This window comes from Zea mays, chromosome 7 (genome assembly GCF_902167145.1).
Source record: "Zea mays cultivar B73 chromosome 7, Zm-B73-REFERENCE-NAM-5.0, whole genome shotgun sequence".
NCBI lineage: Eukaryota > Viridiplantae > Streptophyta > Magnoliopsida > Poales > Poaceae > Zea > Zea mays.
In genome coordinates, this window is record NC_050102.1 from 113,908,826 (window position 1) to 113,980,914 (window position 72,089).

The window sequence follows — 72,089 nt, forward strand, 5'->3', positions numbered from 1 at the left end:
CAACAGCGCTCCCACTTTCCTTCTTGTAAACACAAGCTTCTTCTTCATTCTGATGAAAACCAAGCCCTTTGATCACTTCATCAAAACGAATGTTCCAACTCCGAGATGCTTGCTTCAACCCATAAATGGATTTCTGAAGTTTGCATATCTTTCCAGCATTGATCGGATCGACAAAACCCTCGGGCTGTATCATATACACGTCCTCATCTAGGTTTCCATTAAGGAAAGCTGTTTTGACATCCATCTGCCAAATCTCATAATCGAAATATGCGGCAATAGCTAGAATGATCCGAATAGATTTAAGCATCGCTACTGGCGAGAATGTCTCGTCATAGTCAACTCCTTGAACTTGTCGAAAACCCTTTGCAACAAGTCGAGCCTTATAGATGTGAACATTTCCATCCATGTCTTTCTTCTTCTTATAGATCCATTTGCATTCTATAGGTCTAACACCATCAGGCGGGTCAACCAAGTTCCAAACTTGATTTTCTCCCATGGAATCTATCTCGGATCTCATGGCGACATGCCATTTCTCGGAATCTGGGTCCATCATCGCTTCTGAATATGTTGCAGGTTCGTCGTTGTCTAACAACAACACTTCCCCATTGCCCAACAATAGCACTTCTCCTCGTGCCTCGCGAAGCCTTGCTGACCTTCGTGGTTGTGGTGGTGATTCTCTTGCCATAGACGTCTCAACTTGTTCTGCTACATTAGCATCACTTGTTGAATCTTGTCCCACTGGCTCATCCTGAACTTCTTCAAGATACACCTTTTGTTTACTTTTCTCTCTTTTGAGAAACTCTTTCTCTAAGAACACACCGTTCCGGGCGACAAACACTTTGCCCTCTGACCGGTGGTAAAAGTAATATCCTAAAGTTTCCTTTGGATATCCCACGAACATGCACTTGTCCGATTTTGGAGTGAGTTTATCCGACTGTAGTCGCTTGACGTAAACCTCACAACCCCAAATCTTCAGAAAAGACAAGCTGGGAGTCTTCCCAGTCCACATCTCATATGGTGTCTTAACTACGGACTTAGACGGTACCCTATTTAGTGTGAAAGCTGCTGTTTCTAGAGCGTATCCCCAAAACGACAAAGGTAGGTCCGACTGGCTCATCATTGATCGAACCATATCCAATAAAGTCCGATTACGTCGCTCAGACACGCCATTCCTCTGAGGCGTTCCAGGCGGCGTAAGCTGTGGAACAATTCCACAACTCTTTAGATGATTGCTAAACTCATGACTCAAATATTCACCACCACGATCTGATCGCAGTGCTTTAATTTTCTTGCCACGCTGATTTTCTACTTCATTCTGAAACTCTTTGAACTTTTCTAAGGATTCAGACTTGTGTTTCATTAAGTAGACATACCCATATCTACTAAAATCATCAGTGAAGGTTATGAAGTATTGGAATCCTCCCCTAGCTGTCGTACTCATTGGTCCGCACACATCAGTATGTATGAGTTCCAATAAATCTAACGTCCTCTCCGGTAAACCCGTGAAGGGCGCCTTGGTCATCTTACCAAGTAAGCAAGCTTCACATGTCTCGTATGATTCAAAATCAAACGAAGTTAAAAGCCCATCAGAATGAAGCTTCTTCATGCGATTCTCACTTATATGACCCAAACGACAGTGCCACATGTAGGTAGGACTTAAATCATTAGGCCGAGGCCTTTTAGCACTAATATTACAGATAGGTGCATCATCAAGATTTAAAATGAATAACCCATTCATAATGGATGCAAAAGCCACAAACATGCCATTCTTAGAGATCACACAACCATTGTTTTCACTCGCAAATGAATAACCATCCTTCATCAAACATGAAGGAGACATAATGTTTCGACTCATACTAGGAACTAGATAACAATTATTTAACTCCAAAATAAATCCTGATGGGAGGTGTAGTTGCATCGTCCCGACGGTCAACGCAGCAACTCTTGCATTATTGCCTACCCGGAAATCAACTTCTCCTCTTTTCACGCTTCTACTTCTTATCATTCCCTGCATCGAATTGCAAATATGGGCAACCGATCCGGTATCAAATACCCAAGAATTAATATAAGAATCAGCAAGAAAAATTTCTGTAATGTGAATAGCAAGTGTACCTGCTGCGGCTGTACCCTTACCGCCGCGATCCTTAATAGAGGCCAAGTACTGCTTGCAATTCCTTTTCCAGTGACCAAGTTCTTTGCAATAAAAGCACTCTGCATCTGCAGCTGGTCCAGCCTTGGGCTTTTGATTTGGCTTGGATACTGTATCCTTTGCCTTGCCCTTCTTCTTTTGAGACTTACCCTTCTTCTTAAAGTTGGGTTTGTTTTGGACCGCCATCACATGGCCGCTGCTGCTAGCGCTTTTCTTTATGTCCCCCTCTGCTGTTTTCAGCATGCCACATAGTTCATTGAGGCCCCTCTCCGCCCCATGCATATGGTAGTTCGTGATGAAGTTTCCATAGCTGGGCGGAAGAGATGCCAAAATGAAGTCAGTGGCCAACTCTTGGCTTATTGGGAAGCCTAGCTTCTCCAACCTCTGACTGTAACCAACCATTTTGATTACGTGTGGCCCAACTGCTGCGCCTTCTGCTAGCTTGCATTCCAGAAAGGCTTTGGACACATTGAACCTTTCAGTCCTAGCCTGAGTCTGGAACATATCCTTGAGCGCCACGATCATATCGTACACCTCATGGTTTGTCTCAAACTGCATCTGGAGCTCAGGCTCCATGCAAGCAAGCATTAGGCAACTTACTTCAAGATTAGCATCCATTGCTTTCTTGTAAGCAGTTTTAGCTGCGGCAGTTGCATTTTCACCAGGATCCTCTGGCAGTGGGGTGTCTAGAACGTCTTCCTTTTTTTCAGCCCTGAGAACAATTCTCAGGTTACGGATCCAATCCGTATAGTTTGTTCCATTTAACTTATCCTTTTCAAGAATTGATCGCAAAGTAAATGTTGGTGTGCTAGGTGCCATCTACAACAAAATAATGCAAAATACTAAGACAAAAAATATCCATGACAGAGTAAATCATATTAAACATTTAATAGTCTACTCCCACTAAAATCAATATCCCTCGATTGATACTTAGTGATTCAGAACCCACAACTAACAAGTCTACTAGTGAGCTTTAGCATCACCGCTAGAAGACAAGGTAGATCGGTAAGCAACTCCTTGCTAATCATATCATATATATGACTCCTGTTGTTGGGTGACATCTCTATGTCTCGGCTCCCAACCTTATGCCTCAAAGTCCTTAACCATTAAGCTGACTTTGTTTAAGTTAACCAACCCTTTCTGCAGTTCGTATCCGATACAAACCTATCTAGTCAAGGAAAACTGGTGGCACCCTAATTTCATAGACCCACCACCAATTGTACAAGACTTATGATAGTGCAAGGTTTGGAGAGGCATTAAAGCTTAAACATTTATGAGGGACCGTCCTACTTATAACATCGCACGCAAGGAATTATATGCAATATAAACAAGTAGAACAATAAGAATGGCATTCACACAACAGTTGTGATTCGGTATGGCTTGCTGTCACATGGTGATCCCCATCTCCAATAATCTGTCCATCACGATGATCTCCATCTCCATGATATAGGTATGCCATCCTCCAGGTGATGAGTCCTTCAAGACCTATCTAACGTATGCTGGTAAACAAATTACATATACGCTTTGGATCATCACATGTTGACACGCAGGTCATTACAATAAATTTGGACAATACATGTGGCTCCAGCCGTATTGCCCTGGTCACGACACGCAGGTCATGAATAATTTATTAACATGCATCATATACACAATAGCCATACCGATCACAAGATGTCCTGCAAAAACAGGTTAGACAAACACGTTTCTATACGTTCGCCACTACAGCAGATAGCCACGGCGGTCCCGCTGGCCGGTCAGCGGGCGGGGGGTCGAGGGGGGAGCCGCCCCCCGCGGGTCTCAGGGCAGCGCCCTGAAAACCTCACAGGATTCCATGCATCGTATGTATGGAAATTCCACTGGAAATCTCATGCGGTTGATCAAATCAACCCAAATCTGAGACTTTCGACCCGAAGAAGATTACACTCATGACGTTGATCTGTTACATCAATCTGCTAGTTGTGTACGCAGTTAGCCCCGATGGTGATTCCAGCCGGTAGGGGCAAGTCGCGCACATAACAGAGAAGGACGAACTGATCTCTCCAGTCATATCCGATGTAATCGACTTCAACCCTTTATAACCAATTGATCTAATCAAACCGTGCATCAAGTAGATCCATCACATGAACCTAGATCCAGACCTAAAACTTACGCAGAACCTGCCTTTGATACCACTGTAGGATTACGGGGAGGCTACGCTAGCGCAAAACAAAAATTTTCATCCCCATAATACCAAGAACTACTGCGGTTATAGGTCATGGAATTACCACTAGACGCGCAGAGCAGCGGAAGACGTCTCGATGTAGACGAACGCGTCGAGCAGTGCCGTGTAGTCGCCGGCGTCCTTCACGTCCTCGCACGGTTCGCCCAAGTGCTCCAGATGTAGCACCTCCGAGGTATCCACACGTACAGGGAGGAAGCGCCGCGTACCGAACTGCTAGGTTCGCGACGGCGGCTTGGCGAGGGCGAGAGGTGGGCGGCGGCTGTTAGTTCGCTGGTGGCGAATTAGGTTTTCCTTAACCGCGCCCCCGCCCCTCATTATATAGGCGTTATGGTGGGCTTCTGACGCTGAGGCCCATCATTAACCCTAAAGCCCAGTCTAATTTCGGATCTAATCCGAATTAGGCTTCCTTCTCCTTAAGTGTGTGACCCTATAGGTTCACGTACAAATAGACATAGCCCGAGTACTCTTACTTGGCCCAATAATTGACAGCGGCCTCTAGCAAGACATGTCAACTCCTATGTGTACGTAAAGATCATATCAGACGAACCATTGCGACATTAAGTACATGCTGTTCCCTTTGTCTCACGATATTTGGTCTGGCTCTAAGCTGACCTCTCTTTCTCGATACTGTGAATTGGAATCCTTTCAATGGTTAACTCTTAACCCTAGCACGGCCATGCATTTCTTGATCCAATCACTCGAGGGGCCCAGAGATATCTCTCTCACAAAGAGAGGGACAAATTCCATCTTGACTGACCATGCCTCATAGCATGCTTCCTGACAAACCCAAAACTACCTTTATAACTACCCAGCTACGGGATAGCGTTTGATAGTCCCTAAGTAAGTCAATTCACATCTTGAGAACATGCGACAATCTCAGGTCTAAGGATACAGTATTCATGTTGCAAGAAGAGAACTATATTACAATATCTCACGTTGGGTCGGTCCAGCCTCATGTCATACATGCGCCCACATTATTAATTTAACATCTCCATGTTCATGACTTGTGAAATGTAGTCATCAACTAATACATGTGCTAGTCATCGACTCTGACTAGGGACATCATTTAGAATAACCATATAAGTAAAGAATCTCACAAACAATTCACATAATTGCTAATCAATACAAGGTGCCTTCCATGGATATTCAATTAAGCAATATATATATCATGGATACAAAGAAATATGCTCATCTCTATGATTATCTCTAGGGCATATTTCTAACAGGCCGGACCTCTATCGACCATAATCTGGTAAGTAGATGCATTGAAGACCCTGATTGAGTGCCGTTTAGCCGAACCTCTATCAGTTTGGAGTCAGTCGGCCAGGTTTCATTCGACAAGAGCCTCAATCAAAGCAAGCTCCACCAAACAAACTTCGAACGGATACGATCACCATAATAAATCAATGAAGAACTCGAAAGCAGTCTGTGAAGACCTTTGAGCTGATTAGTGCTCAAATCAATTCAAAGCTCGGGGGCTACACCCATTGGGTGCACCATGAGGGCCAGAAGAAAATGTTGAACTCAAAAGCAGTCTGTGAAGGCCTTTGAGTTGATTAGTGCTCAAATCAATTCAAAGCTCGGAGGCTACACCCATTGACCTACGGTGCACCCAATGGATAAAGTAACGAGACAAAACGACCTTCGAGAAGCTTAGAAGAAACAAAGAACGTTGTTCTTGTCTGGAGTCTCGAACCAACTACTCTCAAAAGTTGGCTTGAGCCTCATGGGCTTGTGGGGGATAGATATCCCCTGGGTCCTCATGGACACGAAAGCATGTCATGAGCCGCTCGATAGGCCTTCTATTGGGTCATCCTATGGGATGGGGCAGCGAGATGTAGCCTGGTTAAGGGAGCCCGTTCTAAGCCAGCGAAGACCGACGTCTGAGTTAAGCGCCACGGGAGCACAGGTATATCGGGCTGTGCAATTATGAAATGCCCGACAGGCTAAACCCTCGGCGATGACTCGGACGGATAGGCTCAAAGAATTCTGGATATGCAGGGACACAATCACATTAGAGATAAGTCGAGATGTAAGGTTGTCTATCGTGGCTCTGAACGAGAGTTTTGTCCTCAAGGATGTTGCTTTGGTTTCAAACTTGCATTTTAATATGCTTTCTGTTTTGCAACTACTTGAGGATGACTATTGAAAGGGAATTAGGCTTACACCTAGTCCCTAATAAATTTTGGTGGTTGAATTGCCCAACACAAATAATTGGACTAACTAGTTTGCCCAAGTGTATAGATTATACAGGTGTAAAAGGTTCACACTCAGCCAATAAAAAGACCAAGTTTTGGATTCAACAAAGGAGCAAAGGAGCAACCGAAGGCACCCCTGGTCTGGCGCACCGGACTGTCCGGTGTGCCACCGGACATGTCCGGTGCACCAGGGGGACTCAGACTCAAACTCGCCACCTTCGGGAATTTCCAGAGGCGACTCGGCTATAATTCACCGGACTGTCCGGTGTACACCGGACAGTGTCCGGTGCGCCAAGGGTGGTCGGCCTCAGGAACTCGCCTGCTTCGGGAAACTCCAACGGCTAGTCCACTATAATTCACCGGACTGTCCGGTGTGCACCGGACTGTCCGGTGCGACTCCGGAGCAACGGCTATCTCCGCGCCAACGGCTCTCTGCCGCGCATTTAATGCGCGCTCTGCACGCGCAGATGGCAGGCGTGCCCATGCTGGCACACCGGACAGCAAACAGTACCTGTCCGGTGTGCACCGGACACCCAGGCGGGCCCACAAGTCAGAAGCTCCAACGGTCAGAATCCAACGGCAGTGATGACGTGGCAGGGGGCACCGGACTGTCCGGTGTGCACCGGACTGTCCGGTGCGCCATCGAGCAGACAGCCTCCCAACGGCCACTTTTGGTGGTTGAGGCTATAAATACCCCAACCACCCCACCATTCATTGCATCCAAGTTTTTTTCCACTTCTCAACTACTACAAGAGCTCTAGCATTCAATTCTAGACACACCAAAGAGATCAAATCCTCTCCAATTCCACACAAAGCCCTAGCGACTAGTGAGAGTGATTTGCCGTGTTCATTTGAGCTCTTGCGTTTGGATTGCTTCTTTTCTTTCTCACTTGTTCTTGTGATCAATACTCCATTGTAATCAAGGCAAGAGGCACCAATTGTGTGGTGGCCCTTGCGGGGAAGTTTTGTTCCCAGCTTTGATTTGAGAAGAGAAGCTCACTCGGTCCGAGGGACCGTTTGAGAGAGGGAAGGGTTGAAAGAGACCCGGCCTTTGTGGCCTCCTCAACGGGGAGTAGGTTTGAGAGAACCGAACCTCGGTAAAACAAATCCGTGTGTCACACCTCATTATTTGCTCGCGATTTGTTTTGCACTCTCTCTCGCGGACTCGTTTATATTTCTAACGCTAACCCGGCTTGTAGTTGTGTTTATATTTGTAAATTTCAGTTTCGCCCTATTCACCCCCCCTCTAGGCGATTATCAATTGGTATCAGAACCAGGTTCTTCATTAGAGCCTAACCGCTCGAAGTGATGTCGGGAGATCACGCCAAGAAGGAGATGGAGACCGGCGAAAAGCCCACTACAAGCCACGGGAGCACTTCATCGGAAGAGTCCCGCACCAAGAGAAAGGAGAATAAGAAGGACTCCTCCAAACGGAAGGAGAAAAAGTCTTCCTCTTCTCACCACAAAGAGAAGAAGGAAAAATCTTCTTCCCACAAGCCGCATCGGAAAGGTGACAAGCACAAGAGGATGAGGAAAGTGGTCTACTACGAGACCGACACTTCATCAACATCGACCTCCGACTCCGATGCGCCCTCCGTAACTTCTAAGCGCCAAGAGCGCAAGAAGTTTAGTAAGATCCCCCTACACTACCCTCGTACATCTAGACATACTCCATTACTTTCCGTTCCATTAGGCAAACTGCCAACCTTTAATGGCGAAGATTATGCAATGTGGAGTGATTTAATGAAATTCCATCTAACCTCACTCCACAAAAGTATATGGAATGTTGTTGAGTTTGGAGCACAGGTACCATCCGTAGGGGATGAAGACTACGATACGGACGAAGTGGCCCAAATCGAGCACTTCAACTCCCAAGCCACAACCATACTCCTCGCTTCTCTAAGCAAGGAGGAATACAACAAAGTGCAAGGGTTGAAGAATGCAAAGGAGATTTGGGACCTACTCAAGACGGCGCACGAGGGTGATGAACTCACCAAGATCACCAAGCGGGAAACGATCGAGGGGGAGCTCGGTCGTTTTCGTCTTCGCCAAGGGGAAGAGCCACAAGACATGTACAACCGGCTCAAAACCTTGGTGAACCAAGTGCGCAACCTCGGGAGCGTAAAGTGGGACGACCACGAGGTGGTTAAGGTTATTCTAAGATCTCTTATTTTCCTTAACCCCACTCAAGTTCAATTAATTCGTGGTAATCCTAGATATACTAAAATGACCCCCGAGGAAGTTATCGGGAATTTTGTGAGCTTTGAATGCATGATTAAAGGTTCAAAGAAGATCAACGAGCTTGACGAACCATCCACATCCGAGGCGCAACCGGTAGCCTTCAAGGCAACGGAGGACAAGAAGGAAGAGTCTACACCAAGTAGACAACCAATTGACGCCTCCAAGCTCGACAATGAGGAGATGGCTTTAATCATCAAAAGCTTTCGCCAAATTCTCAAGCAACGGAAGGGGAAGGATTACAAATCCCGTTCCAAGAAGGTTTGCTACAAGTGTGGTAAGCCCGGTCACTTTATCGCTAAATGTCCATTATCAAGTGACAGTGACAGGGATAATGACAAGAAGGGCAAGAGGAGAGAAAAGAAAAGGTACTACAAGAAGAAGGGCGGTAATGCTCATGTTTGTCGGGAGTGGGACTCCGACGAAAGCTCAAGCGATTCCTCCGACGACGAGGACGCCGCCAACATCGCCGTCACCAAGGGACTCCTCTTCCCCAACGTCGGCCACAAGTGCCTCATGGCAAAGGACGGCAAAAAGAAGAAGGTTAAATCTAACTCCTCCACTAAATATGAGTCTTCTAGTGATGACAATGCTAGTGGTGAGGAAGATAATTTGCGAACTCTTTTTGCCAACCTTAACATGGAACAAAAGGAGAAATTAAATGAACTAATTAGTGCCATCCATGAGAAGGATGATCTCTTGGACTCCCAAGAGGACTTCCTAATCAAGGAAAATAAGAAACATGTTAAGGTGAAAAATGCTTACGCTTTACAAGTTGAAAAATGTGAAAAATTATCTAGTGAGCTAAGCACTTGCCGTGAGATAATTGACAACCTTAGAAATGAAAATGCTAGTTTAAATGCTAAGGTTGATTCTCATGTTTGTAATGTTTCAATTCCCAATCCTAGAGATAATGATGATAATTTGCTTGCTAGGATTGAAGAATTAAACATTTCTCTTGCTAGCCTTAGATTAGAGAATGAAAATTTGATTGCTAAGGCTAAAGATTTTGATTTTTGCAATGCTACCATTTCCGACCTTAGAACTAAGAATGAAATGTTGCATGCTAAGGTTATAGAACTTAAATCTTGCAAACCCTCTACATCTAATGTTGAACATGTTTCTATTTGCACTAGATGTAGAGATATTGATGTTAATGCTATTCATGATCACATGTCGTTAATTAAACAACAAAATGATCACATAGCAAAACTAGATGCTAAAATTGCCGAGCATAACTTAGAAAATGAAAAATTTAAATTTGCTAGAAGCATGCTTTATAATGGGAGACGCCCTGGCATCAAGGATGGCATTGGCTTCCAAAGGGGAGACAATGTCAAACTTAATGCCCCTCCAAAGAACTTATCCAACTTTGTTAAGGGCAAGGCTCCCATGCCTCAGGACAACGAGGGTTACATTTTGTACCCTGCCGGCTATCCTGAGAGCAAAATTAGGAAAATTCATTCTAGGAAGTCTCACTCTGGCCCTAATCATGCTTTTATGTATAAGGGTGAGACATCTAGCTCTAGGCAACCAACCCGTGCCAAGTTGCCTAGAAAGGAAGCTCCTATTGCATCAAATGATCATGCTATTTCATTTAAAACTTTTGATGCTTCTTATGTGCTTACTAGCAAATCCGGCAAGGTAGTTGCCAAATTTGTTGGGGGCAAACACAAGGGATCAAAGACTTGTGTTTGGGTACCCAAAGTTCTTGTTTCTAATGCCAAAGGACCCAAAACAGTTTGGGTACCTAAAGTCAAGAACTAAATTTGTTTTGTAGGTTTATGCATCCGGGGGCTCAAGTTGGATACTCGACAGCGGGTGCACAAACCACATGACCGGGGAGAAAAGGATGTTCTCCTCATATGAGAAAAACCAAGATCCCCAACGAGCTATCACATTCGGGGATGGAAATCAAGGTTTGGTCAAAGGATTGGGTAAAATTGCTATATCTTCTGACCATTCTATTTCCAATGTTTTTCTTGTAGATTCCTTAGATTACAACTTGCTTTCTGTTTCCCAACTATGTCAAATGGGCTACAACTGTCTTTTTACTGATATAGGTGTCACTGTCTTTAGAAGAAGTGATGATTCAATAGCATTTAAGGGTGTGTTAGAGGGTAAGCTATACTTAGTAGATTTTGATAGAGCTGAGCTCGACACATGCTTAATTGCTAAGACTAACATGGGTTGGCTCTGGCACCGCCGACTAGCCCATGTTGGGATGAAGAATCTTCATAAGCTTCTAAAGGGAGAACACATTTTAGGATTAACAAATGTTCATTTTGAGAAAGACAAGATTTGTAGCGCATGCCAGGCGGGGAAGCAAGTTGGAGTCCATCATCCACACAAGAACATCATGACGACCGACAGGCCGCTTGAGCTACTCCACATGGATCTATTCGGCCCGATTGCTTACATAAGCATCGGCGGGAGTAAGTATTGTCTTGTAATAGTGGATGATCATTCTCGCTTCACTTGGGTATTCTTTTTACAGGAAAAATCTCAAACCCAAGAGACTTTAAAGGGATTCTTGAGACGGACTCAAAATGAGTTCGGCTTAAGGATCAAGAAAATAAGAAGCGACAACGGGACGGAGTTCAAGAACTCTCAAATTGAAGGCTTCCTTGAGGAGGAGGGCATCAAGCATGAGTTCTCTTCTCCCTACACACCTCAACAAAATGGTGTAGTGGAGAGGAAGAATCGAACTCTATTGGATATGGCTAGAACCATGCTTGATGAGTACAAGACACCGGACCGGTTTTGGGCCGAAGCGGTCAACACCGCCTGCTACGCCATCAATCGGTTATATCTTCACCGAATCCTCAAGAAGACATCATATGAACTCCTAACCGGTAAAAAGCCCAACATTTCATATTTTAGAGTCTTTGGTAGCAAATGCTTTATTCTTGTTAAAAGAGGTAGAAAATCTAAATTTGCTCCTAAGACTGTAGAAGGCTTTTTACTTGGTTATGACTCAAACACAAGGGCATATAGGGTCTTTAACAAGTCCACTGGACTAGTTGAAGTCTCATGTGACGTTGTGTTTGATGAAACTAACGGCTCTCAAGTAGAGCAAGTTGATCTTGATGAGATAGGTGAAGAACAGGCTCCATGCATAGCGCTAAGGAACATGTCCATTGGGGATGTATGTCCTAAGGAATCCGAAGAGCCTCCACATGCACAAGATCAACCATCCTCCTCCACGCTAGCATCTCCACCAACTCAAAATGAGGAAGAGGCTCAAGTTGATGAAGTAGAAGATCAAGCAAATGAGCCACCTCAAGATGACGGCAATGATCAAGGGGGAGATGCAAATGATCAAGACAAGGAGGATGAAGAGCAAAGGCCGCCACACCCAAGAGTCCACCAAGCAATCCAACGAGATCACCCCGTCGACACCATCCTCGGCGACATTCATAAGGGGGTAACTACTAGATCTCGGGTTGCTCATTTTTGTGAACATTACTCTTTTGTTTCCTTTATTGAGCCACACAGGGTAGAGGAAGCTCTCCAAGATTCGGATTGGGTGGTGGCGATGCAAGAGGAGCTCAACAACTTCACTAGAAATGAGGTATGGCATTTGGTTCCACGTCCTAACCAAAATGTTGTAGGAACCAAATGGGTCTTCCGCAACAAGCAAGATGAGCATGGTGTGGTGACAAGGAACAAAGCTCGACTTGTGGCCAAAGGATACTCCCAAGTCGAAGGTTTGGATTTCGGTGAAACCTATGCACCCGTAGCTAGGCTTGAGTCAATTCGCATATTATTAGCCTATGCTACTTACCATGGCTTTAAGCTTTATCAAATGGACGTGAAAAGTGCCTTCCTCAACGGACCAATCAAGGAAGAGGTTTATGTTGAGCAACCTCCCGGCTTTGAAGACAGTGAGTACCCTAACCATGTCTATAGGCTCTCTAAGGCGCTTTATGGGCTCAAGCAAGCCCCAAGAGCATGGTATGAATGCCTTAGAGATTTCCTTATTGCTAATGGCTTCAAAGTCGGAAAAGCCGATCCTACACTCTTTACTAAAACTCTTGAAAATGACTTGTTTGTTTGCCAAATTTATGTTGATGATATTATATTTGGGTCTACTAACGAGTCTACATGTGAAGAGTTTAGTAGGATCATGACACAGAAATTCGAGATGTCTATGATGGGGGAGTTGAAGTATTTTCTAGGATTCCAAGTAAAGCAACTCCAAGAGGGCACCTTCATTAGCCAAACGAAGTACACTCAAGACATTCTAACCAAGTTTGGAATGAAGGATGCCAAGCCCATCAAGACACCCATGGGAACCAATGGGCATCTCGACCTCGACACGGGAGGTAAGTCCGTGGATCAAAAGGTATACCGGTCGATGATTGGTTCATTGCTTTATTTATGTGCATCTCGACCGGACATTATGCTTTCCGTTTGCATGTGTGCAAGATTCCAATCCGACCCTAAGGAATCCCACCTTACGGCCGTAAAACGAATTTTGAGATATTTGGCTTATACTCCTAAGTTTGGGCTTTGGTACCCTCGGGGATCCACTTTTGATTTAATTGGTTATTCGGATGCCGATTGGGCGGGGTGTAAAATCAATAGGAAGAGCACATCGGGGACTTGCCAGTTCTTGGGAAGATCCTTGGTGTCATGGGCTTCAAAGAAGCAAAATTCGGTCGCTCTTTCTACCGCCGAAGCCGAGTATATTGACGCAGGCCATTGTTGCGCGCAATTACTTTGGATGAGGCAGACCCTGCGGGACTATGGTTACAAATTAACCAAAGTTCCTTTGCTATGTGATAATGAGAGTGCAATCAAAATGGCCGACAATCCTGTCGAGCATAGCCGCACTAAGCACATAGCCATTCGGTATCATTTTCTTAGGGATCACCAACAAAAGGGAGATATCGAGATTTCTTACATTAATACTAAAGATCAATTAGCCGATATCTTTACCAAGCCACTTGATGAACAATCTTTTACCAGACTTAGGCATGAGCTCAATATTCTTGATTCTAGAAATTTCTTTTGCTAAGCTTGCACACATAGCTCATAAATGTACCCTTGATCATATCTCTTTCATATGCTATGACTAATGTGTTTTTCAAGTATATTTCAAACCAAGTCATAGGTGTATTGAAAGGAAATTGGAGTCTTCGGCGAAGACAAAGGCTTCCACTCCGTAACTCATCCTTCGCCATCGCTCAAAAAAAAAGGACTTCGTCTTTGGGAGAGAGTAAGAGCCCAAAGATAAAGGACCGGACTTCGCCTTTGGTATAATCTTAACTCATTTATTTATGCCCAAAGGGGAAGATAGCACTTCAAGGGATCTAATAATTCCGTTTTTGGCGATTCATGCCAAAGGGGGAGAGAGTATGAGCCCAAAGCAAAAGGACCGCACCACCACCAATTTCAAAAACTTAGTGCTTTCCAAAAAGTATTTTTCAATTGGTATCCTATTATGTTCAAGAAGGGGGAGAAAGTAGTATTTCAAAATGATATATCAAAACCCTCTTGAACACTAAGAGGTGGATCTTCTTTAGGGGGAATTTTGTTTAAGCAAGGAAAAGCATTTGAAACAGGGGGAGAAAATTTCAAATCTTAAAAATGCTTTGCAAACTCTTATTCATTTACCTTTGACTATTTGCAAAAGATCTTTGAAATGGATTTACAAAAGAATTTGCAAAAACATACATGTGGTGCAAAAAGTGGTCCAAAATGTTAAAAGTAAAAGAAACAATCCATGCATATCTTATAAGTATTAATATTGGCTCAATTCCAAGCAACCTTTACACTTACGTTATGTAAACTAGTTCAATTATGCACTTCTATATTTGCTTTGGGTTGTGTTGGCATCAATCACCAAAAAGGGGGAGATTGAAAGGGAATTAGGCTTACACCTAGTCCCTAATAAATTTTGGTGGTTGAATTGCCCAACACAAATAATTGGACTAACTAGTTTGCCCAAGTGTATAGATTATACAGGTGTAAAAGGTTCACACTCAGCCAATAAAAAGACCAAGTTTTGGATTCAACAAAGGAGCAAAGGAGCAACCGAAGGCACCCCTGGTCTGGCGCACCGGACTGTCCGGTGTGCCACCGGACATGTCCGGTGCACCAGGGGGACTCAGACTCAAACTCGCCACCTTCGGGAATTTCCAGAGGCGACTCGGCTATAATTCACCGGACTGTCCGGTGTACACCGGACAGTGTCCGGTGCGCCAAGGGTGGTCGGCCTCAGGAACTCGCCTGCTTCGGGAAACTCCAACGGCTAGTCCACTATAATTCACCGGACTATCCGGTGTGCACCGGACTGTCCGGTGCGACTCCGGAGCAACGGCTATCTCCGCGCCAACGGCTCTCTGCCGCGCATTTAATGCGCGCTCTGCGCGCGCAGATGGCAGGCGTGCCCATGCTGGCACACCGGACAGCAAACAGTACCTGTCCGGTGTGCACCGGACACCCAGGCGGGCCCACAAGTCAGAAGCTCCAACGGTCAGAATCCAACGGCAGTGATGACGTGGCAGGGGGCACCGGACTGTCCGGTGTGCACCGGACTGTCCGGTGCGCCATCGAGCAGACAGCCTCCCAACGGCCACTTTTGGTGGTTGGGGCTATAAATACCCCAACCACCCCACCATTCATTGCATTCAAGTTTTTTCCACTTCTCAACTACTACAAGAGCTCTAGCATTCAATTCTAGACACACCAAAGAGATCAAATCCTCTCCAATTCCACACAAAGCCCTAGCGACTAGTGAGAGTGATTTGCCGTGTTCATTTGAGCTTGTTGGGGACTTGTTCTCAAGCACTTCAAGAGTTAAGAACAAGGCAACATAGAAAATGTTAATCGTTAATATCCTTCGTCCTCCGAAGCATTATCTCCCTTAGGATGTAATGACTTGCGGACGAAGGTTATGAAGGACATACCTTCATAAACTTATCAGACAATGACGAAGGTGATAAAATATAAATAATATAAAAGAAAACATGAACAATCATTTATTATTGAGCATAAATAAAAATATTATTGAATCACAAGTGTACCTTCAATCGGAAGGAAATGACAATACAAGTGTGACGCAAAAAGCGAATGCCAAGTCAGCGTGAACAGTACAGGGATACTGTTCACCTATTTATAGGCACGAGACACAGCCCTTACAAAATTACATTCATGCCCTTTACATTTGATAATAATTCTATAGTAGTCTACCGAGGTCTGAATAGCCTTTTCATCTTTAAGTCGGTTCCACTCTTTGCTGTCACGCCGAAGCTTTCCTGCTCACACCTTCGGCTCTGTATCAACCTTCGTATTATTCCGGTTTACAGCAACGCCGACTTGTCCGAGGATACCTGCTCACACATTGTACTCCAGAAATACTGTTAAATCCTGTTTTTGAGGACCTTCGGATGCCGAAGGTCCCCAACAGAGCTCTTGCGCTTGGATTGCTTCTTTTCTTTCTCACTTGTTCTTGTGATCAATACTCCATTGTAATCAAGGCAAGAGGCACCAATTGTGTGGTGGCCCTTGCGGGGAAGTTTTGTTCCCAGCTTTGATTTGAGAAGAGAAGCTCACTCGGTCCGAGGGACCGTTTGAGAGAGGGAAGGGTTGAAAGAGACCCGGCCTTTGTGGCCTCCTCAACGGGGAGTAGGTTTGAGAGAACCGAACCTCGGTAAAACAAATCCGTGTGTCACACCTCATTATTTGCTCGTGATTTGTTTTGCACTCTCTCTCGCGGACTCGTTTATATTTCTAACGCTAACCCGGCTTGTAGTTGTGTTTATATTTGTAAATTTCAGTTTCGCCCTATTCACCCCCCTCTAGGCGATTATCAACTATGAAGTGCGCTTTAAAAAGGGTCTTTCTCGGGTTTTGGATGCCTAGGGGATTTTGTTAGTTAGATTTACCCTTCGGTCGAGTTTTCCAAGCTGATTTTACACATTCTTTTGGCCCTTCTCGATGTCTTTTGGCAGTATCCTCTTCTTTGATTCGGAAGTGGCATAGGAGGCTAGATCAATTGAGCTTTGATCTTTTATGTAAACTGATCTCACTTTGTCTTATCTAAGGATTGCCCAAGTTGAAATTTGAGAAAGATCTTGTTTGTTACCCTTGTCGTCACGACAAGATGACTGCACAGAAAAGGCAGAACATTTTTCTAAGACTGTCTTCTGAATATGAAAAATAAGAGATATGAAACTGTAGATAACACTATTTACAGAAAAAATTTAAAATAATAGATAAAAGACATTTGAAGTTGTGATTGCCTTGAAGCGAAGGTGGTGCGAATAAATCAAATTTCCCCCGTTTTTTCTATCTCCCATCCTTCTCGCAACGTCCGCGCTCCATCTTCCGCTTCCTCCCTCGCCCTCGGCATACAGGCGACGGCGGCGGCGGCGGCGGCGCCGCTCAGGCTCGGGCTCTAAGCGACGGCGTCATTGGCTTCCCCTCCCGCCTCTCTCCAGTCGCCTCGCGCCCTCGCCTCCGGTCCTCCGCACACAGGTCGGTGACCATGCGTGCGTGCCTCTCTCCTCCCGCTTCCGGTGAATCGTCAACGGCGCCCGGCCCCGGCGGCTGCGACGCGCGCGGCCTGTGGGCAGCGGGAGCGAGCAGCCGCTGCTCCACGCCTCCACTAAAGCGGTCGCGCCGCTTTGGGAGCACTTATGCCCCAATGCGAAGCGCTAACCGTGATCTTAGCGCTTCAGCGCGCTGAAGCGTGCGCTTAGTGCCGCGTTTTGGAACCCTGCTCAATCCTACGAAATTATGCTCTAATATATGTTATATCTGATATACTTTAATGTATTATACAATTATTACTATGGGGTACTCCCTCCCATCTTTTTTTATTTGACGTTTGCTAGTGTAAAATTGAACTATCGTGCTTCAAATAAAAAAATGGAGGTAGTATTATAGCTAATATTAGGCTTTCGATTGTACAGTAAAACAGCTCTTTATTCTGTGTTGTTAATAGTATGAGATACGTCATTCCTTGCTGCAGGTCTATTGTACAAGGGATACATGCAACAAAACTTGCGAAGCCATGGCTACCCAAGAAGAAACCATGGTAACTGAATCATCACCCTCTAGTGATTCATCTATCACTATTGGGTTGGCCGTGAGCAGCTCCAAGTCCAGCAAGTATGCAGTGAATTGGGCTCTGAAAAACTTCGGTACCAGACAGAGGATAAGGTTCATGCTCATTCATGTCCGGCAAAAGGTCACACTCGTTCCAACCCCGAGTAAGTAGGCATTCTTCAGTTCAAATGTGTACATTTTCTTGCAGCTGCAAATCTAGTTGGCAAACAAAATTTCTTGTTTCTTTGTAGTGGGCAACTATGTTCCTGTTGATCAAGTGAGGGATGACATTGCCAGTGCATATGAAAAAGAAGTCGAATGTGAGGCCCAAAATATGCTCCTTATGTACAAGAACATGTGTGATGGCAAGGTTTGAGCCTCCTTTTTTAGACATATTTTCTTCTTTTGAAAATTTCACATTCTCAAGTGTACAGTCAAACCAAAAAGATATAGCGTGAATAACAAGAATGGGCAACAATAATTAGGCATGCTTTATGAATTGATCAATAGTAATTTCAAGCATAAATTTATGAAAGCAGGAAGTGGCGTTAGCAAGCAATAATACTATGAAATTTGAACAACCTGCTTTACATTTGTGATATCTTGTTAAGGGGCATTAGCAAACAATAATACTATGAAGTTTGAATGGCCTGCTTTACATTTGCGATACCTTGTTCAGGTTGAAGCTGAAGTATTGGTTGTCAAGGGTGATGATGTGGCAGAAACTATTTCAGGTGTTGTCTTAGCATGCCAAATTCACAAGCTTTTTGTTGGTGTCTCTTCTCATAGCAACTTTATAAGGTACTCAAAACTTGTCCAGTACTAATTAATTATGAACTGCATACACGAAAAGTTGCTAATTTGGTGAAATGGCTTAGGAAGTTCAAGGGCACTAGGATGTTCTCTCGAATATGCAAGTGTGTTCCAAGCTTTTGTATGGTGTATGCTATTTCAAAAGGTGGGTTGTCCATGGTTTATTCTCTTGGATCAGAAAGTGACAACAGTTCTAAGATACTCCAGGTCAACGAGAGTTCTAACAGTGAACTTTATTCAGATAAGTCATCAGTATCAGGTAAAGTCTATGGAATTTATATTGCGTTGTGAGGATAGAACAATAAATTACTACAACTTGATTTTTGTTATAGTTACCACCAGAGTAGTTGTGTGGAGCCTCCTTGTATTTGTGAAGCTGGTATAGTCATATAGGGAGCTTGTTTGCTATGTTTGTACTTGTGAAGTTTGGAGCTCGTAGTTTCCTTTTTGTGATCTAAAATTCTAAATGGTGTATTGTTGGCTCTTTGGGTTTCAATAGGAAAGAATTGGGTGTCATTTGGTTCAGGCACAAACCAGTCCTAGAAATTTATCCTTTTCATCCCATGCAGATATTACACCTTCCATAATTTCCAGATCCAACTCGCTCGATGGGAATCTGGATAGTCCCCCATCTACACATCATAATTGGTCACAGTCTTTACAAGAACACCTCTCTAGAAGCACTTCATCTACCATTGGTAAAGATCAAAGGATCAGTCCTTGTACTGATGGATCTAGTAACTTGGGGATCTTAGACAAAACCCCAACCATGAGCAGGGCACTGCAGGAATTGATGTTGTTAGAGGACGAGGTTAGTCACGCCTTTTCTTCAAATTTCATCTTATTGCATTATGGTGTTGAATCAATATACAGGAGCTTCCATGCCAGACCTCTATATCTGTGTCTCCAATTAGTTATCTGCAATGTTTTCAAGTCGCCTAGTGGCTGACCAGGTTGATTAATTGAGCCTGGTTGAGCTAGTCGCCCATAGATTTCAGGAACCAGGATTTTATATATATATATATATATATATATATATATATATATATATATATATATATATATATATATATATATATAGTAATACATACAATTATAGTTTAGCAAGGATCAAAATCGAAGAGTTTAAGAGAATGTTAATAAAAAACTCGGTCGGCCGGGGAAAGACCACCCCCACGGTATTTCACTAAGAAGAGCTCAACTGGAGGCCGGTTGAGAAAAACCACGAATGCTGACTCCTCATACATGGGGATGCTGCCCTCTATGTTTTAGGTCTTGACCCGTGCCTTGAGGCCAAACCACACGACTAGCCCCTTACACGAGGGCTCGCCCACCATAGGTCGGTTCACCCATACTAATCAAGGGAATCAGGGTGATTTTTTTAATCTCAGCTTGAAATTCGCTCCCACGAGGAGTCGAACCTAGGACCCGAGGAGTGCTCCTCAGATCACCTAACCAACTCAGCTAGAGGCAAATGTTAATGACCACTAAGTTGGTGATTTGTGGTATTTGCTATACAGAATTCCAAAATCTTGTCCAATTCCAATACTCCATATTCTTGCTGATTTGTTGGTGAAATAAAACAAAATGTGTCTGTTAGGTACTATCTCTACTATATCAAAACGTCTAAATTGTCGTGTGTCGTTTGCCCCATACCTCCCCGCACGTGCCTCGCGATCGTCTGCGAAATAAGCCCGTCCATGCAAACAATTCGGGCAGGCTGGGGTTTGAACCCGCAACCGCATGGAACAATGCTTGGGTCTCTAACCAATGCAACTACTGTTTGTTGTGTTACACAAAGGAAAGATATTATACCTGTTAGTTTGCAGAGCTGTTTCTCTTAGTAGAAAGAAACATCGTGCTCTAGCGTGTGGGATCAGGAAACGAACATCAATCGAGCGAGTACTGAGGAAGCAGCTAACAACTCATCTTGCAATTGGTTCAAGGCAGACTGGACAGTAGGGCTTGCTGTCACACCCGGATTTTAGGGGCACCAAAACCCGGGCGCGAAATAATCACCAAGTGTGTTAGTAACAAGTCTTACAAATATGACGACTCATGGTACAGAAACGAATGTCATAACATTAATATATAACGGAGTTCTGTACAAAATAGTTAAAAAATTACATCATATGAAGACAACGATCCAACAACCCAAAATTAACTGGGAGACGACAACCTAAACCTCTCACGAACACATCGCGCCATCCTTCATTTTCCTCATCCTGGGGTACCTGTTCTTTACCTGGGGGATGTGAGTACAGCAAGGGTGAGCTCACATACGTTCATCGCTCAACAAATTGTGTGGAATAATGTGCATAAACTCACCAAAGGTGTGAGCTCATGTGAAGTGTAAGGCTTACCAAAGAGGATGATTAAAGATGAGCATTGCTTTTAAAGTTGGTCAAAATTTTATTAGCAGTTACTAAGTATAAGGAGATACTAAACCAATTAAATAAGAGATCAATATTAATAACAACACCCACAATGCAATGCAAATGACAAATTGAGTTTAATTACATAAGTTAATCATGTGAGTGTCCGAGCCGCTCATGACTGTGAGCACAACTGATATACCAGTTTTACACTCTGCAGAGGTTGCACATATTTACCCAAAAGTCGTGTTACCCATCTGCTACGGGGTTGATCGGACCCCATACACCTCTACCAAGGAAGCGAGGCAGGGTAACATTATGAGGCCTTTACAAAGTTCCACTAGCTTCAGAAAACCCGCTACAGTTTCTAGGGAGCGCAATATAGGAATCCCTCGTCTGAAAAGCCATCGCAGCAAAATCAACCCGAGAACCTCCCTATACCGACCACTCCCCTACTGCCCTTGCCCCTTTCGGGTAAGGTAGTCCTACACTAGCTTTCCTAATTAGTCACTGTTTTCCCGGGTGGTTCTCCATGTTCCAATTAACAACATGATCTTATCATGAACAATAATTAAACAACATAATTGGAACATGATCATAGTAAAACATTAGTTTCCCAAAACCAGGTAGAGCAATAGCAAATCTACCCAATAATTCATCTGTTTGCAAGGTGGGGGATAAACAATGCTAGGAAAACCTATTAGATCCCATCGAATTAACATGAGCATGTCACAGTGATTAACATGAACATTATTAGGTAAAAAGGAGTGATCAAGGGCACAACTTGCCTTAGATTCACGATTTCCAGGTACCACCTTGGTCTTCAAGTGACTCGTAACCTCGCTGCTTATCGTAGCAATACAAACAAACATGGTATAGGCAAAATTAACATCACACCAAACATAAGAACAAACTGCATAATAATGTTTACTCATCGTAACTAGATCCTATGTTCGAGAACCACTAATTTCGGAGTTACAGTTATAAAGTTATGATTTTCCGATGGTTTAAGTGTCTACTATGAAGCGAAGGGTGTACAAGATTTTAATCATAGGTTTCATGGCAATACTAGGTTACTAGATGATAAACAATATCAATGTAAGATTAATGCAATTGGAATGGATCAAAAAGGAGTTAAAATGAATTAACTATGCTTTAAAAAAGATTCTGAAATTATTTATGTATTAAAAACCATTATCTCTATTACGTTTTTCAGAATTCTAATACCCTGTGGACTGCTATGCTAATACTGAGGATTACAGGGTTACTTTTATAAAATTCTAGGCCTGATTGTAGTACTCTTTGAATTACTAAGGACGGCGGGTCAGTAGGTCAAATAGTCAGGGGCTCTTATGCAAAAGGTACGACCGAAAGGGGGGCATGGGGAAATCTCAGCCGTTCGATCAACAATTCAGCGCCAGGATTAGGTTTCTTCTAAAATGAACCGGTACGCGTCCGCAGCCGTTGGATTAGATTTGAATGGCCACGGTCAAGTTATGAAGCGGTATTCGGCGATGTCCGAACGATCAGAGATCGATGGCCCGCGGGACCCCACGCCAGCCAGCACCTTCAATCGTCCGATCGGATCGGACGGTTAGGATTCAATTATGCGTAGGGGTATCCCTCATCTAATCCATGTCGTTGGATCCTAGATCTACAGCTAGGGTTTTAAATACCCACGACCTAATTTGATCTGTTCCTCGCTTCATCAACGGTCACCGGCAACCATCTCCCTCCAACGGGTTGGGCGCACGGCGGCGTTGCCCACCCAAGACGACGACGCCTCGCCGTCGAACAGTGAACGGCGAACCCAACTCTTGCCCCTGTTTTCCCTTCGGAAGCGTGCTACGTGTAGAGAAGGCGGAGGCGGATTTGGCTGCATGTTCCCTACCTAGATTTGGCATGCCGGGATATGAAGTCATCGGAGGGAAGCAGCAGGGTGGCTGATTTCCAAGTCCGGCGAAAAATCGCCGATCCATCAGGGCCTCCCACGCCCCGAATCCCCTCCCCACATGATCGCACGACACCAGCGAACCTCCCCGCACACCGACCAAGGTCCCCACGATGCCGTAGGCGTGATTCGCCGGTCGCGGCAATTTCTCCATCCGCCGATCTCTCGGCGATGCCCAGCCCCCACTGGGATGGAATGATCTTGGTTTGGCTCGCCATTGATGATGGAGAAGGGAAAAATCTCGACCGGTTTATATGGGGCGGGGGCCTGAGACCGCGGGGGTAGGATCGGGTGGGTGGCCGATCCTAGCGATAATGCCGGGCTGTTGCGAGGTTCACGCGCGGTCACAGGGATGGATGGTGGTGGAGCTTATGACGAGCGGGACCCACAGGGCAGTGCCAATGTGTGAGTCCGCGCGCGTCATGAGGGAGACCTGACTGCGGGCCCTGCATGCCAGAGGCGGAGGCGAGAGCGTGTGCGCTCGTGTAGGAGCAGGCACCTGACTCATGGGTCCCAGCCAGCAGGGCCAGGGATGAGGTGCGACACGTGGGTGAGCTGACCCACGCGTGATGCTATGGGTTAAATGGGCCACAGAGAGTTTGGGCCTAGGAAAAAGCTTCTCCTTTTCCTTTTTTTATTTCTATTTTCAGTTTTGTTTTCTTCTTAATTCAAATCAAAATTCCAAATCTATATTCAGGTTTAAAATACGAAAATGCACAATCAAAGTGAAAATTCTAGAATGCAAATGCAAAAATATATATTTGCTTTATTTATTTACTTATTATTACTTCTCTTTAAGTAAATGCTCCAAAACATATAATCAAGATAAATTTACTTATTGTTTGTTTTAGGAAAAATATGATGAGTGGTCATTAATTCAAAAATGAATATTTGTTTCTTAATCCATCATGATATAGTTTTGGAGTGTTACACTTGCTCTTTCTCTGATTTTAAATTGGCGGTTCAAAGTTTTCATTCCTATCCCAATGGTATGTAGAGTGGTGGAAGGGAGATCAGCTGCAGAGCCGGTTCACGCTACGGTAGGCGATCAGAGGGGGTGAACGATTGTGGGAGCTAAAAAAAGATTTTAACACTTTCCCTGCTAAAGCAAACACTTTAACACTCGGGTTTAGGGTTTTAGGGTTTAGGGTTCAGATCTGCGTGTCCACTTTGAATCATACCGACTCCAGGGGCGCGTCTTCGTGCGTTCAGATCTGCGTGAGGTGCACCGATTGGACCGACACGGGCTCACTTTGAATCACACTGACTCCAGGGGCGCGCCGCCGCATGTTCATATCTGCGTGAGGCGCACTGGTCGGACTGACACGGGCCCACTTTGAATCATACCGAGTTACCGACTCTAGGGGCGTGCTGCTGTCCGTTCAGATCTGCGTGAGGTGCACCGCCAGATCCGCAGCGCCGTCAGGGACGACACCGCCACACACCTAGCTCCGTAGCTCGACATTGGTTTGTTTCCATCTCTTATTGCTAATGGCTTTGGAAAGCAAACGCCTTCGGAGCTTCATAATCATCCGCTTGCTTGTTGATATTGGTTTGTTCTTCATCATTAGTCACCATTTTCTACAAAACACCATTGAACATTTATCTTAGCCGTGAAGTTTGTCTCTTATCTTTATCTCTTATGTCAAAAAACTTTCCTTGATAAAGGGTTGTCGTGTACAATTTTTGCTCCATTTGGCTTGTCCATCTCTTTTCATAGCACTCAAATACCTCCTTGTGTAGACTTGGTTTCTCTTTCAAAGCTTATTTGATTGTATTCTTTGCAACATCCATGGCTGTCATGATCTCTGGAGTTGCTGGTGTTTCATTCACATCTGCTATCCTCAAAGCAATGAGAAGTGGTTGTGAAGCTCTTAGGCAATTTTTCATATTGGTCCAAAATTACAGCGGAAGGATAATGCTCACAACTTGCTTTCCTTCAACAGATGCAAACAAGCTGTTAGTAGTCTACTCATCACTAAAAACAAAACTTCTCAAGGCATTCCTATGTTATGCATACTTGCCAATGTCAGAAATGAAATGGCAAAACGAGTCACGATCGGCCTCACAAGACGAGGGGGCAGACTGGAAGAACCGAAGGCAAACTGGAGGAGGTTCGCCGGAAGGGAAAAGAGGGACAGGAGGAAGGAGGTAGGAGGCTAGAAGGCTGGCTGATTGGTGGACAGTGAGGAGTCATCGACACCTCTTTCCTCTCGCGAGCGGGAGACGAAAATGGTGGTGCCCTCTGTTTTGGCTAGCGGCTGGCCCCTCACCCCCCTCCCGACTCCCTCTTTATTTTGGCCTAACCCTACTGGGCCCAAAATCCAAGTCTCGAGCCCAACATATTGCCTCCCTAACAAGCCCAATTGTGGATCTAATCTGGTCGCCAAGGCTCCTAACCAAACGATTAATAATGATTAATCGACAATTAGCTGTCCGACCAGAAAACTGCTTGCGCTGATTGGGTCAAAGGCCCTAATCGGACCCCTAAACCCGATTAGGGCGATTAATCGTGATTAATCAAACGATTCGAAAACACTGGTTGTCTACTAAAGCAGCTCTGCAATCGCATATTACAATCTGTACACTATTTACCCTTCTGGTTTACTAAACTAATCTCTGTAATTTCCTGTAATTTGAAAGATATATAGCACTTGAACTACATTACTAATCTAAGCTATTAATACTTCTTATCTAGGCAAGCGCTCCTTGTGCTACTGGTCAAATTTCTGCATCTACTAATTTGCCTCTCTCCGACAAAGCTCTAACTGTAAAGAGTGCGCTGCAGGAATTGATGCTTTCAGAGGACAAGGTTAGTCAACTTTGCAGTGTGCCTTTTTGTTGTCTAATGATTTGAGGCTGAATCTTTGTACATGAGAATTAGTTTCAGATCTCTGTCTCCAGCAGTAGTTCTCTGTACTAAAGCTGCTGTACAATCACATATGTGCCAACGTTTGTACAGTTTTTACCTTTTTCTAATAGTCTTTTGGCTTCTCAGATGTTTGCAATTTCCTTTACTTCAACAGATTTAACACTTGGATGACTTCACTTATCTCATCTATTCAAATATTTTAATTAGGCAAGCACTCATTGTGCTAGTGGTCAAATATCTGGATCTAGTAACTTCCCCATCTCATACAAAGCTCCAACAGTAAGCAATGCACTGCAGGAATTGATGCTTTCAGAAGACAAGGTTTGGTCATGTAGTTTTTATCACAGTTATTTATGCATCACAGTATATTTTGTACCTTCATATCTCTTGCAACTACTTATCTGAACTAAACTAGCTAGGAAATCACATATGAACATTTTCATAGAGTAGTTAACCTTTTTTGGCTCATGAAATTTGTTGGGCAATAAAAAACCCTAGCCGCAAAAGTCTGGGCTGAGTATTGTATATATCAGGAAAGGGGTGACATGGATTGGACCAAGGCACATAACCCTTAGACAGAACAATAATCTAAACACCTTCATAGTCGAAACTCAAGCCGCAACAGATGTTGAGATTGGACTGAAACTTCGAGAACAACAAGGAGGGAAGATCCTTGGTGAATTGTCGGCAAACTGCAAGCTCGTCAGGACGTGATGGCGTGGATGCCTCCGACAGCAACACGCTCATGGATGAAGTGAAAAGTCAATTTTGAGATGCTTTTTGTGGCGATGTTGGACGAGGTTGATGGAGAGGTAGATGGCTCTGACGTTTTCGGTTGTCGTAGTAGACCAGTGTGCTTCGGTTGAGGGGTGTGTGAATCTCCTGGAGAAGCTGGCACAACCAGCTCGCCTTAGCCAACCCATTAGCGTCAGCCCATTACTCAGCCTCAGCACTGGATCGGGAGACCACGAGCTATCGCTTGGAGGATCAAGAAATGAGGTTGGCCTCTAGGTACACCGCATAGTCGAATATCGACCGACGGGTGGCCAGACACCCGACCTAGTCAGTGTCGGTGTAAACGATCAACGCAAGTGTGGAGGAGCGCCAAATATGGAGCTCGCAGTTGAAAGTCGCCTAGAGGGGGGGGGTGAATAGGCAAATTTGAAATTTATAAAGTTTAAGCACAACTACAAGACGGGGTTAGCGTTAGAAATATAATCGAGTTCGAAAGAGAGGGCGAAAACAAATCACAAGTAAATAAGGCGGATAACACGGTGATTTGTTTGACCAAGGTTCGGTTCTTGCAAACCTACTCCCCGTTGAGGTGGTCACAAAGACCGGGTCTCTTTCAACCCTTTCCCTCTCTCACACGGTCACTTAGACCGAGTGAGCTTCTCTTCTCAATCAATCGGGACAATAAGTCCCCACAAGGACCACCACACAATTGGTGTCTCTTGCCTTGATTACAATTGAGTTAGAAACAAGAAAGAAGGAAGAAGAAAAGCAATCCAAGCGCAAGAACTCAAATGAACACAATTGTCTCTCTCACTAGTCACTATTTGATTGGAATGATCTTTGGACTTGGGAGAGGATTTGATCTCTTTGTTTGTGTCTTGGAATGAAGTTTAGAGCTCTTGTATGAGGTTTGATGGCTAAAAACTTGGATGCATTGAAGTGTGGTGGTTGAGGGTATTTATAGCCCCAACTACCAAAAGGACCGTTGGTGAGGGCTTCAGTCGTATGGCGCACCGGACAGTCCGGTGCGCCAGCCATGTCACCAGGCCGTTGGGTTCTGACCGTTGGAGCTTCTGACAACTGGGCCACCGGACAGTCACTATTCACTGTCCGGTGCGCATTCTGGCGCTGCTCTGACTTCTGCGCGCGCAGGCGCGCACTGTTCACTTTTACTGTTCCTCTGCAGACGACCGTTGGCGCGAAGTAGCCGTTGCTCCGCTGGCATACCGGACAGTCCGGTGAATTATAGCGGAGCGGCTCCCCGGATTCCCGAAGGTGGCAAGTTCAGAGTCGATCTCCCTGGTGCACCGGACACTGTTCGGTGGCACACCGGACAGTCCGGTGCGCCAGACCAGGGCTGCCTTCGGGTTGTCTTTTGCTCTTTTTATTTGAACTCTTTCTTGGACTTTTATTGGTTTGTGTTGAACCTTTGGCACCTGTAGAACTCATAATCTAGAGCAAACTAGTTAGTCCAATTAATTTGTGTTGGGCAATTCAACCACCAAAATTCATATAGGAAAAGGTGTAGGCCTATTTCCCTTTCAGCAGTCAACAGTGCCCTAAAGATACTGAAGGATCTGTTTGACCGCACTCAAGTGCACGAGGATCATGCATGTCTGAGACAGACCTGCTAGACAACATACATGATGTCGAATATGGTAAAGGTGAGATACTGAAGAGCGTCGACAAGACTGTGGTAGGTAGTGGGGTCGTTGATAGGGGCACCACCAGCGGAGAGCTTGGCCTGCATGTCCACCGGAGTCACACAAGACTTGGAATCCAACATGCCAACACGCTCGAGGATCCATGGTGTACTGTCGCTTCTAGAGAAAGAGGCCATCTGGATAACGCTCAATAGCAATCCCTAGAAAATGGTGAAAAGGAACCAAATCCTTCATGTCAAACTCATGCTGAAGAGCGATGATGATCCGGTGCAGGAGGCTCGAAGAACAGACAGTGAGCACAATGTCATCAACATAGAGGAGGTACATAGTACCACTGCCATGTCGGTAGATGAACAAAGATGTGTTCGACTTAGGCTTAATAAAGCTAAGGGATAGCGGATATGTAGCAAAAATGTTGGGGTAGCATGCACACCCAAAAACACGAATATGAGTGTAGTAGGGAGTTGTGTCAAAGAGAGCAAAGTGGGGGGGGGAGGTGTGAGTCGCGTAGTTAGGGGTGGTAACGGGCCATTTAATTTAGCCTAGCAAATTTAAGGATCGAATCAAGTTAGGGTCGGATCATAAAACAATATAATTTTGAACTAACAAAATTAAGGGCCTTGTTGGTTTGTGAAACAAGTATTAGGGCCGTGATCCATTACCACCCCTACGCGTAGTAGGAAGACGATCAAGGAGGTCGGTGGCGGTGTGGAGACTCTCAATCCAGTAGCGAGCAGGAATGAATGCTTGAAATAGTAGGGAGCACACGGCATTGTTAGTGGTGCGAATCACGTGCTCAGTCTTGCCATTCTAAGGAGAAGTATATGGGCAAGACATTCAGAGTTGAACCCCATGAGAGGAGTTATCAAACTCATGACCATTGTCACACTTGACGACCTTAATGGTGCGACCAAATTGAGTGGAAACACAAGCAAAAAAGTGGAGAAGAGTTGCAAAAGTATCATACTTCGAAAGCAAGGGAAAATCCATTAATAATGAGAGGAATTATCTAGAATCACCAAATAATATTTATAAACCGAAACACCTGTAAGTGGAGAGGTCCACAAATCAGTTTATGAGATCAAAATTGTGCATAGCCTGAGAGGAGCTGTAAAAATGAAGTCGAACATGACGACCTAGCTGACAGACATGACAAAGATGCTCAGAGGTGCCCCTATTACAAGAAATGACTGAACTACTATACAACTTGGACAATACAGTGGGGTAAGATGACCGAGTCAACGATGCCAAGTACTAGATGTAATGGAAGTAGTCAGTGCGTGCGGTCGTGATGAGGTTGAAGGCGATGATGTAGTGGAAGCAGGATATGGAGAAGTGGACATAGGCAATCACAGGGTGTATAAGGGCCTAGAGCTATCACAACCAGCGAGAAGACTCTAGATGGTGAGATCTTTCATGAACAAGCCAAACGAATCAAACTCAATAGAGCAAAGAGTTATTGGTGGTAAATTGGCGAACAGTTAGAAGGTTGTGAATGATGTGTGGGGCAACAAGAACATTGTGAAGATGAAAGGGCCCGGGAAGAATCGAATCACCAATAGAGGTGATCGGGAGAATGTTTTCCTTGCCCACAATGATAGGAGTGGACAAGAGAGGTGTGTGGGAAGAAGAAAGTATACCGACGTTCGGAGTGGTGTGGTAGGAGGCACTAGAATCAGCAACCCAGTTGGTGACTGCGGGAGGAGTCAGGGTCATCATGTTGAAAGAGCTAACAAGGGATTGCTGATTCCACCCACCAGACCATGGGGTCCAGGACGTAACAGAGTGGGGTGGTAGGGTAGAAGTTATGGTTTAGGTGCTGATGGCATAGAGATAGGGTGGCCGAGGGGATACCCCGGAACAAGCATCGTCACGTGAGCCGACTACGGTGGAGGAAGACACTGGGAAAGTCCTCCTAGGGATGAGTTGGGCCACAACCGGCCCACGAGTTGTAACTAGAGGGCTAAGGAACGTTCCCCTGGCCACCCCCATCATCGCGACCACCCTTCCGGCGACGACGACCACCCCCCCAGACCTCGCACCCTTGGGTCCAGGTAGGTAGGGAGGACACGTTGAGCCGACGACGAGAGGGATGGAGGAGCGCGACGACGAGGCCCCTAGGGTAAGAGTGGAAGAGGATGAGCGCGAGGTCTGGCCCCCCGGGGGTAGAGCTGTAGAGAGCGGTAGCGACGTCTAAGTGAGGAGGCGTGAGCTCCTTAAGGATGAGGTCGTTGCTGACCTTGTGGAAGGACAGGAATGGGACCGAGTAAATGATCCAAATGTGAAGAAGATTGTAGCGCTCGTTGAGGCCACAGAGAAGGTTGAGGACGCACGTGCAATCAAAGACAGTCTCCCCAAGGTCACAGAGGGAGGCCACCACGCCCTTCATTTGGCGAGAGTACTCGGTGACAGAGAGGTCCCCTTGGACGAAGGTCCGAAAGGCTACGTTGAGGTGCATATCGCAAGCCTCACGGTTGTCGAGCAACTGCTCCTCGATGGCGACCTAGGCCTGACGAACAATGCCACCACGCTCGCGAGCATCCTGCAACTCAAAAGTAATGGCCCGAGGATCTACAAGAGGACCATACTATCCATCCTCCGCTAGTAAGGGATAGTGAGAGACACGGTGTCGGTGAGGACGTGGTCGTTTAGAGCATAGCGCTAGAGAGTGAGGAGGACGATGTCTCACCAGCGTGCGTAGGTGGAGGAAGTCGGGTTGAGGATTACAAGAACTAGAGAACGGATGTTCTGGACACCCGCCGCCTAAGCATGGAGGTTGATGATGACGACAACCTTGTACGTCGAGGGAGGCTTGACCCACATGTGGCTGTATGAGAGGCTTGAGGTAGGGAGAGCCAAGCAGATGACACTCAGCCTTGGCAAGTTGCCTAGCGAGGGCCTTCGTTGTGTTACGTTCGTGCTCCCAGGTGAGGGTGGCGGCACGTTCACATTCTCGGCAGCAACTACAACCGCCTTAGCAGCGGTGAGGGCTGTGGCTCAGCAGGAGTGAGTTGTCACAACATCGGTGGGGAGGGACCCCTGGGACAGTGGCAGGAAATGGCAGGCCGAGGCCGGGAGCCGCCATGCCCAGACTCTAGCCAGCGACACCCAAGCCAAGGCCAGTCGGACTAGAGGTGGTCGTGCCCCTAGCCAACGAGGGGGAAGCGGGCGTTGCAGGGACGGGCAGAGGAAGGCTGGACCGGGGAAGGGAGCCTCGATGGTGCCCGCGGTCGGTGGGGAGGGCGGTGGGCCTGGGCCGTGCAGGGAAGACGGCAGCCTTGCATCGGCCGTGTGGACGGGAGCAGAGCGAGGGGCGACGACGACAAGAGAAAGGCGAGGGGAAGGAGGGAGGAGGCACGCCTACCATGGCGCATGCATGGGTGGCGTCGACGAACAGCTGGCCATGCTGCGGCCGCGCCAGGAAGAGGATGGAGGGAGGGAGAGAGGTTGCTGCTGGCTTGATACCATGTTGGGCAGTGAAAAACCCTAGCCCCAAAAGTGTGGGCTGAGTATTGTATATGTCAGGGCCTAAGGAGGCCCACGGAGGGGCTGTGGCAGCAGCAGCCATGGGCCCTCCAAGGGGGATTAGATAAGGATAGTTAGAGATAAGATTAGAATATTAGCTGAGATTATTTAGTAGATTAGTTAAGATTATTTAGTAAGGTTATCAGTTAGTTTGTTGAGAGTTTTTAGGAGAGTTTTAAGGAGATAAGGATCTCTAGCTAGACAGGGGCGGCCATCCGGCCTATTTATGTAATCAATGGATGAAAAATAAAGTAGCCAAGAATTAGAAGGGAAAAATCCTCCTCTTGCTCGGTCGTGGGCAGAGGCCCCCCGGCCGGTGTTTCTACCGATCGATACCCCTCTCCAATCCCCCACCGATCTAGCGACCATTGTTGAGAGTTTTTAGGAGAGTTTTAAGGAGATAAGGATCTCTAGCTAGATAGGGGCGGCCAGCCGGCCTATTTATGTAATCAATGGATGAGAAATAAAGTAGGCAATAATTAGAAGGGAGAAACCCTCCTCTTGCTCGGTCGTGGGCAGAGGCCCCCCGGCCGGTGTTCCTGCCCATCGATACCTCTCTCCAATCCCTCACCGATCTAGCGACCATAACAGTATATATCAGAAAAGAGTAAAAGACATGGGCTGGGCCAAGGCCCATAACACCTAGATAGAAAATAGTAATCTATCAAAATTGACTTCCATAGCCTTTTGTTGTTCATAAAAAAACTCCGTTTAATCTTTGAACATCTTCAATAGGCAAGTAAGGGCATGCTTTTCCAATTTCTGAACTCCCATAATTCTTATTTCCCCGACACAGGATAATGCCAATTTTGAGCTTGAAAAACTCAGGATTAAACTAGAACATATGAAAGGAGTGTGCAAACTTGTTCAGGATGAGTCTACCAGTGCTTCTCAGCAAGTAAGTTTGGAGTTACCGTTTCTCAATACATGCAGCTAATTGCTTTCCAAATTCACATAATCTGACACATCCTCAACGTATGTTAGATGATTGACCTAGTTGAAAGACGTGCTCAAGAGGAAGCTCGGCTGGCGGAGGTCCGCCAGAGGATCAACATTACCACTGAGGCAGCGCGGAAAGAGAGGGAGCAGCGGTACGCTATAGAGGCGCAAGCTAGGCATGTGAGGGACCTTGCAAAAGAGGAAGCTTTGAAAAAGCAGAATTTGCAGCTTAGGTTATCAAGGGAGGCTGATAATGTGCAAAAGCTGGAGAAACTTCTTGAATTGGGAGGCAAGTCATACACAGTATTTACATGGGAGGAGATGGAATCTGCTACATCATCGTTTTCGGAGGCACTTAAGATTGGATCGGGAGCATTCGGGACAGTGTACAAGGGCAAAGTCCACCATAAGACTGTGGCCATAAAAGTACTCAAATCTGACGACAGCCACATTGCCAAACATTTTGAAAAGGAGGTATGCCGTGCACCATTGCAAAGTTAATAATTAAGTATGAAGATCATAATGATATCAACAATCAAGCTAAGATCTGTGATGCAGGATCCCAGAATGTAAGATCACAGCTGTATTGAAATCTAGAATCAAGTCCATTCATATACAGAAACTGATGCTTTATTTGTCATCTCATGTTATCTCCATTATTTTTTAAATGGGATGTGCTCTCTTGTGCAGCTTGAGATTTTGGGTAAGACCCGACATCGCCATTTGTTGCTGCTGCTAGGTGCCTGTCTGGACAGAGCTTGCTTGGTATACGAGTACATGGAGAATGGCAGCCTTGAGGATCGGCTGCAGTGCAAAGGAGACACTGCCCCACTCCCATGGTACCACCGTTTCCGTATTGCATGGGAAATAACATTGGCACTTATCTTCCTACACAGTTCAAAACCAAAGCCAATTATCCACCGTGACCTCAAGCCTGCAAATATACTCCTTGACAGAAATTTCACTAGCAAAATCGGTGATGCAGGCCTTGCAACATTTCTTCCATTAAGGGACACTTCGTCAACACATACAATTCGAAAATCAACAGATCTAGTTGGTACACTGTTTTATCTGGACCCAGAGTATCAGAGGACAGGTCAAGTTTCAGCAAAATCTGATGTATACGCTTTGGGCATGGTGTTCTTGCAGCTTCTGACTGCAAAGTCACCAATTGGGCTAGCAGACACTGCTGAGAGAGCAATGGAAGAGGATCACCTTATTGACATTCTGGACCAACGTGCAGGAAATTGGCCTGTGCGAGAAGCGCATGAGCTAACTCAGCTTGGCCTCCGTTGTTTGGAAATGCGAAGCAAGGATCGACCTGACCTGAAGTCTAAGGTTCTTGTAGTTTTAGAGCGGCTGAACAATCTTGCCAGCACTGTGTATCATTCGGTGCAGCCCATCCCAACTGCACCACCAAGCCATTTTATCTGCCCTATACTCAAGGTATTTCTACCATTTCAATCATACCTAATTGCATGTAGGCCATGCCTGGACATATAGTTTGTCATCTTCATGAAAAGCAGACTAGGCAGTTGACGCATTTTAAAAGGATGAACAGTATTATGTACCTGACTGAAGATTGAAACTAACTTTAGAATCTGAAGTATGTTATGGTGTACCTGATTTATAAAATCAATAGTGCAGTAGGGCCTTGTTTGGCTGCACACAAATCTACCCCAATCCATATGGCTTGGGACGATTGAAGTGGAAATTTAAGTCGATTTTCTACATCAATCCCTCCTAAACCATGCGGATTGGGGGTTGGATTTATGTGCAGTCAAACAAGCCCTAGAACTTACAGGTAGTCCAAGCTAATCACGGCTTGATGTCTCTATTATTTCTACTTGAAGGGTGTGATATAATATTTTTTTCCCTGCAGAGGGTAATGCAGGATCCATGCATTGCGTCTGATGGGTACTCGTATGAACGGGTTGCGATTGAGATGTGGCTTAATGAGAATGATGTGTCACCATTGACGAAGGCGCGACTTCCTGACAAAAACTTGGTGCCCAATCTTGCCCTGATATGCCTGATCAATTCTTGGAAGGGAGAGGTAGGAGCTACTGGGCCCATTCGCTGAGCTTTACTACCCAAGGATATCGCATTAGAAGCTAATGCTGTACAGGTTTGTCTTGATAACCTCCATACACTGTAGATACCGTGATCGGGTGAGTTCTCTGTAAGTAGCAGTTTTGCAGCATCTCTTAGATAGTACAGTGTGATAGATCCTGAAGGTTACTTCATGCTTAGCCCCAATTATAGGTCTGAATCCGTAGAATACCACAGAGACACAGACCCTTTAGGGCTTGTTCGTTTCTACCCCAATCCATATGTATTGAGGGGGATTGAGGGGGTTTCAATCCCTAGTAATTCAAAATCCCTTCCAATCCGTATCAATCTCCTTCAATCCATATGGATTGAAAATAACCGAACAAGCCCTTAAAGGATTTGATTAGGGTACCCATAGTTATTCGATATCCCGTGGCCTACGACGGTTTCTGTACCTTTCAGAAATGATGAAGATGCACATGTCCTACGATGGTTTATGTACCCTTTTTACAGTTTGTTTGGACCAACAATAGTGGCTAGGCGGGCCTAAACACCGGTGGGGCCTCAATGCACTTCCTCGAAGGGCCTCCCGCTTCGCTTATCTGTAGCCTGCACCTGCAGCGCCACTGACCCGTTGTTTCCTCCTCCCGTGCAGGAGAGGAATTGTCATCACATCATATCATCGTTTTTTTTTCTCTTAGAGCTAGTTTGGGAATCATATTATCCCAAGGGATTTTTATTTTCCCAATGGAAATTAGTTCATTTTCCCTTGGAAAAATAAGAATCTCTTGAGAAAATTGAGCTTCCAAACTAGCCCTTACATTTAATATAATCACGCATTAGCTGAACCAGCCATATTCCCCATTTTCTTGTGCCGGCGCCTGCTGCCGACTTTGGTGCACCAGCAGCAGCGCCACCACCACCAACCACCACCCGCTGTGTCCAAAAAGACAGGATCGATGAGGATCGAACGATTGGACGGCGATAGCCGTGGGCGGCCGTGGCGGAAAGGCGGCGCCGCGCCGGATAAAGCGACATGCGATTGTGTCGCGGGCCTTGTGTGTGGTCGCATGCATGCGCCGCACATGCGCGCGTGGCGACGGGTCGGCGTCGTCGTAGCAGTCTAGCGTAGCAGTGCGGCGTGGTGGTGGACTGGACGACTGGTGGTGGTGGTGCGCATCAACTTTCGTCACCGGCGCGGCCAGATTTATACCTGACGTCGCAGTTTGGAGAATCAGAAGCACCACCGGTCAAAAGGGGGCGGCGTACAAAACACATGCGTACGACAAGGTAAATAGCACCCATAAGCGCACTGGAAAGCAGTGAGTAAACTGAGAAAGAAACGTGGCTAGTTATAAATATACAAACATAGAATATATACATTCTGATTCAGTGTTTCATTCACACTGACCCTCTGATCAAGGTGGCTGTACATGCCCCATGTATATCACACCAGTACGGTACATATTGCTAGCATATTTTTCTTCGTCATTTTTTTTGCTTTCCTAATTAACTACTACAGTGCTATACTGCTACGTTTCCATACCTATGAAAACAGAGAACGAAGACTGAAGTACGTAGATGGCGACTGGCCTAAGACTTAGGACGCGATGAGAATTGCTGGGGAGATTAGATAGGAAGCCAGAGCGGCTTCTCATGTTCCAGATAACCCCAGCAACCCATGCATCTTGCCGATGAACAAGCGATCAAGCAGGGGAAGAGAGAGAAAAAAAAAACAGGAGTACTCGATCTCAAGGCTTCCGCTTGTCATCCGATGATCTCGTCTGGGACTGCCTTGAACCTTGTTCGCTTCTGCAACAAGGGGACAGGGAAAAAAAATCCAGAATGTGAAATCAGGTTAACAGTAAGCTAAGAAAGCACGATCGACGCCTTGCATGTGTAAACAGATGCACAGAAAGGCATCGTTTGATTTGGTGTAGTCGGAGTGACTGGGGCCGGGACGGGTCGTTGGAAATTAAAGCCCTTTGACAAACCAACGGTTTCCCTTGAAAAGAAAGCGTTGCGACCGTGAACCAAATCACTAATCTTATGTATTATCGGTACTCGATCTCTCCCTTCCTTTTCTAACACCAAGCAAAGTCGTGCTACCAGAAAAAAGAAGAAAAAAAAGAAGCAAAGCTGCAGTCCACGATTGTCCTTCAATTTGTCCGTGTTGCTAAATAGCGACTTATATAGCTCGACGTCAGGAGGTAGTAAACGCTGCAAGGACTGACCGTGTCCCTTGAGGATTTGTTTTGTTTATCGCGATTTGACTGAACTAATCGGGTTCACTAATAACTCCTACCAACTCTCTATTAGGGCGGCCCCTTTCATTACTAGGAAAGCAAAGAGGAGATGAGGAGCAAACACTATTTTAAGGCACCGTGATGTGCAGTCCCATCTCTTTGGAAATAGTGGTGCACGTGTCTTTTTATTTGGCAACCACACACACTAGCCTCATCTTTTACCCCACCGTACCACGTTATACATGTACCATTCGTAAGCGTAGTGAAATAAAAATTACATGCAGTAGAAGTAATGAAAGACATGAGGAAGATGATGGCATGCCTACGTCTGAAAACGTCACCTGGCCGGAGGGGGTAGGGTGGGCCAGACCATGTGAACTCTCGTCACCAATCGTAACATGAATGATAATCCCAAGGGGCCCGGACGGGACGGGGACGAGAAATTTGCTGTTTTGCCACTCTCAAATTTGGCTGCCTGTTATTATGCCATCCCGTGTCTATGACTGGTGGGACCGTCTGTGTCTATGATTTGTGGGTCCGATGGCATACTGGCGAAGCCCACAAATGATAATGGCAAAATTGCCAATGGCTCGGACGGGGACACGGGGGTTAGTCTAACACAGACGCGGAATCTTAGGCACATGCAGGGGCGATTAGCCGGACGCGTGTGGTCGCCCTCATGCGACGTGGACCCCATTAGCAAGCAAGCAAGCTTACGCGCTGGGCTATCTAGTTGACATGTAGTACAAGGAGGGCTGGCATGCACGCACGACGCTGGATTTGTTAAGTGCAGTGAGTACCTACTACAAAAACAAAGCTGAGCACGAGAGTGAAGCCACAGCCCATCCGATCCGTTCCATTGTCGTCGTCTTCCAATTTCCAAACGAGCTGAGCGCCCATAAGTTTCCTATTGATTTTGCGTCGCAACAGTACGTTGCACGATCGCGATGCGCCGTCGTCTTTGCGCATTTGGTTTTGCCCGTGTCCTACTCCTAGCTAAGTCCAACTAGTGTCACGGGACGGCTTCGGGATAATGATTGGTTAATTGTTCCCTATAACCAGCTCTATAGGTGGCCTTGCAGTTGTGTGTTTAAGCTGCAACTCGATCAGAGGAGTTGTTGTTGCAAGGGAAGGGATCATGCATGCATGCCCACTCACCTCTTTCTTCAACGCCGGCGCTGGAGCCGCCGCCGGCGCCGGGTTCTTGCCGGACATCAGCGCGGAGGGCGGCGGCGCTGCGACGACGCCCTGGTCCCTGGCCACGCACAGCTGCATGATCCGCTCGGCGGCCTCGGCGGGGTCCCGGCTCTCCTGCATCAGCCGCGCCACGTCGGCCTTGGGCAGGCGCATGCGCAGCCGCACCGCGCCGTCGGCGCCCACCTCCACGGACGACGGCGGCGACGGCGACGGCGACGCGGCGGCGAGGCGCGCGGCGGCGGGCGGCGGCAGGATGGACGACACGTCCGAGACGGTGCGCCGGGACAGCATCAGGCCCTCCAGGCGCTCGCGGGCGCCCACGCGCAGCGCGCCCGACCACGTCTTGCGCGGCGCGCGCGGGTCGTCGCCGTCCCCGGCGCCGCCGCGGGGGATCTGCACCAGGAAGTAGAGCTTCCCGGGCTTGAGCGGCGCGTCGCGGTCCAGCGGGCGCGCGCGCACGCCCAGCCGCCGCACCTCCTCCGACTCCAGGAGCTGGTGGCCCGGGTGGCCGCGCAGCGCCGCGCACGCCGCCGCGGGGGTCTTGTAGCGGAACGTGGCGCCGTCCACCGTCATCACCTTGGCCGCGCGCCGCCTGCCCGCCAGAGCGTTGCCCATGGCGCGGTGGCGTGGCCGCACGCCGCGCGCCCGCAGGCCTTCGGGTGTTGCTTTGCTAGCGACGAGGAGATGCTAGCTGCTGGGGAGGTGGGGTTAATAACGTACGTAGTATAGTACGTGGGGGTTTGGAGGACTAGCTGAGAGAGAGGGAAAGGAAAGAGAGGCGAGCAGGTCAGTTATAAAAGCTTGTCCGCTGCGCTTGGGCCTTGGGGGGCCTCTCCATCGAGTTTGGTGCCAACAAATCTCCATCGTCCTGTCTCTTCCGATGGGCGATGCGGCACAGAAAACGGATGCCCGTGTTTTCTTAACCTCTGCTGATAAATCCGAGCCGTCGGATCTCGATCCAACGATCGACGCAAGTTTCCACACAAATACCGGTTCTCCCGCGCGCCGCGCGTATCTTGGTGCGTGTAAGCCCCTCTCTGGTCAGTCTTGGTTACCTACAACTGCAATGCAACTGCTGGTCCGACCGTTTCTTACTTCCTCCAGGTTTCGAGCAAGATAAGTAGGTTTTCCTTGACCAGTTAATTAACTACGCAAACTAAGATTGATCAAGGCAGATTATTCTAGCTACTAGGCCGTGTCTTCATTTGGTCCAGGTCTCCGTGTGTCGTTGCATTGCATTGCACGCACACCGATGTTTCCTCTGAAAACTTCATTTTATCAGTTTGGTCGCTCGCAAATTTAGCCCCTAAATTTAGCTAGCTTAGCTGACCTCTCGCCTGTTCTGTACGTATATATGCAGCACCTAGCTACCATGCACACAGAATTATACGCGCGGTGGTCGGTTGGTCGGTGCGTATGTTAGGTACGTACTAGACTCTAGAGGTATGAAGAGGATTATGCCCTAGTGTGTACACACACGCATATATGAAACGGCCAGGTTTTTTTTTCTTGCCGCTGTTATTAACTTCCCTTTTTTTCTCATTTGCCTTTCGTGCTTTTTCAGTGCTGGGCCGGTCCCCCGATTTCACCCTTTTTCTTTTCTTTTTTCTTTCTCAGGAACAAGTGACGGCCTTCTTCCAGAAACGATGATGGGAAAACGAGAGAAGATCGAGATCGGGACTGGGCAACTAACCGACCACTACAACGCCCGTATCGCCAACGTCGTAGTACCATGTATCATCGTCCTTTATTGCAATCATCATCAGTCATGATGGAACACGCGCACGGTGTTGTGTGTGCGCGCGCGAATCGCGATATCAACATAATTAGGGCTGATTTGTAGGAGAGAAATCTCCTTACAATTCAATTTTAAATAACAAGGGGATTCCTTCTTATGGATTCCCTCGGAATCCCTTACCACCAAATCAGGCCTTAAGCAGATCTAAAACCATACACACCGGAATAATATATACTAATATAGCAGTACTCACTCTGTTCATAAATATATGATACCGTTGATTTTTTTTAACTTTAACAACTCGTCTCATATTCAAAACAATGAATTATCATTTATTTTTTTATTTGTTTTATCGATTAAGGTAGTTTATGCTTGATTTAAAATTTTATATTTTTAAATAAATATTTTGATTAAGACAAGTGAATCAAAGTTTTCAAAAATAAAAAAAATCAACGGTGTCATATATTTATGTATATAGTTTGTGGGTGGTTGCATATGGATGGATGGTCAAAGAAAAGCTAGCTGTGGTATAAACTAATTAAGCCGAGCTAGGCCGGAAAGCCGGATTTGTAGCATGCATGCATGCATGCCGGCGCGCGCATGATTTCAGGGGATCTTGCCGGTGCAGGCGCGCGCACACACGCTGAACGCAACGTGCGTTTGAAGTAACTGTGTAAACTAAACAGCTAGCGACGCCCAAATGGCGGACGAACGGTGGTGCGCTGACTGCCGTAGCAGTATAGCAGGCTAGCAGCATATCAGGCCCCTGGCGTTCTTTTTTAGTCGTCGGTGCCTCGGTGCTCGGTGGTGGTGTAGTGAATTGACGCGCGAGCGACAAGTATTCGACAATCCCTCAGTTTCATTTTAGTTGTCGCTGGATAGTACAAAATTAAACTATCCAGCGACAACTAAAAAGAAACGAAGGAAGTACTATGTAGCTAATAATCTATGTATCATACTATCATCATCGATCTTGCGGTAGCTATAGCTAGACAGTCACCGGCTCTGTCCCGTTCCGTAGCATGAAAATAGTTAGTCTCCAAATTAAGCTGATTAATAATTGAGAGGTACTAGTGTTTATTAGCTGGGCGTGCTCGTTGCTAATTAGCTTGCTGACAAGCAAGCAGCCCCACGAGTCACGGGAGCGCGCGCCAGCCCGTGATGCCCGTAGGTACGTACGTCCATGCAGCATGTGCCACGTCGGCGGGCGACGACATCTCTCTGATCCATCTCTGCTTCCCTGTCTGTCCGTTCATCGCTAGCAGCTGCTTTGTACAATAGAGTATTGCTAGCTACACCTGCGAGTTTACAAGCGATATCTGACTAAGGGATCGTGGAACAAGTAGAAAAAAGAAGCAGGTTTATTTTCTCAGGGCGCCGACCGTACGTGGTTCAGAGAATGGTGGGCATGCTGGGCGGCTTAGCTGCTGTTTCTATAGTTTATTCTCTTTTTTTTTTTACGTTTGCTTTCGTTTTGGCTTAAAAACTGCTGCTAGTGCTACCCTATAGACTATACTACCCCCGAGCATTTTTGCGGGCAGACAGCATTTACCGGGCAATATATATAAGACTACGTTCAATGGTCCCCGCCAACCTTCCCCTCCCTTGCCGTGGCGAATACAGTTCCACGTGAGCGTGTTCACCGGTCACCTCTACAATTGCTACAGTACTAGCGGTGAGCATACTACAGCGCCAGAAAAATGGTAGCGTTGTGCTGCCCCCTTGCCTTGATTTCGGTGCATATATGTATTTGATAGTTGAGAAAAAATGGTAATAGATGATGAATAGATAGGGGAAATAATATTTTATGGATGTGGTGGGGTATAGAGGTTTGATATAGGGGGAACCGCTGTAGATCGTAGAGATATAGGGGGAAAGAGAACGCTAACGCGTCACGTGAGTGGGATATAGGGGGAAAGAGAACGCTAACGTGGCACGTGAGTGGGATATAAGGGGAAAAATTTAGAGGTAACTGCTGAACATAATCTAAGGCACTGCCAGCTTAAAGTTAGCTGCTAGTTAATACTATGTATAGCTAATTGCTATACCTAACTCGCAACTAACAACTAGTTTATTAGCTGACTCAAATCTAGCTAACAGTTTGTCAGTATATTAACTATTAGCTCTAGATGTTATAAACATGGTCTAAATATGTAATAGTAACGGCCGGTGCCGTGTCCTGAACTCGTGAACTTTTTGCGCACGTAATTTGCCCAGCGTCTCTCTCTTTATTTTTTTTATCCTTCATGCATTCACGCTTTTGAAACCGGACCGGTTTTTTTCTTACGGGTCAGTGTTTGTATCCCTCATTTTAGAGGAATTGAAATTCACTCAATAAAAATAACTTATTTAGTTTGGAATTTGATATTCCACCACTTTCCAATGTACAGATTGTTGGGCACCAAATTAAGGTGCGGACAGTCCGGCCCTGAGGCCGGACGGTCCGCGGTCCGGACGGTCCGCGCACGCGCAGAACAAATTAGGGTTCCGAGTTTTTCGCTGTGTTTGTTGGCGAAAATCGCGGGATTTGCTCGGAGTTTTGTTGGTAACGGGTCCAGCTCCTCTCCTCTATAAAAGCAGAGGATTACAGCCGATTAATCATAATCAATCGAATCAACAACACTTCTATTTCGCATTTTATCCTAGGAGTAGTTCTAGTCTAGTTTAGGTTTAGCCTCTCGATCTCCAAATTCTCGCTTCTCTTCGACTCTACGCCAATTAGAATAGTCTAGATCGGCCTGTCGAGCCTAGACATCACCTAGGATCTCTCCTCCCCGACGGAGTCCCTCCCGGGAGCGAGATCCAGGCCGCCGCCGGCGACTTCCGCCGCCTCTGCGTACGCGCGGACCGTCCGGCCCCAGGCCACGGACCATCCGCGCCTGACCAGAGAGCACCGCCACGGTTCTTGTTGAGTGTTTGGCGCTCCAAAAAGGCGTCAACACACTTTTTTGGCGACTCCGCTGGGGATGACATATTTAGACCTATCAAATCGGCCCTCAATGGCCGGTTCGAGGGATAGTTCTGAAGTCTCTCCAAGCAACATCATAGAGTCGACTTGGGAAACCTTGTCGGCTGACGAACAGCTCCAGTTCGAGGAGCATAAGGAGCAGATGATCCAGGAGGCAAAAGCAAGGTTCTTGCCCAACTTCAAAGTGGACAGGAACAACAAAGTCGTTCGACATCGGGCGACGGATCCGGCTTCACTGCGACCCACGCCAGATATCCCCAATGTAAGTAATACAAACGAACTATAATCTCTTAAGAATTATGTAGATGAACAGCGTGAGCAAATGCAAAATATTATAGGGGGTATGCAAAACGACTATAGGAGATTAGCGCGTGCATTTGACAAATCTAGCATTGCAAATTTTCCATCACACGAGGTAGAATTAGGGGATAACACGCGTAATACATCGGCTATAGGTTGTCACGACCAGTCACAACCCCTTTACGGGATGCCGATGGACACGTACCCTGAGCAACCGCAAATCGGCAGTAAATCAGCCGATCTGCACATGTCCGGACCGTCCGACCGTGAGCGTGGACCGTCCGGAACAGCCACGACCGGGCCCATTTTTAATGAGTTACGTAGACATGCACCCGAGCCACCACATACGTCACAGAACCCAAACTACCCAGTTGGACGGTCCGCATACAACGACGGACAGTCCGTGTATAACCACGGACGGTCCGGGTACATATCCGGATAGTCCGCGCATGAGTCTTTTGAGGAGGATTATTACCTGAATCCTCACCCGTCCCAGCAACACTTCCCATCACACTATGCAATGCACCAGCCCATTAATTCAAGATCCAGAGCCCAGGAAAGCTTTCCGGCCCCGCCTAGAAGGACGGAAAGAAACGATCAAACCTATGAGCCATATAGGGCAAATGGAAATGCACCACATAGCTCAAACCAATGGGGGGAAAGACAACATACTAACACCCAACCAACCCCACCTATGTTTGACTAGAGAGCCGGTGGTCTTGCACCGGCTGCCATTGATATAGTGAGGCAAGAAATAGCCAGGGCGTTCCGAGATAAGCTCGGAGTAAGCATGGTCCCTGGGGGGCAATCATATCGGAAACCTTATGACAGCCGATTTGATCACCACTCGTACCCACAGGGAACTAGGATACCCAAATTCACAAATTTTTCGGGTGATCAAGGAAAAAACACGCGCGAACATATAGGCCAGTTCTTAGCACAATTGGGAGAATTGGCCGACACAGAGGCATTTCGCGTACGTTTATTTTCATTATCTCTAACAGGAACCGCGTTTGCATGGTATGCCACTTTACCTCCTAATTCCATTTCATCATGGGGGGATCTAGAACAAAAATTTCATGATCATTTTTTCTCCGGTGACTATGAGTTGGATTTGGTAGATTTAGTGTCATTGCGACAGGCAAAAGATGAATCGGTTAATGATTACATCTGGAGATTCCGAGATACAAGAAACCGATGCTTCCAAATTCATTTAGCAGAAAAACAGCTAGCAGGATTAGCCTTTAATGGTCTACGATATTATTCAAAAGAAAGATTAGAAGGCATCCAATTTTTTACACTAGCACGGTTACACCAGAGAGCTTTGGCTTGTGAAAGCCGGAGCAAAGAAACTGCTAAAACAATTCGTCACAACGTACATATAGTAGAATGCGACCAAAGTAGCTCAGATGACGAATCAGCATAAGTGTATGCTGCTGAAATGGTTTGGCCAAAGCAGGCCAAATCTTCGGCTTGTTCCTCCTTACAGCCGGTTCAAAAGAAACGGCAAGAGGAGGTGTTTACATTTAATGTTGGTAAGTGTGATAAAATATTTGACGAATTACTCAAAAATGGCAATATTAAAATAAATCACACTGTTCCATCCGCCGACGAGCTAAAACGTCGTGCGTACTGCAAGTGACATAACTCATTTTCTCATGCCACTAATGATTGTAATGTGTTTCAGCGACAGATTCAATCGGCCATTAACGAAGGACGATTGAAATTTCAGGAAATGCAGGTGGATACAGAGCCCTTTCCGATGAACATGATCGACTTCGAGGGCAAGAAAGTCCTGGTTCGGCCAAACACAACCAATAAAGGCAAAGGCAAAGAAACAATCATCGACGATGCTAAAAAGGCCAATGGGGATTGTAAAGTTTCTTGCAGGAAAGTGGTGGCCGAGAAGACTCCCGATGGAGGGGAGACTCTGAATGTGACCATCATAGCCTCTAGCACTGGGGGGCAAGCGCAGACAGGGAGACAGTTGCGGGAACCCGTGCTGCGCATCGCGGACAGCCCGCCATCCAAACGCGGACGGTCCGACGCTTCTCCGGACGGTCCGAAGAACTCCAGCGGACGGTCCGACCGTGCTCAGGACTCGCAGCGGCCACGTACCTTCAAACCACGACGACCAGAGATAGGTACGTGGAAAACAAATACATTTAAAGCAGCTGGTCGGCTGGTCAAGCCTGGCCCGACTTTCGATCAATTGTTGTCTAAATACGTGAAAAAGAAGGCCGGTCCCAGTGACCGGCCAGCAAAGCGACCCCGCTCACCCATTCACGAGCAACGTCAGGTCAGGCCGATTGGACCACCCCACCAATCGGAAGAAATGAAAGGTCATACTGTACAATTGAGACCTAACATACCGACATGTACACCTCCACCCCCTTATCCGTCTATGCCATATCCATACACATACTTACCTCCACCATATGTCCCAAATCAAATGTGGGGCATGCCACCATATCCATTTGGGATGCCACAGTACCCCGCCTAGGGGGGCACCCCAAACATCTGTTTTTGACAGGTTGGCGCCGCCAGTACAAGACCGATTGAGCGATGTTGAATCCGGTCACCAGGCATAGGCCCAACAAGATTGCCGGACTACTCGGCCTCCAAGGCCGACCAATCCGGCAGGGGGCATATGCCTGTAGCAACTCAAAGAACAACGAAAAAGGACATCATCAAAATAGGCACTGCAGATGTTGTCATACAGGAAGACAATAAAGGCCGATGATTTTTGGCGAATCGGCCAACACAACCAAAAAGGATACGGCTACCATCAAAGCAGCTGATCCAAAATACTCCATGCCTCGATGGTGCCCAGCGGAATTGACACGGTCCCAAAAGCGGAAATTACAGCGCCTAAGAGCAAAGGAGAGCCAGGAGAAGGAGGCGAAAAAGATATTCAATGACACACATCCACAGTACCCACCACCACAAAAGAAATGGAGACCAAAGGCCGTTGAGGAAAAACAAATGGCCACACTTGTGCAGCACCCTGCAGGTATGGCAGATAGCTCGACCAGCAAGGCTGGACAATCTGCACCAGGCGCGGCCCGTCCGGCCCTTGTGCGCGGACCGTCCGCCGTTCGCCAGGAAGCCTCCGACGACACGCCGACATCAATGGAAGAGGATGACCTGCTGGGAGAAGACCTGGTCGACTACGAGGCTTCTCCAGAACACCCAGGTATGGATGTAAATGTTATTATATTTTCCGTCGATTGTACTATTATCGGCGACGATGAACCTGTTGTTGCCCAGTTTGATTTTGGTCCTAAAGAAGCTGCCTTTACTAAACCAAAGGAATCGATAAATCATTTAAAGCCGCTCTTCGTGCGCGGTCACATTGATGGGATACCGATTGCTAAGATGTTGGTAGATGGAGGGGCGGCTGTAAATTTAATGCCTTATTCATTGTACAGAAAATTAGGTAAACAAGATGACAAACTTGTCAAGACCAACATGACCCTCAGCGGTGTTGGAACTGATAGTTCGATCAAAGCCAGGGGAGTCACGTCCATTGAATTAACCATCGGGACTAAGACCCTTGCTGTTGCATTCTTCGTCGCTGATGTAGAAGGAAATTACAGTTTAATCCTAGGCAGAGATTGGATTCACGCCAATCAATGTATACCTTCTACATTACATCAAATGTTAATACAATGAGTAGGCGATGACATAGAACAAGTACATGCTGATGTATCGACCTGCATCGCTGTGGCCGATGCCCCTGTACTCTGGACTTATGAGACTGCTACATGTCTCACAGGAGTAGATTTTTCTGTTATCAATTATAAGTATAGATAAGAAAGGTTTCATTCCTGTAATGCTAGAGCCGATGGAGAATCGGCTAAATCCTAAATAAAGTTTAAATGATGAATACACACAAAGTTCGCGAGTCTTTGATCACGAGCAGTTCGGCTTCCAAGGCCGGATGGTCTGGTCTTTCACAAAAAGGTTCGGACTTTAAGACCGAACATCTATCACAGCAAAAAGACAGTATTACGGATGATCCGGTCCCCAAGACCGGAAAGTTCGCCGTCACACAAAGATCATCTAATTCCTTTGTGGGGAACATGATAGAGGAATTCAGAGATCTTGATAAACTAGGACAGGGGTTTACATCGGCCGATCCTTTGGAGAAGATTGACATAGGAGATGGTAAAACTCCAAGGCCGACTTTTGTAAACAAAACCCTGGAGACCGATCCTAGAGATGAGATGATCGGTCTATTGAAGGAATATTCAGATTGCTTTGCTTGGAATTACACTGAGATGCCTGGATTAAGCCGAGAGATCGTAGAGCATCGGCTGCCTATTAAATCTGGTTTCAGACCTTTCAAGCAGAGAGCTAGAACATTTCGTCCAGATCTTCTCCCACGCATCAAGGACGAAATCCACCGGCTGCTAGAAGCTGATTTTATCAGACCTTGCAGATACACAGAGTGGGTCTCCAATATTGTGCCGGTGGAGAAGAATGACTCAGGTAAGCTTAGAGTATGCATTGATTTTCACAATTTAAATAGAGCAACTCCTAAAGATGAATATCCCATGCCCATAGCCGACACATTAATCAATAATGCATCAGGAAATAGAATTATTAGCTTCCTTGATGGTAATGCCGGATATAATCAGATTTTTATGGCCGAAGAAGATGCGTCTAAAACGGCCTTTATATGTCCAGGCTTCATTGGTTTATTTGAGTGGGTTGTCATGACATTTGGTCTGAAAAATGCTGTTGCTACTTATCAGAGGGCTATGAATTTGATCTTCCATGAATTGTTAGGAAACACTGTGGAAGTTTACATTGATGATATTGTAGTCAAATCGGCTGAGTTTAGTTCTCATATAGTTGATTTGCGCAAAGCCTTTGATAAAATGCGTCGATATGGTTTGAAAATGAATCCACGTAAATGTGCTTTTGGAGTGTCGGCTGGTAAGTTTTTAGGATTTGTCATCCATGAACATGGTATAGAGACAGACCCTGACCGAATCAAGTCTATTCGGAATGTGGGACCTCCGACCTGTAAGGTCGAGGTACAGAAGTTTCTCGGCAAGGTAAATTATTTACGAAGGTTTATTTCTAACCTAGCCGGGAAGATTGATGCGTTCACCCCTATTCTTCGGCTTAAGAATGATGCCGAATTCGCTTGGGGGGCAGAACAGCAAGAAGCATTTGATCTCATCAAAAATTACTTATCTTCGGCTCCCGTATTAAAAGCACCACGAGCAGGAGTACCATTCCGATTATACATTGCAGCTGAAGATAAGGTCATTGGGGCTGTTCTGACACAAGAAACGGAGGGGAAGGAGCATGTGGTGACATATCTAAGCCGAGGGTTGGTGGATGCTGAAACAAGGTACACTTTTATTGAGAAGTTATGCTTATGCTTGTTTTATGCATGCACCAAATGTAGATGTTATTTACTGTCTAGTCATTGCACTGTTTCTGGTCAAGCCGATGTGATCAAATACATGTTGTATAACCCAATTATGAGTGGTAGAACTGGTAAGTGGGCTTATGCACTCATAGAATATGACTTGGCCTATGAACCATTGAAATCTATGAAAGGCCAAGTCGTAGCTGATTTCATTGTAGAACATCGGATTAATGACATTCATAAACTAGACATGTCATACCTTACTATTACTCCTTGGACTTTATATTTTGATGGATCGGTTTGCAATGAAGGGCAAGGAATTGGCATCGTACTTGTTTCACCAAGTAATGTCTCCTTCGACTTCTCTAGCCGATTGAAAACTTATTGCACTAATAATCAAGCCAAATATGAGGCCCTCCTATTCGGCTTAGAACTTTTAAATGGTAAGGGAGTAAAACATGTAAAGGTATTTGATGATTCTCAGCTGGTTGTCCAACAAGTGTTAGAAGAATATCAATGTTTTGATGGTACTCTAAATAGTTACCTTGAAAATGTTGGGGTATAATTCATTCTTTTGACGAATTCAGTATTCGGCATATCTCTAGAGTTGAGAATCATAGAGCTAACAATTTGGCACAAGACGCATAAGGTTATCGGATAAAGCGAGGGAGATTTCACAACACTGAAAATCTGATAATCGGTGCAGGGCCAATTCCCCAGGTCGCGGACCGTCCGCGTCGAGACGCCGGACCGTCCGGGGTTACCAGAAATGTTCTCTTAATTGATTCGGCTGATAATGAAGCCGATGCAAGTGATTGGAGGACACCTATACTTAATTATTTACGAAATCCTAATATCAGGACAGATAAGAACATTTGGCGAACAACTTTCAAGTATGTCTTGATGAGTGATGAACTCTACCGCCGAACAGTCAACGACGTTCTGCTTAAGTGCTTGGGCCCAGATGATGCTATATTGGCCATGGCCGAAGTACATGAAGGAATTTGTGGTACCCACCAATCGGCTCCAAAGATGAAGTGGCTGTTGCGAAGGTCTGGTTTTTATTGGCCTAACATGACAGCTGATTGTTTCAAGTACTACAAGGGTTGCCAAGTGTGTCAAAAATTCGGCGACCTACAATTGGTCCCTGCAGCCGAATTACATCCTATCATCAAACCTTGGCCATTCAGAGGATGTTGATTAGACTTTATTGGAGAAATTCATCCTTCGTCATCAAAGGGGCATCAGTTCGTGTTAGTTGCCACTGACTATTTCACTAAATGGACTGAAGCCGTCGCTCTGAAGAACATGACACACAAGGAGGTAATTGAGTTCATAACTGAGCATATTATTCATAGATTCGGCATTCCCCAGACCTTGACTACAGATCAAGGGACTTCTTTTATGTCAAAGGAGGTACATGAATTTGCTGAATTATATAGAATTAAGTTGCTTAATTCATCTCCATATTATGCTCAGGCCAATGGACAAGCCGAGTCTAGTAATAGGACATTGATTAACTTGATAAAAAAGAAGATATCTGATAATCCTAAGTATTGGCATAAGATTTTGTCCGAAGCTTTATGGGCTCACAGAATATCTAAACATAGTGCTACTAAAGTGTCTCCTTTTGAGCTTGTATATGGGCAGGAAGCAGTGTTGCCTGTGGAAATAAGCTTGAATGTTGTCAGGTTCGCCAGACAAAATGATCTAACCGTCATGGATTATTATAATTCAATGATGGATAATATTGATGAGGTGACCGACAAGAGGGTGATAGCTTTGGGAGCAATAGAAAAGGACAAGATCAAAGTAGCCAGGGCCTACAACAAGAAGGTCAAAGCAAAGTCATTTCAAGTAGGGGACCTAGTGTGGAAGACCATCCTGCCTCTAAGGAGTAAAGACCGAAAGTTTGGGAAATGGTCGCCAAGCTGGGAGGGTCCATATAGAGTAAAACAGGTAATGTCTGGTAACGCCTATTTATTGCAAACATTACAAGGCAAAGATTTACCCAAAGCCTTGAATGGGCGTTTCCTTAAGCAGTACCATCCTAGTATGTGGCAAGATGCCTAAGAGAACCGATGTAATCACATCGAGTTATTTGCTTTTGGTTTGCTCAGCTCCACCAAAAGGCAGGGGGGCATATGTTGGGCACCAAATTGAGGTGCGGACAGTCTGGCCCTGAGGCCGGACGGTCCGCGCACGCGCAGAACAGATTAGGGTTTCGAGTTTTTCGCTGTGTTTGTTGGCGAAAATCGCGGGATTTGCTCGGAGTTTTGTTGGTAACGGGTCCAGCCCCTCTCCTCTATAAAAGCAGAGGATTACGACCGATTAATCATAATCAATCGAATCAACAACACTTCTATTCCGCATTTTATCCTAGGAGTAGTTCTAGTCTAGTTTAGGTTTAGCCTCTCGATCTCCAAATTCTCGCTTCTCTTCGACTCTGCGCCGATTAGAAGAGTCTAGGTCGGCCTGCCGAGCCTAGACATCACCTAGGATCTCTCCTCCCCGACGGGGTCCCTCCCGGGAGCGAGATCCAGGCCACCGCCAGCGACTTCCGTCGCCTCTGCGTACGCGCGGACCGTCCGGCCCCCAGGGCGCGGACCGTCCGGCCGTCAGGCAGAGGACCCTAGCCCTTGCGCCAGGTCGCGGACCGTCCGGCCCCAGGCCGCAGACCGTCCGCGCCTGACCAGAGAGCACCGCCACGGTTCTTGTTGAGTGTTTGGCGCTCCGAAAAGGCGTCAACACAGATATAGGTCTATCTCAAATTCATGGAGTGGAGGACGGGAAAATGATTTTATGCATTAGTAGAATTTGTTTATACTTAGTAACTTACATGACACTCTTCGTCTCACTCCTCTACAATAAAAATGTAGCACATAAATATCTCTGACATCTTGCTAATAATGATATACAAAATATTTTACATAAAACCGAATTAGCTTAATTGATATATATCTAAATTACTATTACTAGAATGAAATTCAATTCCAATGATCAAACGGGGTGTTAGGTTATACCAACTGTACCGCGTGGTTTTTACAACCGATCTATATACGTACATAGAAGCATGAAAGTGTCAACGGAGTGGGGTCTGGTCATGATATATATAGTTGTTTGCAACAGACTCAAGGTCGGTATATATTCAATTATTCATATGTAGTACGTTATATGTGCGGTAGAATTGACGGTCGATCAGGAGGTACATGCATGCACAGTGTTCTGCGCATGATTGCATGCAAAAGCTCTCTCTCTCTCGCTCTCTCTTCAAGCGTAAGCAAAGCAAAACAGCATGCCATGCACGTACTACGGTCAACTCAACTGAACGGACTTTTAATATACAAGGACATATGCAGTATATATTAATTGCTGCCTTACGACGAGCACAAAAAAAAGCAGCTTAATTTGTGGGAATTCGATCAGATCGTCTGCAGCTAGCTAGCTTGCTTCTCAAGTCGATCTATGATCTGAGCTGGCGTTCAGCTAGGCTCTCGTATATATATATATATATACCTATAGATGTATAGTGGTAAACAATGTGGTTTTATTTTATATATATATATATATATAATGTAATAATAATAATAATAATAATAAACCGTCTCCAAACTGAAGTCAACCAGAAAAAAAAACCACCATGTTTTCCGTTGTACTTGGCAGCGGCTCAACTCAGACGCACGCACGGCATGCACAGCATGTATTCATCCCAAAACATGCTGCTTCGTTCAATGGTTGTTGGTCTTCACTCTTCAGAAGTGTGTGAGAAGAAGGGAAAAAAAAACGACGTATATGCTCTCTATCCAGAGGCACGCCGTTGAGGCAAGCAACTGTTCCAAGGCCATGCTGACCGTGCGGGGCGGCATCTCGGTGACGATCGACCAGCCTAAAGAATCTCCACGCTAGGAGGAGTTCTAAGCTAAGCTCTAGCTAGGGGGCAGGTACGTGGTGTAGCTAGCTAGGGCAGTTGAAGCTGGCAATCGCGATCACTCGACCCTTTTTTTTTGGGGGGCAGGGGCGGGATTTGTAAATGCGCGGCTTGACGACGAATGGGATCGCCGCACAACCTAACGAGCGAGAGAGCCGGTACGCTTTCATGACTTCAACCCAGATTTCGCGTAATCGCTCGCGGTAACTAGTCATCAGTCCTCACATATGCTAATAATAGTCGCCGCCGACAGTGTCGCGTGTTTTCTGGAGACTTGGCAACCAGCAGTAAGCTAGTACTAGTCTACTACCCTCGGCCTAACCCTGAACACCACCCCGGCCGGTAGTTTTGGTCTCCTCTCAGACATCCTGGTTTGCTGGAGAAATTAACAATTGCTGCTAGCTAGCTACTATAAGAGCAAGTTTAATAACATAGACATACGAGCTATAAGGATCTTTATAGCCTGTTATTTAGCACATCCATATACTCCCTCCGGTTTCCTATTAGTTGTCGTTTAGGACAACGACACGGTCTCCAAAATATAACTTTGACCAATGTTTTTTGTTAAAATACAAATGAACTCTTAATACATTTATACTTTTATAAAAGTACTTTTTATGATAAATTGGCGCATATAAATATTAGGTTCCAAAACTAAATAACAAAATAGTTATTTGTAGTCAAAATTTTATAAATTTGACTCGAACCTTATCCAAAACGACAACTAATAGGAAACCGGAGGGAGTAGTAGTTAGTTCTTCACTATTAATGTAGCGGAAAGCTTCTTAGTTCTTGTGTCTAAATCGACAGTAACTGTAAGTCTCTACATCCTGCTTCTCGTCTCTATCATTTTCTCTCTCCTCCACCTCGACATTTAGTCAGCTTATAGCTTCTTATTATAATTGCTCTAGCTGCCTAACCGGTGGAGGACGAGAGGAGAGAGAACTGTAGTGGTAGTAGCTGAAGATGACTAGGATGGTTCTTAGCCTTTTTCTTAATCGTTCTCAACTCTCTGAAGAGCTAGAGTGCGTCATCAGAGTAGTAAGTAGTATCAGACAGGGTCGTAAGCTAATGCAGATCGAGCCAACAAACTTTGCATGACTACTCCGTTGATCTTATCAGCACATTAGATAGAAAATACTAGAAACCGAAGAAGGAGGCTGCCGCGCAAACCAACCACTTTTGACTGGATATGGTAGGTGATGCATGTTTGATCCCCTTACATATTCTTCTTCTTCTTCTCCTCGTGATCACTTAACTTAATTCTGTCTTTTGGTGGGTACCCGCACGTAGTACGTGACAAGCAGATTAATAGGCACACGCACTCGAATGGCTGCTGCCTGCTGCCCCGTTAATCTGCGGATCTTTGTCAGAGCCAAGCAATGGCTGTCGGTTTGCTTTGCTTTGCTTTACTTTTTTTTTTCTTTCCAAAAGAGCCAGAGAAAAAGAGAGAGAGAGGTCGGTTTCTTTTGTTAGATGCAAGAAAAGGAAAAGGGAGAGGGGGATTTTCATGGCTCATCATTGGTGTGTGATATTACATATAGAGAGGCAGCCTTGTCAACGGGGGATGACGCCGCATTTCTGCTCCCTTTTCCTGCATTTCCATGTCACAGTATCTTACTAGTAGCTAGTTTCCCTCCGAAAAAAAGAGTTTTCTTTGTAGTAGTAGTAGTAGTGGGTTGGCCAGGATGAATCCACCGAGCATGGCACGGCGGCATGCCAACCACTCCTGCACGACTTGGCGCGGACGAGAACAACGCACACCAACCAACTGCCAAGCTTATATATATCATCTGAAAATGGCGATGGGTGTCAGGGCCGTCAAGGAGAAGACGAGAAACAGCAGTAGCCAGTAGTACTGTTGCGCGTCCAAGAATGGAGAAGACGACGAGTGTGTGTTGTGTTGGCGGTTAACGTGAAGGGAGAAGCAGCAGGAGTAGCTGTTAATGGTCTCGAACGATGATATACAAGGCACTGTGATTTGTAATGAACGAGAGCTCAAACTCTGAACCCTCCCTCCCTCCCTGAGAAATGCCTTCTTCTCGTCCCCATTTCTGGCTTCTTTCCTGCAACTTCCATTTCTAGAGTTATCCGTCCAATCCCCCATTTAGAAAAAAAAATACATTATTAGAAAAGAAAATGTTATGGATGATATATAAAATAAGGATAGGACACTGATCCGAGGTGTAATATAATTGGGTCACTTCAAGACATGTCCTGTATTTTTTTATTACAAAAATTATAAAATAGAGCATTGTTGGAGTTATTTTACAAGTTGATCCATGTTTTTTAAAATAGAGTGATGATTTAAGGCACTGTTCAAGATGCTATTATTATTCTCTAGTAATTTTAGCATAGTCATACGAGCAAGATCCACAATTACAGTATCATCAATATAGACATCCACGATGTTTTCTACTGACTCATGAAAGAATAAATTCATAAATCTATCAGGATTCCCTAGAAACTCAAATCATCCACATCAAAACTCCAAACAGAGTCCATTTTGTGGACATCATAATATTACGACATTTCATACATAACATATGTCAGTTAAAAGTGTGGAAGTATTATAATAACTTAATTTACAACTAGATGTTTGAACTTACAATATAAAAGTATTTATTACAAACCATAGGTAGTCATGTATGATAGAGTTATCACCGGATTTCAGCTAGGCTTGAGACAGGCTGCAATGCAGGATGGGCCGCGAAGAGCGCCCGAAGGAACAGAAGGGCGTGTCCCCACACGTGATCATCCTGATATAAGCATCCACAATTTGTGTGATGATAAGTTAGCTTAAGAGTAGGAAGATAGAGCTCGTCTATTACACTAGGGTTAGAGAGTCCCTGGATAAAGCATGGACATATAAAAACAATTTTAGACATATCTTGTGACCATAAAGATTTTTTATTATATCTGGTATTACCATCAAGAAAGCTAATAACTCTATTTCCTAATATATTGTTAATCAATATGTCGGCTATAGACATAGGATATTTATCTTTAACGTTGCTCTATTTAGATTACAAAAGTAAACTGAGCTTACTAGAACCTTTCTTCTCCACCAGCACAATGTTATAAACCCATTCCGCATATCTGCATGGCCTAATAAAGTTAGTCTCTAAGATTCGATGGATTTCGTCCTTAATCCTAAGGATCAAGTCTAGACGAAATGGTCTTGATCTTGGCTTAAATGGCCTGAAATTTGGCTTAATAGGTAGCCGATGCTCTACTAGCTCTCGGCTTAAACCTGACATCTCCGTATAACTCCAAACAAAGCAATCAGAGTATTCTTTTAGTAATCCGATCATTTTATCCGTAGGATCGAATTTCTAGTCTTGTTTACATAAGTCGGCCTTGGAGTGCTACCATCTCCTATGTAAACTTCCTACAGAGGATCGACCGATGTAAACCCATGTCCTAATTTGGCCAAATCCCTAAACTCCTTTATTGTGTTTTTCTTAGAGGAGACTGCCGCCCTCTGCGGTGCTGCGGACCATCCAGTCATGGGGTCCAGACCGTCCGCGAGAGGAGCTGCACACTGCAACCCTCCCTGCTAGGATCCATATCATCTGGCCTTAGAGGTCGGGCCGTCCGCGAGAGGGGCTGCGAACTGCAGACCTCTCTGCTGGATTCTGGACTATCCGACCTCAGGGCTCGGGCCATCCGTGACCTGACACATCTTGTTTGGTGTATGCACCATTGAGCACTTATGATTTAGCCGGCTTTCTGTCGGTTCTAACATTACAGGCGTGAAACCTTCCCTGCATACACTTATAAATTGGTAATATAAAAAATATAGCCCTGTCAAACATTTTGCAGTCTCATAAGTCCAAGTATAGGGCCGTCGGCCATAGCAATGCAAGTAGATGAATCTGCATACACTATTTCTACTTCATCGCCTACCCATTGTATTAAAATTTGATGTAAAGTACAAGATACACATTGATTGACATGTATCCAATCTCTACCTAAGATAGCACTATAATTTCAGAAAGCAGCGAGGGTCTTTGTCTCGATGGTCAACTCAAAGGACATGACACCCTTAACTTCGATTAGACTGTCGCTCCCCACACCGTTGAGCATCATATTAGTAATGATCAATTCACTGTCTTGTTTATCTAGCTTTCGATACAATGGATATGGCATTAAGTTGATAGTTGCTCCACCATCGATTATCATCTTGGAGATCGACGTCCCATCAAGATGGACGTGCACGTAATGCGACTTTAAATGATTGACTGATTCCTTTGGTTTGGTGAAGACAATGTCCTTAGGACCAAAATCAAACTGAGCAACCACTGGTTCATCATCACTGATAATAGTATAATCGATTGAGAATGTAATTACATTAACTTCCATACATGTGCACTCTGGCGAGGTTTCATAATCCACTATGTCTTCTCCCAATAGATCGTCGTTATCGCCATCTTGGCCCATAGCAACAGGAGAGTCCTCAGGAGCTTCATGGTGGGGCACAGACAGTCTAGGTGATGGGCACGTATTGTACGCCTTAGAGTCGGACGGTCCGATTGCTGGGGTCGGATGGTCCACTGTACCTACAAGAACCTGCACAGTTTGTGTTGTATTTTGATTTTTAATGGCCACTTGTTCTTTTGCGTTATTTTCAGTGGCCTTCGGTCTCCATTTTTTTGTGATGTCGGGAACAATGGATGTGTATCATTAAATATCTTTTCTGCCACCTTTTCCCTGTTTTCTCTTGCTCTCAAGCGCTACAGTTTGCATTTTTGAAAGTGTGTTAGTCCCGATGGACACCATCGAGGTATGGAGTACTTTGGATTGGATCATACATTTTGCTCGTAGCTCCTTTGTCCTTTTCCTCGTTTGTTTTGGACGACTCACCAAAGGTTATAGGCCCCTCATTTTTGCCATTTATGATGATATATGTTGTGCCTATCTTAATGACATCCCCAGTTGTCATTCTTTTGGCATTGGTAGCTTCAATTGTGGACATTTTCTCCCTATGCCCCCTGTCGGATTGGTCAACCTTTGTGGTTGAGTATTCTGGTAATTTTGCTGGACATGTTGAGAGCACCTAGAGGGGGGGTGAATAGGTGATCCTGTAAAACTTAAGCTTTAGTGCCACAAAACTTGGTTAGGAGTTAGCACAATAAAGCCAAGTGGCTAGATAAGAGACTTTACAAGACACGATAACCACAAGAAGATCAATCACAGATAGACACAGTGGTTTATCCCGTGGTTCGGCCAAGTTCAACACTTGCCTACTCCACGTTGTGGCGTCCCAACGGACGAGGGTTACAATCGACCCCTCTCAAGCGGTCCAAAGACCCACTTGAATACAACGGTGTTTTGCTTTGCTTTACTATATCCCGTTTGCGAGGAATCTCCACAACTTAGAGCCTCTCGCCCTTACACTTTGATGTTCACAAAGAAGCACGGAGTAAGGAAGGGATGAGCAACGCACACAAGACACAAAATCAGAGCGACAACGCACACACAAGTCGCAACAAGAGCTCACAACACAACCCGGCGAGTTCACAACTCAAATGAAGCTCTAGTTGCTATCACTAAGAATCAAATGCGCGGAATCGAAGTCTTGGTGCTTAGGAATGCTTAGAGAATGCTTGGTGTACTCCTCCATGCGCCTAGGGGTCCCTTTTATAGCCCCAAGGCAGCTATGAGCCGTTGAGTGCATTCCAGGAAGGCAATTCTTGCCTTCTGTCGCCTGGCGCACCGGACAGTCCGGTGCGGATCTCTTTCCTTATTTGGCGAAGCCGACCATTGCAGTCTTGGAGCCGTTGGAGCACCGGACATTGTCCGGTGCACACCGGACAGTTCGGTGCCCCCTTCTGACCGTTGGCTCGGCCACGTGTCTCGCGCGGATCGCGCGGCCGACCGTTGGCCCGGCTGACCGTTGGCTCACCGGACAGTCCGGTGCACACCGGTCAGTCCGGTGAATTATAGTCGTACGCCGTTAATCACTTCCCGAGAGCAGCAAGTTCGCCTGAGCCAGCCTGGCGCACCGGACACTGTCCGGTGCACCACCGGACACTGTCCGGTGCACCCAGACAGGGCTGACTTTGGCTGAACAAAGCCATCTTAAATTTCAACTTGATTTTTCCTGTTTCTGTGACACCCCAGTGTCACCTAGGGTTCCTCTTAAAATGCCAAACCAAGAACCATCATTTTATGTGAACCAAAGTAAGCATGAGCATCAAATTAACTTAAGAGCAAAGAATCCACCAAGCATATACTTAAAAGTATCATGATCAAAACAAATGGGTCCTTCAAAAAGGTAATAATGTTGCAACCCTAATGAAAACCCTAAGTGAGCCCCAAGAGCAAAATTCAAGAAAATAAGGAAAAGGGTATGAAAAATTTAAAATCATGGCTTGAGCCAATTACAAACATTGAAGTATATTTAATAAGCAACAAGAAAGGTTGAGAAAGCTTGGCCAAAACAACTCAAATAAAACCCCAAATCAAGCTTCTCATGTGGGGACTTAATGGGAATTCTGAATTTCAGAATTCTGAAATTCAGACCTTGAGCCAAAGATCAAGGATGTTCACCTTGATCCCTAACTCGAATCCTAATGGCCCCATTAACAAAAATGTGCCTAACTAACCCCTCTGTCATGTGCCAGGAGATGGCATTGGGACGCGTGCCTCGGACACGTCAAACCAGAGATCTTCTCCCTGTGTGTGGCAGTGAGACAAACAGGATTTCTCCCCTCTCTATCTCTTAATCCAGTCAGCGAAACTTGCTAGCCTCCACACACAAACGACAAAGGAACCTGAGAGGAAGAGATCTCTCAACGGGATCATGGCCATAATCTCAAAGATTTGGGCCCAATCCGCGCTTGAACTTGACCTCTCTCTGCGCTGCCTCGTGCTCGACGCTGTGCCAGGCGCCAGAGCGCGCACTGGCGTTCGCCGCGCACGCCCCGAGCGCTTGTCAGAGCCCCGCCCTCGGCAGTGCTCGCCCGCGCCTATAAAGCCTCCCCGGGCGCGCCTCACTTCACCCCGCGCTCACCATCACTGGCCAGCCACCCCTCCTTAGCTCCGGCGAGCTCATTTCCGCCCGCCATTGCCGCCAGAGCTTCGGCCACCGTGGCCAGCCCACTCTAGCCACCCCCAAGTCGAGCCAGTGCTTCGGTTAGCTCCGCCAGTGGCCCGTGAAGCTTTCCAAGCCCTCAGACCAGGCCGGACTTCACCGAAAGCCCGAGATCGACTTCACCAGACTTCGGTCTTCCGCCGCCGTGCGTGGACAGAGCTAACCAGTGAGTCTTCGTCCAATTCCTTGCACCCACATCTTCTCTGGAATCCGGTGAAGCTCTCTGACCCGTTCAATTGAACTATCTCGCCGTGAGCAGGCCGGACTCCTCGCCACCGACGAGCATCCCCGCCTGCGCACGTGGGCCGGCCAACTCCGACCATCCCCGACGGCGACCCGCACACTGTTGTGATCCCCGAGACCTCCCCTACGTCCTCGACCACTTCACCGGAGCAATCTCGCCGCCGGTAAGCCCCTCCGCCCTTTCTTCCGCCGCGGTTACTGTTTAAGTTAGGAGAAGGACCTCGGGTTAGGATTAGAAGAACCCGAGGGGTTTTCTGTAACGTCAGTGACTCATTTGAATAGTAGCCCAGGGACTGATCCGCGAAGAAAACTTAAAACACCCGCCAAGGACCCCAGTGCAAAGTAGTTTTCTATTTAATCAATTCTGTTAATCTTTTTAAATAACCAGAGAACTTAGAAAATCCATAACTTGATGAATTCTTAATCAAAAGTTGTCAAACTAATTTTGCTAGATCCTAAATATTATGAGCTATCATTTAAAAATGATAAACTCTAGGCTTTCTGTTCCAAATTTTAGAGTTTAAAATTAAAAACAGAAACTGACCAAACCTTGTTTAATTAAGGAAAATTAGTTTTTCTTTTGTGATGAACCTAAGAAAATTTGTAGATGTTCAAACCTCACTTAAGCACTGTTTAAAAATAGTAGGAACCCAAGTATTGAAGAATATAGTGTAGATTTTTATTTAAAGCTATTTTGCCCAAAACTTAGGAAAAATCAGAAAGGCATTAGAAATTAATGAACAATGAGTAGAACTATTTTTCCTAGTTTACTTAAGTAACAAATAACCTAGGAAAAATAAAGAGACCATTAGTCCAGATCAGTTTTAAATTAAAGTGTTTTATTTAGCCTTATTTGAACTGAAAATCAATTATTAGAATTATAAAATTATACCCAAAATGGATAATAAAAATCCAGTGGACTTACAACCACCAGAGCCCCACTGCAAAATAATGGACACCTCAGCCCAACATTTTAAGTAAGGAAAATAAATATAAAATGATAATGAGGCATTTTCCAAATAAATCATGAACAACCCCCAATGATGTAATAATGGGCAAACAAAAATTTGCTAAGTCCATAATGAGATAAACCACCAGAGAAAAATGCAAACCCATGAAAAAGGAGCAAACTCATACCTATTGCTAATGAATTATAAGAAAGGCCACTTAATCCAAATAATGCATACCACCCCTTCCCCTAAGCAAAAAGATGCCAAACTTCAGAATGATTGCTCTTGCGCAAAACAATAACTAAGAAAAATAAGAACTCTGTTGTTTGATATTTTTTAAATATAGTGGTAGCAGAAAGCACCTATTTGGCTAGAAACTTGAGAAAACCATAGTAAAATAACTAAAGGGTATTAATGGCTAGAAATTTGTATCAAGTCATGTTATAGCACCTAAAAACCAGCAAAAATAAGTTTTAGAGAATTATCCACAGTTATATAATAGTTGTAGTTCAAAGCACCCCTTCTGCCCTAAAATTTGATAATTTTGTCCAGAGAAAACTATTCACTTTCTGATCCCCAAATTTTGAGACAGAGAAATATACACCAGTACCAAGCCACTGTAATGTTTACAGAATTTTTGGAATTTTATTTAAGCAACTTGTAGTTCAAACCCACTCCAAAACATTAAAGAGAATAAAAGAAAAGGAAAGAGGAAATAAACCTCACCCCAATAAGTCTAACTTGAGTACTTATCAATTCTCACTAAGGCTTAAAAAGAATTCAGTGGAACCCCAAAAATAAACCTACCACTTACCTTAGATAAAGTTTGACCCAATTTACCAAGTATACCACCCAAGGGTCTTACATAAGTAAAGTTAACCTTGTTTAACTCAAGTAGATCATACACTGTCAAAAGTTGTAATTTCTAAAGCACCTATCATATCATGCATGTATCTTACACATTGCATTCATTAGATTGTAATCTTGCCGACGGAGAGTACGTGCTCATCCCCGATCAAGGATCTGTCCAAGAGGAGGACCAGGAGCAAGCTTCCGAGGCTGCTATTGAGGATCTCCCCGCAGCCCCAGCAATTGAAGGCAAGACCCGGTTTTATGCATAACCGTATTATTATATGCTACTTTACTACACTTAATGCTTGTAGGATTGTAATGTGCACTTAAGTGTAGGAGTTGCTTGAAACCTCTAGTTGCATGAACTTAGGATTCCTTTTTAAGATGAATACTAGTATGCTAGGTCGAGTAGCTGCTTGCTAATCAGGATCTCGATAGAAGTCGAGTGATTTTTCTAGCACTCGCGCGAGGTCAGGAATTGATTGTATTCATCTTGATAACGGGATATATGTTAGTGATAGTCGCCTAGAGGGGGGGGTGAATAGGGCGAAACTGAAATTTTCAAAAATAATCACAACTACAAGCCGGGTTAGCGTTAGAAGTATAAACGAGTCCGCGAGAGGGTGCAAAACAAATCGCAAGCAAATAAAGAGTGTGACACGCGGATTTGTTTTACCGAGGTTTGGTTCTCGCAAACCTACTCCCCGTTGTGGTGGTCACAAAGACCGGGTCTCTTTCAACCCTTTCCCTCTCTCAAACAATCCCTCAGACCGAGTGATCTTTCTCTTCTTAATCACTTGGAACACAAAGTTCCTACAAGGACCACCACAAGATTGGTGTCTCTTGCCTCAATTACAAGTGAGTTTGATCGCAAGAAAGAATCAAGAAAGAAGAAAGCAATCCAAGCGCAAGAGCTCGAAAGAACACAAGCAAATCACTCTCACTAGTCACTAAAGCTTTGTGTGGAATTTGGGAGAGGATTTGATCTATTGAGTGTGTCTAGAATTGAATGCCTAGTTCTTGTAAATGGTTGTAAGTATGAAAACTTGGATGCAATGAATGGTGGGTGGTTGGGGGTATTTATAGCCCCAACCACCAAACTAGCCGTTTGGTGGGGCTGACTGTCGTATGGTGCACCGGACAGTCCGGTGCACACCGGACATGTCTGGTGCACACCGGACATGTCCGGTGCGCCAGCCACGTCACCAAAGCCGTTGGGTTCCGACCGTTGGAGCTCTGTCTTCTGGGCCCGCCTGGATGTCCGGTGGCGCACCGGACATGTACTGTGGACTGTCCGGTGCGCCAGCATGGGCGTGCCTGACTTCTGCGTGCACTGGCGCGCATTCAATGCGCTGCAGGTAGCCGTTGGCGCCGAAGTATCGGTTGCTTCGTTGTCACACCGGAGTACCGGACAGTCCGGTGTACACCGGACATGTCCGGTGAATTATAGCGGACTAACCGTTGCGAATTCCCGAAGCTGGCGAGTTCCTGAGGCCGCTCTTCCTTGGAGCACCGGACACTGTCCGGTGTACACCGGACAGTCCGGTGAATTATAGCGGAGCGCCTCTGGATTTTCCCGAAGGTGACGAGTTCGACTTAGAGTCCTCTGGTGCACCGGACATTGTCCGGTGGCACACCGGACAGTCCGGTGCGCCAGACCAGAGGTGCCTTCGGTTGTCCCTTTGCTCTTTTGTTGAACCCAAAACTTGGTCTTTTTATTGGCTAAGTGTGAACCTTTGACACCTATATAACTTATACACTAGAGCAAACTAGTTAGTCCAATTATTTGTGTTGGGCAATTCAACCACCAAAATTATTTAGGAACTAGGTGTAAGCCTAATTCCCTTTCAATCTCCCCCTTTTTGGTGATTGATGCCAACACAAACCAAAGCAAATATGGGAGTATATAATTTAACTAGCTTGCATAATGTAAGTGCAAAGGTTGCCTGGAATCGAGCCAATATAAATACTTACAAGATATGCATGGATTGTTTCTTTGTTTTTAACATTTTGGACCACGCTTGCACCACATGTTTTGTTTTTGCAAATTCTTTTGTAAATCCTTTTCAAAGTTCTTTTGCAAATAGTCAAAGGTATATGAATAGGATTTTGCAAAGCATTTTCAAGATTTGAAATTTTCTCCCCCTGTTTCAAATGCTTTTCCTTTGACTAAACAAAACTCCCCCTTAATGAAATCCTCCTCTTAGTGTTCAAGAGGGTTTTGATATTAATTTTGAAGAGGGTATACCAATTTGAAATTATATCATAAGTGAGATACCAATTTGAAAATACTCTTTGAAAAACTTAAAATTTTAGAAATTGGTGGTGGTGCGGTCCTTTTGCTTTGGGCTCTTACTCTCTCCCCCTTTGGCATGAATCGCCAAAAACGGAATCATTAGAGCCCTCTAGTTACTTTCTTCCCCTTTGGTCATAAATAAATGAGTGAAGATTATACCAAAGACGAAGTCCTTTTGCTTTGAACTCTCCCCCAAAAGATGGAGAGATGTGTGGAGCGACGGCGAAGGATGAGTTGCGGAGTGGAAGCCTTTGTCTTTGCCGAAGACTCCAATTTCCTTTCAATATACCTATGACTTGATTTGAAATAGACTTGAAAACACATTAGTCATAGCATATAAAAGGGACATGATCAAAGGTATATTCATGAGCTATGTGTGCAAATTAGCAAAAGAAATTCCTAGAATCAAGAATATTTAGCTCATGCCTAAGTTTGTTAAAAGTTTGTTCATCAAGAGGCTTGGTAAAGATATCGGCTAATTGATCTTTAGTATTGATGTATGAAATCTCGATATCTCCCTTTTGTTGGTGATCCCTTAAAAAGTGATACCGAATGGCTATGTGTTTAGTGCGGCTATGCTCAACGGGATTATCCGCCATGCGGATTGTACTCTCATTATCACATAGAAGAGGAACTTTGATTAAGTTGTAACCATAGTCCCTAAGGGTTTGCCTCATCCAAAGTAGTTGCGCGCAACAATGTCCTGCGGCAATGTACTCGGCTTCGGTGGTAGAAAGAGCAACGGAATTTTGCTTCTTTGAAGCCCAAGACACCAAGGATCTTCCCAAGAACTGGCAAGTCCCCGATGTGCTTTTTCTATTGATTTTACACCCCGCCCAATCGGCATCCGAATAACCAATCAAATCAAATGTGGATCCCCTAGGATACCAAAGCCCAAACTTAGGAGTATAGACCAAATATCTCAAGATTCGTTTTACGGCCGTAAGGTGAGCTTCCTTAGGGTCGGCTTGGAATCTTGCACACATGCATACGGAAAGCATAATATCCGGTCGAGATGCACATAAATATAGCAAAGAACCTATCATCGACCGGTATACCTTTTGATCGACGGATTTACCTCCTTCGTCGAGGTCGAGATGCCCATTGGTTCCCATGGGTGTCTTGATGGGTTTGACATCCTTCATCCCAAACTTGCTTAGAATATCTTGAGTATACTTCATTTGGCTTAGGAAGGTGCCCTCTTGGAGTTGCTTCACTTGAAATCCTAAGAAATATTTCAACTCCCCCATCATAGACATCTCAAACTTTTGTGTCATGATCCTACTAAATTCTTCACAAGTAGACTCGTTAGTAGACCCAAATATAATATCATCAACATAAATTTGGCATACAAACAAGTCATTTTCAAGAGTTTTAGTGAATAGAGTAGGATCGGCCTTTCCGACTTTGAATCCATTAGTGATAAGGAAATCCCTAAGGCATTCATACCATGCTCTAGGGGCTTGCTTGAGCCCATAAAGCGCCTTAGAGAGTTTATAGACATGGTTAGGGTACTCACTATCTTCAAAGCCGGGAGGTTGCCCAACATAGACCTCTTCCTTGATTGGTCCATTGAGGAAGGCACTTTTCACGTCCATTTGATAAAGCTTAAAGCCATGGTAAGTAGCATAGGCCAATAATATGCGAATTGACTCAAGCCTAGCTACGGGTGCATAGGTTTCACCGAAATCCAAACCTTCGACTTGGGAGTATCCCTTGGCCACAAGTCGGGCTTTGTTCCTTGTCACCACACCATGCTCATCTTGCTTGTTGCGAAAGACCCATTTGGTTCCTACAACATTTTGATTAGGACGTGGAACCAAATGCCATACCTCATTCCTAGTGAAGTTGTTGAGCTCCTCTTGCATCGCCACCACCCAATCCGAATCTTGAAGTGCTTCCTCTACCCTGTGTGGCTCAATAGAGGAAACAAAAGAGTAATGCTCACAAAAATGTGCAACATGAGATCTAGTGGTTACCCCCTTATGTATGTCGTCGAGGATGGTGTCGACGGGGTGATCTCGTTGGATTGCTTGGTGGACTCTTGGGTGTGGCGGCCTTGGTTCTTCATCCTCCTTGTCTTGATCGTTTGCATCTCCCCTTTGATCATTGCCGTCATCTTGAGGTGGCTCATCTCTTTGATCTTCTCCTTCATCAACTTGAGCCTCGTCCTCATTTTGGGTCGGTGGAGATGCTTGTGTGGAGGAGGATGGTTGATCTTGTGCATTTGGAGGCTCTTTGGATTCTTTAGGACACACATCCCCAATGGACATGTTCCTTAGCGCGATGCACGGAGCCTCTTCACCTATCTCATCAAGATCAACTTGCTCTACTTGAGAGCCGTTAGTCTCATCAAACACAACGTCACAAGAAACTTCAACTTGTCCAGAGGACTTGTTAAAGACTCTATGTGCCCTTGTGTTTGAATCATACCCTAGTAAAAAGCCTTCTACTGTCTTAGGAGCAAATTTAGATTTTCTACCTCTTTTAACAAGAATAAAGCATTTGCTATCAAAGACTCTAAAATATGAAATATTGGGCTTTTTACCGGTTAGGAGTTCATAAGATGTCTTCTTGAGGATTCGGTGTAGATATAACCGGTTGATGGCGTAGCAGGCGGTGTTGACCGCCTTGGCCCAAAACCGATCCGAAGTCTTGTACTCATCAAGCATGGTTCTTGCCATGTCCAATAGAGTTCTATTCTTCCTCTCCACTACACCATTTTGTTGTGGCGTGTAGGGAGAAGAGAACTCATGCTTGATGCCCTCCTCCTCAAGGAAGCCTTCAATTTGTGAGTTCTTGAACTCCGTCCCGTTGTCGCTTCTAATTTTCTTGATCCTCAAGGCAAACTCATTTTGAGCCCGTCTCAAGAATCCCTTTAATGTTTCTTGGGTATGAGATTTTTCCTGCAAAAAGAACACCCAAGTGAAGCGAGAATAATCATCCACTATTACAAGACAATACTTACTCCCGCCGATGCTTATGTAAGCAATCGGGCCGAATAGATCCATGTGGAGTAGCTCAAGCGGCCTGTCGGTCGTCATGATGTTCTTGTGTGGATGATGGGCACCAACTTGCTTTCCTGCTTGGCATGCGCTACAAATCTTGTCTTTCTCAAAATGAACATTGGTTAGTCCCAAAATGTGCTCTCCCTTTAGAAGCTTATGAAGATTCTTCATCCCAACATGGGCTAGTCGGCGGTGCCAGAGCCAACCCATGTTAGTCTTAGCAATTAAGCATGTGTCGAGTTCAGCTCTATCAAAATCTACTAAATAAAGCTGACCCTCTAACACACCCTTAAATGCTATTGAATCATCACTTCTTCTAAAGACAGTGACACCTACATCAGTAAAAAGACAGTTGTAGCCCATTTTGCATAATTGAGATACAGAAAGCAAATTGTAATATAATGAATCTACGAGAAAAACATTGGAAATAGAATGGTTAGGAGATATAGCAATTTTACCCAATCCTTTGACCAAACCTTGATTTCCATCCTCGAATGTGATAGCTCGTTGGGGATCTTGGTTTTTCTCATAGGAGGAGAACATTTTCTTCTCCCCTGTCATGTGGTTTGTGCACCCGCTGTCGATGATCCAACTTGAGCCCCCAGATGCATAAACCTACAAAACATGTTTAGTTCTTGACTTTAGGTACCCAAATGGTTTTGGGTCCTTTGGCATTAGAAACAAGAACTTTGGGTACCCAAACACAAGTCTTTGACCCCTTGTGCTTGCCCCCAACATATTTGGCAACTACTTTGCCGGATTTGTTAGTTAAAACATAAGATGCATCAAAAGTTTTGAATGAAATGTCATAATCATTTGATGCATTATGAATTTTCTTTTTAGGCAACCTAGCACGGGTTGGTTGCCTAGAGTTAGATGTCTCACCCTTATACATAAAAGCATGGTTAGGGCCAGAGTGAGACTTCCTAGAATGAATTCTTTTAATTTTGCTCTCGGGATAACCGGCAGGGTACAAAATGTAACCCTCGTTATCCTGAGGCATGGGAGCCTTGCCCTTAACAAAATTAGACAATTTCTTAGGAGGGGCATTAAGTTTGACATTGTCCCCCCTTTTGGAAGCCGATGCCATCCTTAATGCCAGGGCGTCTCCCATTATAAAGCATACTACGAGCAAATTTAAAATTTTCATTTTCAAGTTCATGCTCGGCAATTTTAGCATCTAATTTTGCTATATGATCATTTTGTTGTTTAATTAAAGTCATGTGATCATGAATAGCATTAATATCAACATCTCTACATCTAGTGCAAATAGTAGTGTGTTCAACGGTAGATGTAGAGGGTTTGCAAGATTTTAATTCTACAACCTTAGCATGTAGTATATCATTTCTACTTCTAAGGTCGGAAATAGTAACATTGCAAACATCAAAATCTTTAGCCTTAGCAAGCAATTTTTCATTTTCATTTCTAAGGCTAGCAAGAGTAATGTTTAATTCTTCAATCTTAGCAAGCAATTTATCATTATCATTTCTAAGATTGGGAATTGAAACATTGCAATCAATAGAATCAACCTTGGCTAACAAATTAGCATTCTCATTTCTAAGGTTGTCTATAGTTTCATGGCAAGTGCTTAGTTCACTAGATAATTTTTCACATTTTTCAACTTCTAGAGAATAAGCATTTTTAACTTTAACATGCTTTTTGTTTTCCTTGATTAGGAAGTCCTCTTGGGAGTCCAAGAGGTCATCCTTCTCATGGATGGCACTAATTAATTCATTTAATTTCTCTTTTTGTTGCATGTTTAAGTTGGCAAAAAGGGTACGCAAATTATCTTCCTCATCACTAGCATTATCATCACTAGAGGACTCATATCTAGTGGAGGATTTGGATTTAACCTTCTTCTTTTTGCCGTCCTTTGCCATGAGGCACTTGTGGCCGACGTTGGGGAAGAGAAGTCCCTTGGTGACGGCGATGTTGGCGGCGTCCTCGTTGTCGGAGGAGTCGCTAGAGCTTTCGTCGGAGTCCCACTCGCGACAAACATGGACATCGCCACCCTTCTTCTTGTAGTACCTCTTCTTCTCCTTTCTTCTCCCCTTCTTGTCGTCGCCCCTGTCACTGTCACTAGAAATAGGACATTTTGCAATAAAGTGACCGGGCTTACCACACTTGTAGCAAACCTTCTTGGAGCGGGGCTTGTAATCTTTCCCCCTCCTTTGCTTGAGGATTTTGCGAAAGCTTTTGATGACGAGCGCCATTTCCTCATTGTCGAGCTTGGAGGCGTCGATTGGTTGTCTACTTGGTGTAGATTCCTCCTTCTTCTCCTCCGTCGCCTTGAATGCAACAGGTTGAGCTTCGGACGTGGAGGGACCGTCAAGCTCGTTGATCTTCCGTGAGCCCTTGATCATAAATTCAAAGCTCACAAAATTCCTGATTACTTCCTCGGGGGTCATTAGTGTATATCTTGGGTTGCCACGAATTAATTGTACTTGAGTAGGGTTAAGGAATATAAGTGATCTTAAGATAACCTTAACCACCTCGTGGTCATCCCATTTCTTGCTCCCGAGGTTGCGCACTTGATTCACCAAGGTCTTGAGCCGGTTGTACATATCTTGTGGCTCCTCCCCTTGGCGAAGACGGAATCGACCGAGCTCCCCCTCGATCGTTTCCCGCTTGGTGATCTTGGTGAGTTCATCACCCTCATGCGCTGTCTTGAGCATGTCCCAAACTTCCTTGGCGCTTTTTAGTCCTTGCACCTTGTTGTACTCCTCCCTACTTAGAGAGGCGAGGAGTATTGTTGTGGCTTGGGAGTTGAAGTGCTCGATTTGGGCCACTTCATCCACATCATAGTCTTCATCCCCTACGGATGGTACCTGTACACCAAACTCAACAACATCCCATATACTTTTGTGGAGTGAGGATAGATGAAATCGCATTAAATCACTCCACCTAGCATAATCTTCACCATCAAAAGTTGGTGGTTTGCCTAATGGGACGGAAAGTAAAGGTGTATGTTTGGTAATGCGAGGGTAGCGTAGGGGGATCTTACTAAACTTCTTGCGCTCATGGCGCTTAGAAGTTATGGAGGGCGCGTCGGAGCCGGAGATAGATGGTGATGAGGTGTCGGTCTCGTAGTAGACCACCTTTCTCATCTTCTTTATCTTGTCGCCACTCCGATGCGACTTGTGAGAAGAAGTCTTCTTTTTTCCTTCTTCTTCTCCTTCCTCTTCTCTTTGTTGCGGGACTCTCCCGATAGAGCTTTCTCGTTGCTTGTAGTGGGCTTTTCGCCGGTCTCCATCTCCTTCTTGGCGTGATCTCCCGACATCACTTCGAGCGGTTAGGCTCTAATGAAGCACCGGGCTCCGATACCAATTGATAGTCGCCTAGAGGGGGGTGAATAGGGCGAAACTGAAATTCTCAAAAATAATCACAACTACAAGCCAGGTTAGCGTTAGAAGTATAATCGAGTCCACGAGAGGGTGCAAAACAAATCGCAAGCAAATAAAGAGTGTGACACGCGGATTTGTTTTACCGAGGTTCGGTTCTCGCAAACCTACTCCCCGTTGAGGTGGTCACAAAGACCGGGTCTCTTTCAACCCTTTCCCTCTCTCAAACGATCCCTCGGACCGAGTGAGCTTTCTCTTCTTAATCACTTGGAACACAAAGTTCCTACAAGGACCACCACAAGATTGGTGTCTCTTGCCTCAATTACAAGTGAGTTTGATCGCAAGAAAGAATCAAGAAAGAAGAAAGCAATCCAAGCGCAAGAGCTCGAAAGAACACAAGCAAATCACTCTCACTAGTCACTAAAGCTTTGTGTGGAATTTGGGAGAGGATTTGATCTATTGAGTGTGTCTAGAATTGAATGCCTAGCTCTTGTAAATGGTTGTAAGTATGAAAACTTGGATGCAATGAATGGTGGGTGGTTGGGGGTATTTATAGCCCCAACCACCAAACTAGCCGTTTGGTGGGGCTGACTGTCGTATGGTGCACCGGACAGTCCGGTGCACACCGGACATGTCCGGTGCGCCAGCCACGTCACCAAAGCCGTTGGGTTCCGACCGTTGGAGCTCTGTCTTCTGGGCCCGCCTGGATGTCCGGTGGCGCACCGGACATGTACTGTGGACTGTCCGGTGCGCCAGCATGGGCGTGCCTGACTTCTGCGCGCACTGGCGCACATTCAATGCGCTGCAGGTAGCCGTTGGCGCCGAAGTATCCGTTGCTTCGTTGTCACACCGGACAGTCCGGTATACACCGGACATGTCCGGTGAATTATAGCGGACTAACCGTTGCGAATTCCCGAAGCTGGCGAGTTCCTGAGGCCGCTCTTCCTTGGAGCACCGGACACTGTCCGGTGTACACCGGACAGTCCGGTGAATTATAGCGGAGCGCCTCTGGATTTTCCCGAAGGTGACGAGTTCGACTTAGAGTCCTCTGGTGCACCGGACATTGTCCGGTGGCACACCGGACAGTCCGGTGCCCCAGACCAGAGGTGCCTTCGGTTGTCCCTTTGCTCTTTTGTTGAACCCAAAACTTGGTCTTTTTATTGGCTAAGTGTGAACCTTTGACACCTGTATAACTTATACACTAGAGCAATTAGTCCAATTATTTGTGTTGGGCAATTCAACCACCAAAATTATTTAGGAACTAGGTGTAAGCCTAATTCCCTTTCAGTTAGTCTATGGACTTGGATCCAGGGAGGATGCCTTGTCCATGAGACGGGAAAAAGGAATTAAGGATTAATGTGTGGATACCTGAGTCAAGCTTTTGAACGTACTAAGCACATGCCGGGAAAAATGGTAACCGGTAAACCTAGTACCTGAGTGAAGCCAGGCGCGGACTTTATCCCTCATGCGACCTGAGACTTGGTCTCCCATGCTAGCTATGGTGGGTACAAGTGCGGTCACTGCACGGCGGCAGCCGGGGTCAGTGGAGCATTGTATGCCAAGGCGGTGAGGCCTGGACGCGAACGGGGAATCGATGGGGACGGTTGACATGTGTGGGAACAGAGTGCCCTGACATGTCGTGTGTTTAGGTTTACCTTGCAAGGTTAAAACTCGATTCGAATCGTCTGCTTCTCGCAGCTAATGAGACTGCTTGACCCCTTGTACTGCATCGAGTAAGAAGT

The 72,089-nt window shown here is 45.5% G+C and overlaps 3 protein-coding genes across 4 annotated transcripts; 2 read left to right on the top strand and 1 right to left on the bottom strand.

Annotated features, from left to right (window-relative positions):
- Nucleotides 1-17,061: 17,061 nt before the first annotated feature.
- On the top strand, nt 17,062-35,302 carry LOC103632728 (U-box domain-containing protein 35). Of its 2 annotated transcripts, XM_008654469.4 has the most exons (12): nt 17,062-17,293; nt 17,790-18,030; nt 18,118-18,236; nt 18,546-18,667; nt 18,745-18,938; nt 19,249-19,490; nt 25,704-25,817; nt 26,085-26,198; nt 32,598-32,699; nt 32,786-33,214; nt 33,431-34,186; nt 34,623-35,302. In XM_008654469.4, the coding sequence occupies exons 2-12, from the start codon at nt 17,832-17,834 to the stop codon at nt 34,821-34,823; spliced, it is 2,592 nt and encodes an 863-aa protein (XP_008652691.1). In that variant the 5' UTR covers nt 17,062-17,293; nt 17,790-17,831; the 3' UTR covers nt 34,824-35,302. The 2 variants fall into 2 exon arrangements, with proteins under 2 accessions (XP_008652691.1, XP_035816901.1); XM_035961008.1 differs by lacking the exon at nt 19,249-19,490 and having other exon boundaries at nt 17,064-17,293; nt 18,749-18,938.
- An 818-nt stretch (nt 35,303-36,120) lies between these two features.
- Nucleotides 36,121-38,984, bottom strand: LOC107604626 (uncharacterized). Its single transcript, NM_001323503.1, has 2 exons — nt 38,197-38,984; nt 36,121-36,604 (listed from the first exon to the last, which is right to left on the bottom strand). Exons 1-2 carry the CDS (start codon nt 38,848-38,850, stop codon nt 36,560-36,562), a joined length of 699 nt encoding a protein of 232 aa, NP_001310432.1. The 5' UTR covers nt 38,851-38,984; the 3' UTR covers nt 36,121-36,559.
- Nucleotides 37,884-40,137, top strand: LOC100501866 (uncharacterized). The gene is made up of 2 exons (NM_001196507.2): nt 37,884-38,937; nt 39,853-40,137. Exons 1-2 carry the CDS (start codon nt 38,185-38,187, stop codon nt 39,883-39,885), a joined length of 786 nt encoding a protein of 261 aa, NP_001183436.1. The 5' UTR covers nt 37,884-38,184; the 3' UTR covers nt 39,886-40,137.
- The last annotated feature ends 31,952 nt before the right edge of the window (nt 40,138-72,089 follow it).

Coding starts and splice junctions, on each gene's coding strand:
- LOC103632728 (XM_008654469.4), top strand. CDS start 17,832: ATGGCTACCCAAGAAGAAACCATGGTAACTGAATCATCACCCTCTAGT. Junction 18,939..19,248: donor AGATAAGTCATCAGTATCAG/GTAAAGTCTATG, acceptor CATCCCATGCAG/ATATTACACCTTCCATAATT. Junction 32,700..32,785: donor CTACCAGTGCTTCTCAGCAA/GTAAGTTTGGAG, acceptor AACGTATGTTAG/ATGATTGACCTAGTTGAAAG.
- LOC100501866 (NM_001196507.2), top strand. CDS start 38,185: ATGCCCACTCACCTCTTTCTTCAACGCCGGCGCTGGAGCCGCCGCCGG. Junction 38,938..39,852: donor AGATGCTAGCTGCTGGGGAG/GTGGGGTTAATA, acceptor TTTCTTTCTCAG/GAACAAGTGACGGCCTTCTT.
- LOC107604626 (NM_001323503.1), bottom strand. CDS start 38,850: ATGGGCAACGCTCTGGCGGGCAGGCGGCGCGCGGCCAAGGTGATGACG. Junction 36,605..38,196: donor CGCCGGCGTTGAAGAAAGAG/GTGAGTGGGCAT, acceptor CCCTTGTTGCAG/AAGCGAACAAGGTTCAAGGC.